The sequence below is a fragment of the Lygodium microphyllum genome, chromosome 28 (genome assembly GCF_053477565.2).
Source record: "Lygodium microphyllum isolate KBCC chromosome 28, Lygodium_microphyllum_v1.1.10, whole genome shotgun sequence".
Classification (NCBI taxonomy): Eukaryota; Viridiplantae; Streptophyta; class Polypodiopsida; order Schizaeales; family Lygodiaceae; genus Lygodium; species Lygodium microphyllum.
In genome coordinates this window covers 41,177,359-41,249,447 of record NC_141162.1, presented here as the reverse complement: position 1 = coordinate 41,249,447, position 72,089 = coordinate 41,177,359, and positions in this window count along the sequence as shown.

Here is a 72,089-nt window from a genome sequence, read left to right as displayed (position 1 = left end):
AATTTGTTGACACACTCAGTTTTGGACTTGAAATTGCTGCTGGTTACTCACAGTTTACAGTTTTTAGACTGCATGTATGTACCCTGGCAGTGAGGTTACATAAGCTTAAGCTGAAGCAAACACATAGCTTATGTATTGACAGTTATATCTACAGTTGTTGAGAGTACTTGTTTGTGGGTTGTTTTGGGGTGTCAGTGGGCTGAAATACCCTGGTTTTTTTCTGCAATTTAGTGCAGAAAACTGTCATAAACTGTTACGGACTGAACTTAGTCAGTCATACTTATTGGACTGCAGGGAGTCAGGACAGTCTATTGCATCATGGCTAATGCACATGGGACTGACAATATCACTCAGATAGTTGGAGAGAAGTTGGATAATAAGAACTTTACATTATGGAAATTCAGAATGAAAAACTTTCTAGTTGGCAGAGGTTATTGGGATTTATGTACATGAGATGAAGTTGCTCCTGATTTTCCTACACACAATCTAACAAATGAACAGAAAAGAGCCTACAGGCTATGGAATGAAAGAGCATGCAAGGTGCTGCATTGGTTTTCCTTATGTATATCTGATGCTATGGTAATTCAAATCACTGGATGTGAGACTCCGAAGGATGCTTGGGACATACTGATGAAAAATTATGGAACCATGACACATGCAAGAAAGATCCAGTTGAAACAGCAGTTCAACAACATGTCTAGGAATGGCAAGAGCATCCAGACGTATACCATGGAGATTAAGACCATAGCTGATCAACAAGATGATATGATTGCTGTTGCTTTGAATGGCTTAGGCAAAGAGTACAAAGCTTTTGACACTTCCATTTCTGTCAGAGAAGAGCCCCCGAGCTGGGAAGAGCTAGTTGCTTTATTGCTGCATGAGGAAGTCAAACTTGGTTTGAATACAGGTTCTAGTGCATCTCAGAGTAGAGACATTGTGTTGTACTCTAGCCAGCGTGGCAGAGGATCTAGAGGTCGTGGTTCTTATCGAGGTCGTGGCGACACTCGTAATGCCTATGGACAGCATCAGCAGCAAGGTAATTGGCATGGTGCAAATACACAAGGCCAGTGTGGATCTGGTGGATTTAGAGGCAGGGGGAGATCACCCTGAGGTAGAGGTGATGGTTCTGGTTCATGGCAGTCGTCTGATCAGTCCAACAGGGACAAGGACTGTCATTATTGTGGTAAGTATGGGCACATAGCGAAGGAATGTTACAAAAAGCAGAATGACATGAAGACAAAAGGGAAACAGCATGGGCACTATGCATCTTCCAGTGGTGCTCATGATGAGTCAGTTGATAGACTCTTTGCCAGCATGTATCCAAGACTACGTCAAGGCAGAACAGAGATGACAGGTGGTACATTGACTCTGGTGCGTCAAACCACATGACCCCGCATGGAGAGTGGTTTGATGAGATGGTTGCAGGTACACATGGTCATGTATGTACTGGGGATGATACTCAACATGACATAAAGCATAAAGGGATTGTTCCATTGATGATGCCTGATGGCAAGAAGAAAGGCCTGCATGATGTCTTACATGTACTGACCATAACAAAGAATTTGTTGTCTGTGGGTCAAATGGCAGAACAGAATCTGCAAGTGAGGTTTAACAAGGATGGATGTTTCATTGAGGAGTATGGAAATGGCTGCAAGCTAATTGCCAAGGGCAGAAGGGATGGCAGGATGTTTACTTTGGAAGCGACCATTCCTGAACTTAAAGCAGCTATGTTTGCTCATGATGAGAGTGCCATTAGAGATGTAGAGATCTGGCACAAGAGAATCGGACATGTCAATGTACAAAAGCTGAAATCTATGCAGCAGAAAGAAGTAGCACTTGGTTACCTAAATTCAAGTATAATGATTTTGGTCATGTATGCCCTGCATGTCAGTTTGGGAAGCAGGCACGGTTTCCTTTCATGAGACATGTAAAAAACAGCACTAGGCCTTTACAGTTGGTACACTCTGATGTCTGGGGTCCTTCACATAATGCTTCTTTTGGCGGTGCACGATATTATGTCTCATTTATTGATGATTTCAGCAGGTACACTTGGCTTTATATCTTGAAACATAAGGATGATGTGTTTGATGCATTCAAAGACTTCAAGAAACATGCTGAAAATGAATTGGGCTGTTACATATCATGTTTGAGATCAGATGGAGGAGGTGAATTTGTCTCAAAATACTTTGACAGGTATCTTGCTAAACATGGGATCAGAAGACAGCTCACATGCAGTTATACACCGCAGCAAAATGGTGTTGTAGAGAGGAAAAACAGGGTTTTGATGGAGTCAGCTAGAGCTATGCTGAATGAAAAATGTCTGCCAAATGGTTATTGGGCTGAAGCAGTGGTGACTGCTGTATATGTGCTGAATCGAACCCCTACAGCAGGGATTCATGAGGTCACTCCGTATGAACGGCTGTATGGTCATAAACCTGATATTTCACACTTGAAGGTATTTGGCAGCGTTGCATATGTGCATATACCGGATGAGAAGAGGAAGAAATTGGATCCTAAGGCAGTGAAAAGTGTGTTTATTGGATATGCACAGGAACGGAAAGATTATAAGTGTTATGTACCTTCTATGCATGAGACACTCATAAGCAGAGATGTGGTATTTGATGAGTTAGCATCTTGGTATGGGAATCCTTTTGCAGTGCCTACTGATGGCTCACCCAGTATGAGTCATGCTGAAAATACTCCTGCAGAGAGTACTTCCATGACTGGTCAGACAGGTGATGTATCATCTACAGTGAGTCCTTGGACAGGACGATTACGGAGTCGCACTACTGCATCCACTGACATGGATATGTCAGTGAGGGGGAGAACAAATAAGGGAAAAGAAAAGGTTTTTGAAGATGTAACAGGTCCACTCACTGCAGGTTATGATTCATCTAGCAGTGACAGCTTAGATGGTGAATTGGGAATTCCGTCTGTTATGATGCCAGGTGCTAGACAGAGCCGTTATGTGCCGCCTCATGAGAGGCAAGCTCACAGTGAGCCACAGCTCAGGAGATCAGAGAGGGTTAGACGACCTATTGACAGGTATACTTACATTGGATATTCAGCCCGTCATTATGCTTATATGACAAAAGTAACAGGTTTTAGAGAACCAAGTAAGTTTGATGAGGCAGTTTCAAATGAGAATTGGCGTGCTGCTATGGATGAGGAATATTCAGCTTTGGCTGAAAATTGTACATGGGATTTGGTACAGTTGCCTGAGGGCAAAACACCTATTGGATGCAAGTGGGTGTATAAGGTAAAATGTAAATCAGATGGATCATTGGAAAGATATAAGGCCAGGATGGTTGCAAAAGGGTATGCGCAGCAGTATGGTCTTGATTATGAGGAGACTTTCAGTCCTGTAGCAAAGATGGCTACAGTTAGAACTGTGATTGCTTTGGTAGCAGCTAGAGGCTGGAAACTATGGCAGATGGATGTAAAGAATGCATTTCTCAATGGAGAATTACATGAAGAGGTTTACATGGAACAGCCTGAAGGCTATGTACATCCAGAATTTCCAGCACATGTATATCGGCTGAAAAAGGCATTATATGGGTTGAAACAGGCACCCACAGCATGGAATGCTCGCATCAACAGTTATTTATAGCAACATAGTTTCCGATTGGGAGATGCTGATCATAGTCTGTTTGTGAAAAAGACAGATAATGGCTATGTTTTCCTAGTTGTCTATGTTGATGACTTAATCATTATAGGAGATGATGAAAATGGGATTGCTGAAATAAAGACATGTTTACAGACTGAATTTAAGGTCAAGGACCTTGGAGAGTTGAAATACTTTTTGGGGATTGAGGTTGTCTCTACACCTCAAGGCATATGGCTGCTACAGAAGCAATATGCTCATGACATGTTACAGAAGTATGGTATGGCTGATTGCAAGCCTATGGATATGCCTTTGGAGCAGAATGTCAAGTTGCAGATTGATGTTGGGACAGAGATTGAGAATGTTACTATGTACAGACAGATGGTAGGCAGCTTGATCTATCTCATGATCACTAGACCTGACTTGAGTTATGCTGTGGGGCTGATCAATCAGTTCATGCAGAAGCCTCGCAAACCACACTTGGATGCAGTCAGAAGAATTCTGAGATATGTAAAGGGTACCACAGATCATGGGCTGTTTTATGCATATGGGAAAACCCTTGACTTGATGGGGTACACTGATGCTGACTGGGCTGGTTGCAGATATGACAGGAGGTCAACTAGTGGCTATGCATTTGGATTGGGTAGTAGCATGATCAGTTGGTAGAGTAAGAAACAGCCTACAGTTGCATTGTCTAGTACGGAAGCAGAGTATCGTGGTGCGGCCTTAGCGGCCTGTGAAGCTAAGTGGTTAACAGAAGTTACTGAATGACTTGGGAGTACACTTGGACAGCAAAGTCAAGCTGTACTGTGACAATTTGAGCAGTGTTATGTTAGCAAGCAATCCTGTTTATCATGCAAGATCAAAACACATTGAGGTTCACTACCATTTCATCAGGGAAATGGTTTTAGCAGATCAAATTGACTTGGAGCATGTGAAGACTGAAGACCAGGTAGCAGACATCTTTACCAAATCACTTGGTAAAGATAAGTTCATTCACTTTAGACAGCTACTTGGAGTGATGCAGATGATTTGAGTTTTGTTTTTTAGCTTGAGGGGGAGTGTTAGAAATCAAGCTCACCGTTAGTGTGTCTTCATCTATGACCGACATCTATGACAGCTAGTGTGTACAGCTGTCTACATGTGACTACATTAAATAAGTCGGGTTAGTAGTCAGTCAGTGACCTGACTAGAGTTAGTCAGTCTAGTCTACATTTACACTAGGTCACTTTATCTTGTAGTATGTATGTGCTTTTCAGTTTAGTGTGTGGAAATGAAGGGATGAGCTTGAGAGCCTGAAGGCTCATGGATATGGAGTCTTTCCCTTTCTCTCTCTCTACTCTTTGAACAATTATCAGGACTAAAATCCCATGACTGGCATAAGATATATCAATTTTGTACTAAGAATGGATTGTAATTGGCATGTGCATTTTGCTATTTGAAGTGTAGCCATTGTTCATAATGCTTTCTCATTTGTGGCAGTTTGTACTACCAATCGCGATCGCAGGATGCCTGGTGCGCAGATCAGTCGCAGATAGCTCACGTGGTGAATCCCGGAAGGTCCCCAAGAACAAAGTACTCTACTTTTTAGCACAAAAACCCATGTAAAAGCAAGCACGACAAGAGGCAAGAGACAAATTGGGTTCAATCTCCCCCATGCCTTGTGTGAGCGCTTCACAAAGCATGTATTTAATGTATATTTCCCATCTTCATGCTCAATAATAGCCCAATTACAAAAATATGATAAGCTTTTAGCTTTTGAGTTTGCTTTCTACCAAAAATAGGAAAATAAAGCTAATGGACGGTGCCCATAGTGTCTGGCACGCCCAATCTCAATGTCCAAATAGAAATAACATATCCAGGCGCATAAGCGCATACAAAATAATAATAAATAATCGATGTCTCTATAGACATAACAAAATATAGGCGTGGCACCTATCAAAATCTAGTCCAAGAGTCGAAAACCCGCTAGACTCCAATGCTTTCCTCCGCCACTGCTGCTATCTCTACACATCAACTGAAGCATTCACAATCGTTAGTAAAATAACACAATTAAACCGACAAAAGTGAATACCTAGCAGTCTTCAGCTACATAAATAAATCAACTGGTTAGAAATAAATCCTAACCTTAATTTATTACGAGTGCGCACTCTAAACTCATAAACATTTATTAATTTAATATGCATTTTGCGGAATCACCCGCTATGGAATCACCCATGTACACACTAAATTAATGAAACGTCCGAAAAGGACAGGCGTCCCCATCAACTTCTCGCACAAAGAATCCTCTTTGCGTATGAGCCCCGGACATCTAAGTTTACGGAATCCACCGTAAAACCTCACGGAATCCACCGTGGAATATGCCTCCTGGCATCAATGCCTTACTCTAGAAATACATGGAGCCATTTACAGGTTGTTGACTTTGGTGCAATGGATCTCACAGAATGAGATTAAGACCTCCTCTATTGAATCCGCGAGAGGCGGGGAGCAGTGGAGATGGTCTATCTCTTTGAGAAATACCTACCTACCAGCATGCTCACGATACAAATCCATCTTCTTGTGCATCTTGTAGATGAAGTGGAGATTGCTGGACTTATCCATACGTGATGGATGTTCTCCTTGGAGCACTTCATGAAAACCCTAAAAGCCTTTGTGCGACAATGAGCCGGCCAAAAGGTAGCATGGCTGAAGGTTGGTTGGCATCTGAGATGCTAGTGCATATTTCACAATGGCTACCACGGTGGATCCAGACAACAAAATGCTATAGTCACTGAAGGACGATGATAGACTGATCGGAGATGTGGTGGTTGGAAATGGGGTAGAAAAAAGAATGGATGCTGCAATGGAGGAGAAGGTGAATCGCTTTTGTATGTTGCACCATGCCTCTATAGAGACGTGGCTCGCCAGGTACCAGATTGCTAGGCAAGATTGAGAGGAAGTGTGATCTGAATTTTGACGTAGTATGCGCCATCGACCAATTCGATATCCCAAGGGCATGGAGGAGTACCGTGGTTCATGTCAACACAATGGTTGCATGGAGCTTTGACCGCAGCATCTCGCAAAGGGGCGGAGGTCTCAATGGAGGAGTGGGAATTCTTGAGGGGATGTAGTCCAAAGGTGTGTTTAGGATTTGTTATATCTATATTTTATATGCGACAACTAATTTGAGTGTTTCAATGTACATTACAAAATATATAGTGCAGTGTGGTCACACGGATTGCATTTTCGCGTGGAGCGTAATGACAAAATGCGCTCCACAATGGACTGTGGTATCATGGCAAGGTTCGAGCAGGAGAGCCGACGACGAGCAATGGATCCAAACATGGTTATAGATGAGAAGGAGTATTTTGGGAACTTTCAAAGTATTGTTACGGTGGATTACCATAGCTTCTCCATGATACTATTTGATGTGCAGTGGTTCAAAGTGGTACTTGAAAGAGCTGGAGCAATAATTCGACGAGGTCCATCTGGATTTCTCAAAATAGATTCCGAAAAAAAATGGACGGATTTGCGCGACACCTTTGTGTTGCCGGTCCATTGTGAACACGTGTATGAACTCTTTTTTTTTAAATTGTATTACGACATGGTACATGTCACAATAGTTTAATCTCTCTTGTACGTGTTTGTGAACATGTAATCTTCTATCCAAACCCTCGAAAACCTCGATGATGGTATGTTATACCTTCAGCTCCCTGAAGTGCAAGAGTATATGATCAAAGTGATGTTCGGAGCATAGATGAGGACAATATGCAAATAGAGGGGTCAATATTGCAAAGGGGTGGAGGCCACCAAAAGCTTGGAACATGTAGAGGAGGCAGCATCGGCTAACAATCATGGAAATATAGGAGTCCAAGAATTCTTTGAGAATGAGGTGGACTCATCCTTTTGTGGTGACATGTTTATCGACCTTCTAGTGTATGCGGAGTTGTGTCAGGAGATGGACATGGGACCATAGGATACTTCATACTTGGAGCATCCACTTACTCAATTCGTTGACTAATCGCTTATAAGTGTACATAAGATATGCATTTTAAGTGAGATCATTTTTTTAGGATTTATATTACCGTGCTTTGTATGATTTAAATTGATTATGCTAACATCATTTTTTGTCTGTGCATGTGACCTTTTCAAGATGAGTCGAGGGATGAGCGATGAGGAGTTGCAAGATATCTTCACACGCATGTCTCCAGATCATCAGATGGCGAGATTCAAAGACATGGTGGACCAGGAGCTGTCTCAGACATCGTCAAGCTGCTCTACTAGATTGACTTCGGTGCGATCAAATGCTTCAGCTTCAAGCAGACGAGGTCGACGCTCCAGACTTGGGCCAAAGCGAGGGAGTGCTTCAAGGTCAGGGGGATGCTGTAGAGATACGGAGGCAGTGAGCCCGCGGTCGGCATGGGATACAGGTGCGACTCCTCACTCTCGTGGCGGTTCCAAGGAGCGTGGCTCAAGTGATTGCCGTGGAGGCATGGACGCGGTGTCTCCATCTCGTCGTTCTGCTGGAGTTACATCACCTTGAGGATTCGTCACACCTGTGGGGATGTCTACTCCCAATACTCCGGCTTTTGCACAATCGTTTGCAGGTGGCACCCTTATGGGTGCTACACTGATAGATACTACCCTGGTCGGTACACCGGATGTACAGGGGTCTCCTGGATATGCCCAGGAGCATGGATGCAGGTGGGAGAGGACCCATCTTAGGCATACCCCAGAGGGATATTCCTATCTTGTCGATGATAGGCCAGGAGCCATCATCATGAATGATGAGGGGAGGAGGGTGATGGCTCCCATGAGAGAGTTGTGCCAATAAGTTTTTCGGCACAACGTCTTAGATCATTGGAAAAACATACTGAAGGGGAGCAAGGACTACATAGTAGCATCCTTGCATGAGGAGTTTCAAGTTCTAGCCATAGCAGATAGATTTTCTACGGGCTGGATGATGGACTGCATGAGTACATATATGTCACACAGACGATCGGATGCATGCAAGGCACTCAAGAGTGGGGCTGCAAAGTGTACAGATTCTCTAGGATGTTGAAGTCAGCAGCGCGAGGTGACGAGGGCACGACTAGAGGCCGAAATGGTCCATCATCTTGGGAATGGCGGCCACAGGACATATTTGGAGGACTTTGTAAGTTTTTCTTTTGTTTTGCTTGCTTTTTTTTTTGCAATATCATTTGTACTGACAATCATGTTTCTAATAATTAGTATTTTGTTTTCTTTGCAGCACTCCATTACAAATCGCGATCCGACCGGCCTTGAGACTCGATATGCAGAGAGGCATGGTCTCACTGCATTGATCAACTGATTGTATAGATACGATGGCCCTGTAAGTCACTCATCTTTCTTGTCCATAGTTACCATGTTTAATTAGAATGCATTATTGTATGGTGGACTAATGTGTAGTTGTTTCTTTTTTTGCAGAGTCCGTTCACTGCTCCTTTGCAGCAAGACGAGATTTCGGATGGCGAGGATATGTAGCTCGCCCTTGGATCCCTAGAGCTCTCACACCATTCTTTTCTGGTCACCTGATCTGTATACTAGACATTTTCTATGTAGTGATATCTTGTCATGATTGTACCAGACGCTTTCATTATGCAATCATGTATTTATTTCATGTATCAATGTTATGATTTAAGTACACTTTGTTTTTGTTTACACGAGCATTGTACGTAGTGCAGAAACTATTTTATATGGCCCAAATAAAGCTCTTAAGCTCTGTTGTCTAGACACCAACTCATATATCCCATCACTATTATGTGTTAGTGGCATAGTAATAGCTTCACTTCATTATCCACTATTTTGTACTTGTTTCCAATATAGCTTCAGCTTTTTATTCAGCTGTAAGCTTTTTGTTGAGCAAAATCCTTTATTACTTGAAACATGTCTAATGAGGAAACCTATAACACAATATTTTCAACCATACCTTCAAATTTACTAATGCTCAGTTTTCAACCATTATACCTACAAAACTCAACCCATCATATGTGTCTAAAATGCCCTCATTTTTAGCTAAAAAACCATGCTTTGTTAACTTGGAATATAAATACTCTCTAGCCATGGTCATAGATTCCATTCTTCAAAAACATCCAAAAATAGTTCCTATAAATTCAACAAAACTAGCAAAAAAAAAGCATATGTTTTTGCATACAAGGCAAGAGATTTCTCCACACAATATCATTGTAGTCCCATCTTATAGTAGTGCTTACTGAAAATAGGTTTCCTTAAATTCTTTTGCATTTGGTGGCAGTTGGTAGTTCCTTAATGCCTCTCTATTTCTAGGATGATTCACACGTACAATCATGAACTAGATAGCTATTTTTCCATCTTTTCTTCTAGCTTGAGTATAAGCTAATCCATCATCCAATACTTTTGTTTCCATCCAAGTAGCAATTGCATAAGGTTGTCCCAAAATAACCAAATAAGAAGAACTATCATGTACAAAAAAAAATGGCAATTTTATTGTACAACTCCAATAGTTATCCTAGCATTTGGACAAACTACATAAAGATCCCTTGAAGAGTTATTTATTGCCTGCATTCTTCATCCATGACCATAACCAACTAGTCATGCACTGTTTTCACACAAACTTTTGAGTATAACATTAGTCTCTAAGCCATAGTCAATAAATGCAATGCTTAAAACCTCAATCTCTCCAATTTTCACAAATGTTTCTACAGTTGATATTTGCAAGTAGTGTGGGGTCAAAATGTGGCATATTCATCTAGTATTTAACATGTTGGGCCTCTCAAAGGTGAGAAACCTCTTCCACGATAGTGACTGGGCACCAAGAGGCTTCTTTCAAGGGCATGCCTTGCCATTTGATGATGTATTCCTTGGTGGATCGAGATCTCAAGTGTTTATCTTGCTTCCCAAGGATTGCCTCATGGATATAGTGAATGATGTGTTCTTTGTCTATGGGAGGTAGCTCTTCCACATAGTCCACTAAGGTGCCAATGAAGGGCTTCACCTAACTAACATGAAACACATTGTGAATCTTGGTGGTGGGGGGAAGCTCTAACTAGTAGCCTTGAATTCACCAACTCTCTTGAGAATCTCATAGGGACCATAGAAATGATGGGTTGGCTTATTGCTGCTACCCTCCTTGAGAATGGAGTAATGGGACTTAGGCACTTTCAAGAGAACCAACTCTCCCTCTTGAAATTCCAAATTCCTTCTTTATTTATCAACATAAAGCTTCATGTGATCTTGTGCCTTCTAAAGATTCACTTTGCATTGCTGAAGTAGGGCCTACATGCGCTTTATCTCTTCTTTACTCTAGGGATTGATCTTATCATTGAACAAGACCATAGGGAGGGGAACCTTATACCCATATAGTTCCCTCAAAAGGAGAAACCCCAATACTAAAGTGGGTGGAGTTATTATATGAAAATTTAGTCAAGTGGAGCTACATATCCCAACTGTGTTACACATCATGGCAAAAGTGCCTTAGGTATTTATTTACCATGTTTGGTCTAACCATCATTATGTGGGTGGTATACAATAGATGTGATCCCCATAGATGTGAAAACCACTTGCCAAAATTTATCCTGATCATGTACTTTGACTTGGATAATTCATGCAACTTAAACACATGCTCCATAAATTGAGTGGACACTTGTGATGCAATATACAAAGTCTCAGTCGGGATAAGGTTGGAAACCTTAGTGAGGCGGTCAACCACCACATATATACTATTCCATCCTTTCTTGGTGATGGGTAGGCTAGTAATGAAATCTACCGTGATATGTGTCCATTTCCCTTTAGAAATAGTTAGGGGCTGCAAGAGACCAACAAGTCTAAGCATGTTGTCCTTATTCTGTTGGCATGGGACACAACTACCCACAAAATCCATGGCATCCTTCCATAAGCTCTTCCAGTGAAAGCTCTTGGTGGCAATCCTATGATATGTTTTGAAAATACCCAAATGACCAATAGTGCTACAAGAATGCATCTCTTCGATGATCTTCCATGTGAAGGGGGAAGTGTGGGGGATGACAATCTTGCCATGGGATCAAATTTTTACAGATATTGGGAGTTTCATCCATTACCCATGTTGTAATTTCTAAAATATGTGGTGAATTCCTCATTCAACAAATAGGCCTCCTAAGGCTCTCGACGCATCTATATAATGAAGAGAAACCAATGAAACCATGTATGAAGTAGTGTTGGATGGTGTGGGCTAGTTCTTAACACATTGTACCTTTTTAGGATCAGTGTGTATGCCATTTTCACTAATTATGTGTCCCAAGTAAAGTATTGATGTCTACATGAAAATGCACTTACTTTTTCTGCCAAATAGCCTATGCTATCTCAAGACATAAAACACCCTTCTAACATGACATGCCAAGTACTCCTCTTATGATTGGTTGTAAATGCACTTACTTTTCCTGGCAAATAGCATATCCTCTCTTAAGATATCAAACACCCTTCAGACATGTGCCAAGTGCTCCTCATGTGATTGGCTATAAATGAGAATATCATCAAAGAATAAAAGCTCAAACTTGAATAAGAAGGGATATAAGATTTTATTCATGAGCTCTGAAATGTAGCAGGGACATTAGTCAATCCAAAAGGTTCTACTAGAAAATGATAAAGCCCACTGTCAGTTCAAAAAGTTGTTTTGATCTCATCATCCTCTTGCATGCTTATCTAATGGTAGCCAAAGTGCAAATCAATCTTAGTGAAATAATGTACCCCTTGCAACTCATCCAACAAGTCATCAATCCATGAGATAGGATACCGGTTCTTGACTGTGATTTTATTTAAGTCAATATAGTCAATGCACATGCAAAAAAAGCCATCTTTCTTCTTGATAAGTAGGACTAGAGATGCATAAGGTGAGGAACTTAGTTCAATAAACCCCATCTCGAGTAACTCTTTAACTTGTTTTGCAACTTTTTTAGGTTCAAACTTGGAGAGTCTGTAAGTTGACTTGTTCATCACTAGCTTAGAATGAGGCTCTAGATTGAGTGGGTATTCCACTTCCCTCTTAAGTGAGAAGGGATATAGGCAGCTGAAACAAGTCATCATACTCCTCTAATAAGGATTTCAAGGGTGAATTCTTAGATGCCTTGGAGGGATGATCTAAAATTTCCTTACAAAAGTTTGTGAGTATTTCTTAAACTCCCCTTTGAGTTGCCTTGTTGTAATTAACTAAAAATCAACATTACCACAAACTCACTCTAAGAGGATGAGCTACCCATGCATCATAAACTCCATCTAGAAACGAGAGAAGTCCATAGAAATTTTACCCAAGTGTTTCATCTAGTCATAACCCAAGATAACATCAATGGGCCCCATGTCTAGTGCAATTATACCAACTGATGCTATATAATTGTCAGCCAAGTGTAGGGAAACCTTGGAGCATACGTGTGTACTAATTTTTTCTTCACCATTTACTACTTGAACTTTAAAAGGGTGTTGTAATTCCATAGGGGTGCATTTCAATTTATCAATGAATGATTTATTAGAAAATCTGTGTGTACTACTACTATCCACTAGGATAAATACATGTTTTCCATTAATGCTTCCTTGAATGCGTATTCTTAAGGCTCTTAGAGCCAATCCATGCATCCATGGAGATGGAGCAAATAAAAGTGGTAGGCAAGGGGGGTGTAGTAGGGGTGATCAAACCAAGATCATGAGGTGGGAAGGGTCAAGACAATCCATCCTCTGGACCATAAAACTGTCATGGTCCAAGTTCTTTGCATACTCATTTTCAGCATATGCAAAGTGATTTGTAATATGTAAGGCATGTAATTCCTCCTTATCATTGTTCCAATCTTTCATTATATAATTGCTATGAACTTTGATCTTCATTGTCTTGTAGGGGTATTTTGAGGCATGGTCTATCATGTACTTGTCACCATATTCAAAGCATAGGTCTTTTTCTTTTCTCTCCTTCATAATATCGAGAAAGATGAAATTTTTATCACTTGGACCACTCAAGTTGAAGTAGTTCATGGTCTATTTTCAGCATATTTACCCTCACCATTATAGCTAAGTATTGTCCCAAAGGTGTCCTATTTTATTTCAGCATGGAAGGGGGATAATTAGGTGTCTTGGGGCTACTACTAGGATTATCTCTTAAAACACCACCATAGATGCTGGTCTTAGGGTGTGGGGCTATCCAAAACCTTGTTGAAAATTCACATTTTACCATGCTTCCTTGCATATCTTTTAGCCAATTCAATTGCATTGAATAGTGTAGAAGGCTTTTGGGCCATTACATTAGCCAACAAGCTAGGCTTTAATCCATAGATGTAGTCGTGTAATTTTGCATCATCACTAATGCTCTCAACGTACATGGTCAAGTTCATGAATTGATTTGTATACTCTTGCACTATAAGATTACGTTGGTCAAGCTAAGACCATCATCTTGCCAATTGCTCTTTTTTCACCATGTGAGAGCAAAATTTTGATGCCGAGAAGTGCTTAAAAATAGCTAAAAATTATGAATATCAAGGGAAAAATATTCAACGTCGAAGGCGGCGGCTCGATCTAGGACGATTTTAAGCGCCAAAGTGCTTTAAACACATCCGAGCGACACTCGTTGATTTTTCATAATTTTTCAGACAGTCCTGCGGGTTGACACGAGTTACCGGCCAATGTGGGATGCCAAGCCGGATGCCCAGGATTTTTTAGAGCTCGATTCCGAGTCCGGACGGGGAAAAGGCCAAGAAATGGTCAAGATTTGAAAGGGTGGCCACAACATGGACCAAAGGGGGGGTGCCCTTTGGGGGAATTTTAACCCCCCAACCAAAAGGCATGCAAAATAGGAAATCGTGGAGAGAGAGTGGATGAAGAAAACGTGAACAGGGAGGCGCCGAAAAATGCGCCCCATTGTTGATCAATGGATCATGCCTACTCAATACAACCCACATCAATGATCATGGGGCTTCAATCCCCCCTAGATGCTGACTCTATCGCCGTGCTTCGCTCCTCCATAGGCGGTCTCTATGAAGAACTTTGATTTCAGTCTTTCTCTCTCCTCCCTATCTCTCCCCTAAAGGCAGATTCATGTGGTGAAGAAGAAGAAGAAGAATGGATGATGGATGCTTGTCCAATGAAGACTGGATTGCTCCATGGTGTAAGAAGATTGAAGATTGCTGATTGTGGACTGTCATGAGCATCAATGATGGCTGGAAATCATTCCCAAGTTATGGCAAATAAAAACCCGCAACCCGCAAAGAACGGTAATCTCATTTTTACAAAGGAAATTGATGTCTTATGCAATTTGCTTCATGAATACTTGTTCCCATGGGATGATTATACATTGTAATGTTGTTTGCAATGTCTTCCAACTGTTTATGATCGGAAAATCAGAAAATCATAAGTGTTGTGGATGAAATTAATAGTGTAAAACCCGTAAAACACGTGAAATATGGAGAAATTGGGTGTTTTTGAGATATAAATGGAAAATATAATAAGACACACCAAGTAAACTTGTGTTTTTGCTGCAAATGAACCTAAGGGCTACAGCCCATAACTCATTTTTAATTTTTAGTCATTAAATATTGCAAAAAATACAAGAAAAATAGGGAAAATGGGAGAAAAATAAGGGGAAAATGGATTTTGAGTGTCGAAAATTAAGGAAAAATAAGATTCATGTTTGTGGATGTATGGGGGGTCTGAAGTATGAGGTTGAGCCTTAGTTCAGTCCTACCTTTATGTTTTAGTGAGTTTTTATTGCTTTTTTACACTAAAAATGTTGAAAATGAACCCTAAACCTATGCACCATGCACAACCTAAACGGGTGAGGGGGTGGAGTGTATGAAAGGTGTTTAAATGTTGAATGAAATGAGGAAAAGCTTGCTGGTTTATATGCATACCATATAGATTAGTCGATAATTAAAAGTTAAGGACCTAGTAGCACGAGGGTTTCTCGGTGCTAGGTTCATGCAATGCCGCATACGAGCAATAGTAAAAATTCATTGAAAGAATGCTTTTGCACTAAGCGCCAATGTTGATTTTATTAATTGTTTGAGCACATGGACATTCACAATTTGCATGAAGCATGAATGATAAAAAGTATCAGACAATACCTCCTGGATGCATGGCAATTGCTTTCTAGAGATATGACCAACGTTGAGTGAGTAAGGTTGTCCTAAGCTGTAGGCCAGGCATTGGGTCTAGGGAAAAGAAAGTGAGGAAGCATGGTATATCTCCTGGAAATACGCGAATCATAAAAGAGAGAAGTTTGTGTTCGTATATGTTATATATGTTTAGCGACGCATCGAGGGGCCAATCCCCAAGGTGTAGGAGAGTCGCAGTGAGGTAACGGCAGTCAGCCGTGGGAGGACCTCCTATGTTTGTACTTCATGCTATTTGGAAATGTGCTAGGGACTCCCTCTGAGGAGTGTTAATTGGGTTAGGGTTGGACTACAAGACGTGATACAAACGCAAGATGTTTAGGAAGATGATGTGTGTGTCATCCACGCTCCTGGCCGCGAGGCTGTGGGGTTGTTGAGCGCATGATAGAGGTCCGGCTAGTGCATGAGCCAGTGCCGGCCCGTTTTAGGTCCCATCACCATGGATATAAAGACTTGAACCATATGCATCTTAAAGTCTTCCAAATCAATAAATTAATGATTCTCACAGTTGATATTGCTGCTTTTGCAAGCACACCATTAAGACCTACAGATCACTTATTGCTTCAAGTGTTTTAAGCTGAGAGCTATGGCTACCTCTCACATAGCCATGCGTACTCTTCCACACAATGATGTAGTGAGCTTACCTTTGAATCCGATCGAGTTGCCTCCTCCCACGAGTCTATCGGTAGCTTTGTGATCCAAGATGCACTCTCAAACAAGCTCCATCTTCAATCACCAAGCTTTGACCTCCATGGCCATGCATGCAAGAAAGGATAAGAGAAGAAGATGATGATAAAGAGAGGAGAAGAAGAGCTTCTTCACGGTCCCTCACTCTCTTACACACACTCTCTCCCTCACACACACACACTCTCTCCCTCTCTTATACATGTTGGGGGTAAAGGCGCCTCTGCCTAGCCGCCCATGTATTACTACACTAACAGTACCCGCAACTGCACACTGCAGGTGGTGGGTGCTCATCACCGTCACTTTATTATTTATTCTTTTAGTGACAGTTTGAATAAAATAAGGTTCCGGTCACACATTGTGACTGTTGGAGTTTCCATTTGTGTGTCTCTCTCTTCTTGCTCTTGCTCTCCACCATATCTCACTTCCAAGAAAGATTTGATCCTTCTCACCTTTCAACTGGTATCAAAGCTTTGGATTAGAGCTTGATCATGGAGCTTGGCACGGATTGAAAACCTAGAGCTTGGAACTTCAATGCCAGCCATGGCTTCTTTCCCCTACCGAGGTAATATTTCATCTCTTGCCTCTCCCCGGCCCTCATAGGCTCTTTGTAGGTGTTTCTTGGCTTCATTGGACACCTTGTATGCCCCCATTTTCCCCCTTATCCTTAGCATGACCAACAGGCCCCACAGTCAACTCACGTTTCTTTTGCGCCTATTTCAAAATCTGGCTCAAAAATCCCATTTTTTCTCATATCTTGGGCATCTGGAACTCGATTTAGGCAAGGTAAGAGTCTAATTTGGGGTTTTGGCATGCTTAGGATGCGATGGCGATGTCAAACCTACCAAATTCAGATAACAGAATTTTTTGCAACAGATCTGAGTTGATTTATAGCAAGAAAATGTCATGCTCTTAGCTTACGTGATGCTCTCAAGGCTTGGTATTTGATGCCCAAATATTTTGGGGATGTTTGTCCAATGTTTTGAGATGATTTGGGACTTGGTTTGAGCTTCCATAGCTCACTTTATGCAGGGATTTACTACTATACATTGTTTGGGCAGCAAGGTTTTATCAGGGATGGCTTATGCATAATGCTCTTTGTTGACATTCGGGTGTCCTGTTGGATGTATTGATGCTTGGTCATTATGGTTTATGCTTCGATATGCTATTTTAGAGCTATTGAGCCTTGATTTTGATGTGGACACTTTGTTGTTGGTTGGGATTTATGCTACCTTGGTTGATAGATTATTTTACCTTCAGTTTGGTTATGCCTATTGGTTTCGGGCTATGTCTTTGGGATATGCAATGAAGTATTGACCTTCGGGGTACGATATCGAGCTTGTCTTTGGTTTCGGATCTTCATTTGAGCTTGAGATCATCTTTGGAATGAATTTGATGCTTTGTCTTGGATGTACATATGGCATGTATGTTACCTATGTCTAACCAGTCTTGACATGCTTGGCCTATGCCACTACTACATGCTACTTGTATTGTTTGGAGCTGATTGCTACTAGAGCCTTGTCTTGGCTTGCATTTGGATTCCCAAAACTTACTTGGGATATTTTATTGTCTTGCCAGAGTTGTATTTGGGATACAGTTGATGTCTATGGATGCTATAATTCGTGGCTATAGATCCTATATGCTCATGATGTCTTATTGATGCTTGGTCTTGGAACTTTCGTCACTGGTGCTATCATATGCATTTCTTGAGCTTCTTGGCTTGATCCATACGACTTTTGTGCCAGTGGGAGCATCTTTGGATGCTTGACAGACATTAAGTAGGTGGTTTATGCCATTGAGCTTTGAGTCTTTTGAGACTAGGATCTTCTTCACTTGGATGTTGCATGGTTGATATGTCGTGGTCCGCATACATGTACTTGGGCTGATTTGGGCATTGCACTCCTTGAGCATACATCTCCTTGTGTCAGGTCTTGCCAGTGTTTTGTACACTTTACCCTATTACTCAAGGGGTGTGCCGGATTACTAATGGATTTGTTTGACACGCTTGGTTGTTTGCTGGATGTCTATATGACTGTCACATGCTGATTTATTCCTGCTTGATATTGGTTATGCTTTGACAGTCAGTGGTTGACTTGGTGCATTGATTTTGCCTACAATTTTCTCTCATTGTACATGGCTGTAATTTATTACAACAAGCAGTTATGTATGGACTGATGTGGAATTTTCATGCAGAATCATCCTGATTTTATGTACTTTTGATGGTACTTGGTGGGCAGCATCATTAGCTATCAGTTTTCGTGGTCATTTTGCCTTGGTTTTGGTGGTATTTTTGGCTGTTTACAGCAGAAAATAACAAGCAGTTTTAAACTCTCTGCACTATTTTGGACTGCATTATGGGTTCTTCTTCCACTGACAGTGCTATCTTCAACATCACTAATCTTGATGGTACGAATTATGCCTATTGGAATATCCAATTTTGGCAGGTATTGGTGCAAAAATCGTAGATAAAGCCATTAAGGATGCATAGCGAGTAACTTGAAACTATGACTGATTATGAATGGGATGAGCTTGATGAGTTATGCAAGTCCACCCTCATCTTGTCTCTCATTGAACAGGTGTATGACAATGTGGTTGAGGAAGCACAGAGTGCTTGGTAGCTTTGGGATAAATTAAGAACCTCTATGATAAGAAAAGTCTAGCAAGTCAGATGTATTGGCTGAAGCAGCTTCTGGACCTGCGCATGAAGGAGAATATGACAATGTCTACTCGTTTGAGCCAATTCCATGCTATTCTCAAGAACTTGACTTTGGAGGGTATTACCTTTAATGATGAGGCTACTCCATTGTTTTTGCTAAGTGAGTCATGGGATGTATTATGCACTACCTTATGTGCTCCTTTTACTATTTTGAACTTGCTTGATGTAGAGAGTGCTCTTTTGCAGGAAGAAACCAACCGTAAGAACTTGGATGCCTCTCGTGTATCACATGCTTTGATTGTTAGAGGCAGAGATGGTAATGGCAAGGATGACCATGGCAATGGCTGTGGCAGAGAATCATAGAAGTCTAGGTCTAAGTCACGTGGTACATTGCATAGCAAGTCTCATGGGAGAAATGCTAATGTGACATGTCATCATTGCGGCAAACAGGGTCATATACGCCCACAGTGTCATGAGTTGCGCAATGAGAAGTGCAAAGAGAAGGGGAAAGACAAAGTACAGGAAAATTCCTCTGATTGCAACATTATGCCTGCAAATCTAGTGTGAAAATTGAGGAGATAAATGTTATGCAGATTGACGACTCTGTTGAGGAGTACATACTTGCAGCCAGTTCTTATCATGCTACATCATTGACTAATGTTCACTCTATGTATGCGCAGTGCTGGCTTTTGGATTCTGGTGCTTCATTTCATGTTACACCATGCCGTGAGTCGTTCCACTCCTACCGCACTATCTTTGGTTTAGTTCTCTTGGGTGATGACAGGTCACTTTCTATTGTTGGCATTGGGGATGTACGGCTACAGTTCTCTACTGACAATACTTTTCTGTTATAGGATGTATGTCATGTACCTGCACTTACACGTATTCTTATGTTTGCAGACCAGCTTGATGATGCTGGGTTTCATGTTTCATTTAGGGATTCTGCTTGGAAGATCACCCATGGCAGACTTGTGCTTGCTAGAGGTGCCAAAGCTAGCAGCCTCTATCCTCTTGTCGTTGATGGGTCCTCTATTGACCATGTTTTCTTAGTGGGTTCCATCCCACATTTATCTTTTTGGCATGCCCATTGGGGCCCTATGTCCTTGAAGGGAATGAAAATGCTTTCTGGTTTGCAATACTTACCACCCGTTGACTATGCATGTTTTGATTCATGTGAGCATTGTCTTTATGGCAAACAGACTAGGAATACACATAAGAAGTTTGGTAGGACACGCATGAGTGAGCCCTTGGAATTGGTACATTTGGATGTTTGTGGACCCATGCCTTGTCAATCTATGGGTGCTGCAAAGTATTTTGTGATGTTCATTGATGATTTTTTGTATAAAGTTTGGGCTTACCCCATTAAGCTTAAGTCCGATGTCTTGGCTGTATTTCAAAGATGGCTTGCATTTGTTGAAAACCAGACTTGGGCATAGGATGAAATGCCTTAGGACTGACAATGGGGGAGAATATGTGTCATGTGCTTTTGAGTAACTATGTGACGAGAGGGGTATCAAGCATCAACTGACCGCCCCCTATGCCCCACCCCAAAATGGTTTGGCTAAGCGGATGAATAGAACCATCCAGGAGTATGTACACAATATGCTTAGCCATACAGGCTACCATAGAGCTTTTGGGCTGAGGCAGTCAATATAGCTGTGCTTGTCATAAATGGATCACCTTCTAGTGGTTTGGATTTTCAGATTGCAAAGGAGGTATGGACTGGGAAACCTCCATCTTATGCGCATCTACATATCTTTGGATGTGAGGCATTCTGCTATGTGCCCAAAGACAAGCGTACTAAGTTGGATCCTAAGAGTGTGAAATGCATTTTCCTTGGCTATGGGGATGTAGGAAAGATGGGTTACCACCTCTGGGATCCACTAGCGTGAAAAGTCATCCACAGCCATGATGTAGTCTTCCATGAAGACAAGATGCATAGGTAGCCTGAGAAGGTGGTAGAGATACGCAGGGTTATATTCTAGGAGGAGCCATGTGCTCCTACATAACCAGTTGGACAACCTGCAGCAGCGGTTGGTACACATGGTCAAGGTGTTCGACCGACCGTGGAGCTTGCTGTGAGACGGTCTACTAGAGATAGATGTCCACCTGATAGATTTGAGCCCTCGATGCATTATGTCTTGGTTACAAATGTAGGAGAGCCTCTCACCTATGATGAGGCTATGCGCAGGGGTGAGAGTCACTCTTGGGAGAGGGCTATGTAGTCTGAGATAGACTCCTTGCACAAGAATATGACTTGGAATTTGGGTGCACTGCCTTAGGGCAAGAAGGCTTTGCCATGCAATGGGTGTACAAGCTGAAAAGTACCCCTGGAAACCCCAAGTCGGCTTATAAGGCAAGACTTGTCACTAAGGGTTTTAAACAGGAGCATGGAGTTGACTTTGATGAAGTCTTTTCTCATGTGGTCAACATGAACACCCTACACTTGGTTTTGGCCTTAGTCATGTAGCTTGACATGGACTTGTACCCGATGGATGTCAATATTGCATCCTTGCATGGGGATTTGCATGATGAGATATACATGGAGCAGCCTAAGGGCTTTGCAGAACCTGGCAGGGAGCACCTAGTGTGGAAGTTGAAGAAAAGTCTTTATGGAAGCAGACACCTAGGGAGTGGTATCATAAGTTTGATGTCTTTATGCAGTCACAGGGCTACAATAGAAGTGCTATGGATCCGTGTCTTTACAGAAGATAGCCCATGATGGCTCATTGCTTATTTTGATACTTTATGTGGATGATATGCTGATAGCAGGGAAACCTCATGATGAGTTGGATGCTCTTACATCTCAACTGAAGAAGAGCTTTGAGATGAAGGATTTGGGACATGCCTCTCATATTCTTGGTATGTGCATTAAGTGTGACAGGCATCAGGGACTACTCTACCTCTCATAGAGGGAGTACATTCATAAAGTCCTTGAGCGTTTCCGCATGCAAGACGTAAAGCCTATTGGCTGTCCATTACCTTCTTATGTGAAGGTTTCATAGGCTGATTGTCCGCAGATGGATGAGCAGAGGGCCAAGACAGTCAAGATCCCTTATGCATCAGCCATGGGCAGTTTGATGTATGCCATGATAGCCACTCATCCAGATATTGCCTTTGCAGTTGGTGTTGTGGCACGCTATATGGCTACACCTAGCAAAAAGCATTGGGATGCCGTAAAGGGTATCATGAGATACCTGAAGGGCACAGCAGATATGTGTATTTGCTATGGCAGCCAAGATAGAGGAGTTGTGGGCTACATAGACTCTAATTATGCAGGACATGCAGATAGTAGGAAGTCCACTTCCGGCTATGTCTTTACCTAAACTAGAGGTGCTATTTCTTGGATGTGCACCTTTGTCCTCTATCTTCCTCTTGCTTGAGAATGTTTTCTGCTTTGATTTTCCAAATTTCTCGTCTTGGTCTTCCGAAACATTACCACCCTCCTAATTGAGTGCCAATCCCATGGCATGTGATGGTACGAGCTGAAAATGTTGAGGGTCGGTGTGAAATGGTTTGTGGTGCCTTTGGAGAGGTAGGTCATATTGGGGACGCTCTATTAAGTGGGGTTTGAAGGTTGGCAATGTTAGAGATAGATGGTTGGTTAAAGAATGCCTTCATAGTTGTTGGCTTGTTGCGCCTTCATACAATGTACCTGAAAAGCAAAATAGTACACTTCCTAGGGGGTTGTGTCTATCTTACCGTGTAGTGCACTGTGCAAGTGATGGTGGAACTAGGAGACTATGGGTTGCGAACCATAGGCAAGCCTAAGGTGTTGTCCCATACTTTAGAACCTCAGGGGGGTCACTCATGAATATATGTATATATCATGTGAGTTCAAAATAAGGGGTTTTTAAAACACTATTTTTATACATTTTTTACATACAGAAGGGTGTCATATAAAGGGGTTACTTATAGATTGAATAGAAAAGGGTTGTATTTTATTCAAGAAAAATGTACAGATTAGGATATTTATAAATAGGCCATGAACGCACGTTATATCGAGGATATATATATAGTGAACTCCCCGAGTTTAGAACCCAATTCTTTTAAAGGAAGGTGCTATGAGTGACTTAGGGAGACAAGTCTATGAAAATTCCATGCCCTTGATGTGCCTTAAGTTGTGAAGTGGGGGAGGGCTAGAATGGTCCCTAGGTGCAATGATTGTGATACTCAAGAGTGTAGATGGATAGATTTCATTTTTGTATTTTTTTTCCTTATTCCTCTTCTTTTTCTCCCTTTTTAAAAAAATTTACAAAGGAAGCAAATTAAGTGGCATCCCATTCATGAGCAAGGGCCAAGTTGCGTGAACACTTAAGGGATTTGCTTAGGCCCTACTTTGCATATAGCTCTTTAAGTTAACTCTTACATTGAGGGATGTAGATGACAACAATAGGTGGTTGCACTTAGTGAACCTAGTGTCACTCATATCCTCTAATACTCTTATCATGAGTTAGATCATTGCACAATTATCTATTCCTTCATTAATATAAAAAAAGAGGGGCAATAACCACTCTTTCTCTGCAGCAAGCTTTTGTTCTAGTAGTATTTGCAAAAGGCAAAGATAACTACAAGTAGTAATGAAAGTAGGATTTGGGCAACTATAAGATACATGCCTCAGGTTGACCTTCAAAGTGACACAAATATTCATTAAAAAATTTACCCTTGTCGTGGCTAAAAGCATCAATATAGGTATCTCTATAAATTTGTCATATCATAGATAGAGTTGCTATCTGCATCACTATTAGCATTGCAAAATCAATGCTAATAGTGATGCAAATAGTAACACAAATAGCAACGCTCGATGATGAAATAATGACTAAGATAATGACGTGTGCAGTGCAATAACTACAAAGAAAAAAATAGTAGTAGGGCAGCAAGCTGCCTTGCTAGCCCCACAGTTCCATGTGCTAGATAGTATTCTGTGAAGCAATTATATATTGGATAGACAATCATCAGGAAGAAAGGTGGAAAGACTAATTAAAACCACAAGATTGATAACTCATAAAATAAGTACAAGACTAATGAATCTGACAACTCATGATATTACATGGAACTATGGAGAGGAGAGCCAAAACAAACATGAAACTCTATCTATAATATTACAAAGTGCAATTTTATACAAAGGATGATAAGTATATCTAAGGAATGCTACATGGAATAGGCATGCACAGATCACAGGACCCAAAAAAAATGACATGTGCGCCATGAATCCAAGCGTGTGCTACAAATCCTCTCCATTTGAAAGCTCATCCTAATGTAAGAAAGGAGCATTGAATGGACTCTGCAAAATAAACAACCAGATATTAGTCCACCATATATAATGCATTACAAAAAAAACTAGTGACTACACACAAGAAAGAGGATTAACTTATTGGGCCGCTGCACACATACAATTTATTGATAAGTGCAGTGTGAGTGTCTCTTTGCATATCGAATCCTCAAACTTGTGGGATCACGATTTGTGATGGAGTGCTGCAAAGAAAACATAATAGCACTATTAGAAACAAGGTTGTTAGTATAAGTGCTATTCCAAATAAGAAAGTAAGAACTAAAAGAAAACTTACAAAGTCCTCCAAATAAGTCATGTGGCTACCACTCCCCAAATGATGCACGACCCCTACCTCCAATCATGCCCTCGTCACTGCCTTCCACTACTACCACGTCATCTTGGAGAATCTATGCCCTCCTCCTTAATTCAATCCTCTCTGTGTCTAGCTACTTGGGCTTTAAGGTACCACTCTTGATTGCCTTGCATGCATCTGATCATCTATGTAACATGTATGCATGCATACACTCCATTCCACCTAGTGGAAAACCTCTCTACTATCACAGGTATTGGAAACTCCTCATGCAAAGATGTCACTACATAGTCCTTTCTTCCCTCTTATATATTCTTCCAATGTTCTATAACGTTGTGTCTAAATACTTGTTAGCACAACTCTCTCAAGCGAGATATCACCCTCCTCCCCTTATCATTCATGATCGTAGCAGATGTCTTGTCATCTACAAGATATCCATACCCTACTCTGATATGTCTAAGATGTGGCCTCTCCCACTTGTGACCACACTCTCGGGCATAACCAAGAGACCCCTATACATCTAGCATACCTCCATGGGTAGTATCTCAGAATAGCACCCATAGGGGTGCCATCTGTGGATGGTTAAGCAAAACTTGGAGTCACAAGAGTAGATGTCCCCTATAGGTATGACAAATCCTGGAGGTGACAAGTATCCACCAGACTGACAAGATGAAGACACTATAGTAGTGCTTCCACAACACCACTTGAGCCACCCTCTTTGGAAATTGGTGTATGAGAGCAAGAAGTCGCAACCCTCTTTGGACCCGATCATGGGTTCACAACATCTACATCTCCGCAACACCTCCCAAAAGTAGTCCCTCTCGAGCTTGCCTACTAGATATCAAAGCATCAAAGCATGTTGAAGTAGACCTCATAGAACGACCTAATGATGTTTGTGACAACTCTTGGTCATCCATATCTCTAAAGCATTGAGCCATTTGATAGGGAGACATATGTGTGAGTATCTCCTATACTCCTCATTAGTCATCCCTTGGCTCATCCTGCTCTTTGGTTATCATCAAAGGTAACCTGTAGAGACAAAAAATGATGTTAGTATAATCAATATAAGGATTTAGGTAAAGAACAACAATATAACTCTGAAAAGAAGGATGCTAATTAAAATGCATATACTAAAGTATCCTTAAAAGTGAATCATCAACAAATTGAGCAAGCAAATGCAAATACAACCTAGCTTATGGCCCCATGTCAAGCTCTTGGCATAGCTTGACATAGATTGAAATGTCTATAGATAGGTCACCATAGAAAGAGGAGTCCACTACATTCTCAAAAAATTCCTAGCCTCTCGTCTCTTCATCTACATTATCCGTGCATGTCTCCTCTGCATGCTTCAAGCCCTCCTTGCCCTCCACCTTTTGTTACATTGACCCCTCCACTAACATACTCTTCTTTTCTATGCTAGGGACATTGCTTTCATCATACACTTACAAAATCCAAGGTGTTGATGACATAACATACCACCATCGAGGTTGTCAAGGATTTGGATAGAAGATTACATGTTCAACATTACATATAAGAGTGAATCAAGATTTGTGACTATTTCATGTCATGGAAATATTTAAAAAATAGGTCATACACCTATTCACAATGATCCAATAGGACAAATGTTTCATGTAAATCTATCCATATTTTCTCACAATCTATTTTCAGGAAAACAGATGGACCTTGCCGAACTGTTGCACTAGCTCCTTTCAATACCACTTTAGACCATTGTACATCAAATATGATTATAGAGAAGCTACAATAATCCACTAAGATAATACTTTGCAAGTTGCCAAAATACTCCATCTCATCTACTACAGTATTCAAATCCATGCTCCGTCGTCGATTCTCTTACTCAAACTTTGCCATGATACCACAATCCATTGTGGAGCACATTTTATTGATACGCTCATCATAAAAATGTTGCCCGCGTGACCACACCGCACTATAAATTTTTTTATTGTACACTGAAATGGTTACATTAGTTATTGCACATAAAATCTAGATATGACAACAAATAAAGCATGCAATCACCTTCAGACTACATCCCCTCGAGATTTCCCACTCCTCGGTAAAGACCTCTATCCCATTGTGAGAAGCTGTGGGTAAAGCTTCATGCAACCACTACATAGACATAAACCACGACATCTCCTCCATGCCCTCAAGATCTTGATCAATCGATGGTGTATACTACATTAAAATTTTGATTGTGCTCCCTCCTGCTCTTTTCTAGCTTTCTCATATCTAGTAAGCCACTTCTCCATGGATGCATGATGGAACACATAAAAATGATCCACTTTTGTCTCCATTGCAGCATCCATCTTTTTTTCTACCCCATTTCCCACCACCACATCTTCGATTAGTTTGTCATCATCCTTGAGTGACCATAGCATATTGTTATCTGAATCCACCGTTGACAGCTACTCTGAAATATGCACTATTGCCTCCAAAAGTAGCCAACAACCTTGGGCCATGCTACCTCTTTGCCAAGCTTGTTATCGCACAAAGCCCTTCAAGATTTTCATGAAGTGCTCTAAGAAGAATATCTATTCAATATGGACGGGTCTCGCAATATCCATTTCATCTATAAGATGTACCAGGAGGTGAGTTTGTATCATAAGCATGATTGTGGACAGGTACTTCTCAAAGAGACAAATCGTCTCCATCACTTCCCACCTTGCGGATTCAATAGAGGACGACTTGAACTCCTTTTGTGAGATCCATTGCACTAAATTCTGTTGAGAGACACGAACCTAGAACTAGATCGACTATGGTGGACGCAAGTCAAACACACGATACATTATCAGAATAAGGAATTGTAACTCAAGTGAATTAGGCTCCAAGATAGATTAGCTTGGACTCATAAACACAATCTTGAGTGACTCAATTGATAGTACCATTTCATTGAAATGAGTGCCAAGTACATGCCTTTATAACTTTTTGGATAGTACCATTGTACCTCACAATGCATATGGGATTTTGAATATCTCTTCCTAGAGCATACATCATTTGGCTATCTTCTAGCCACTTCCGGGCATACATCTAGCCTCTATGGGCAAACATCATTTTCTATTCTCAACACCCCCCTCAAATGATGAGTCTCTACCCTTGCTAGATTTTGTCCCCCCTGCATGTAAACATGGACCAGGAGACTAGCTCTTTGGCAGTCTAGTCAAGTTAAGGCTTGAAACTTACATCTTGGTAAGGGTTTTTACATCCACTATGGGAATAAGGATCCACTAAGTGAGATCTACTATGGGAAGATTTTTGTTATCAGCAGCAAAGAATATTTTCTTCATCTTCTTTGTGCTTCTTTTGCACTCTTTGGTATAGTCTTTAATCTTCTTGGACTTCTTAGTTTTTTTATTCATACTCTTTACCTTAGTTATGCTCTTTGTCCCTTTTGTTGATGTGTGGTACATGCTTTTTGCTCTAGTCTTCTTGACACATTCTTTCTACTTAATGAACTTGAGATGGATACACATGAATACATTATTTTGGCTTAGCAGATTCTCTTTGACATTCATGGCTTGGTGATTCATTGCATTGGTCTTGGGATACATGCATTTTGGGATTTGAAGTACATGGCTTGACATTTCATTGGACATTTTAGGACAGTGTAACCAAATAACTTCAAATGTGGAAAGGTCTTACTGATTGGCTTTTTTTTAACACAATGGCAGTGTCTAATCCCGATTACAAAATTATTTGACTGATATTGGAGTGGATAAGAAGTACTAGTTTCAATAGACACTCAATGACCTAGATGCTTATTTGAAAGGAGCTTGATAAGGGATTTTTTCCTTTAGGAGAAATTACTTTTTTTAAAAAAAATAAATGAAACGAGGATAATGTTGATCAGTATAGGCAACGAATGCATAGATAATGTGGCGTTGTATGGCTTGATGATTGTGTCTAGAACCTTGAGAGGGGAAGATCGAGAAGGTCATCATCATCCTGTCTGGATACTCCTCCCTGATCTTAGAGATAAGGAGAGTACCCATACCCAAGCCAGTGCCCCCTCCCAAAGAATGGCAAACATGGAAACCTTGAATGTAGTCACAATTCTTAGCCTCCTTGCGCACAACATCAAATAATCTGATTAATTCAATAATCTGATTAATTCCTCTGGGAAATCCGAGGGATGGGGATGGGCTCCCCGCTTCAGCATGGCAGGCCTCTCTCACTCCTTATGGACCAGGGGAGCCTGCATGACGGGCTATTAGCTCAGTTGGTAGAGCGCGTATGTTTCTTTTGTTTATAAAGGGCTTCCTTCAGGTTTAGTAAAGATTGCAATAGCGCATCATTTTACAAAATTATGATATTGGCGGTTTTCAAGATTCTCAAACGGAGTCGATGAGCTCCACTCCTTGCATGATGGCCCTTGGCCCAGTTGTTACCGGCACTGCCAGACTGGCCGAAGACGAAGTTATCAGGGCAGAAGATCTGTCCATAGGGCCCACTCCTCATGATGTCCAGTGTTTTCTTTCCTTGCTACTTCATTTGCTTTGCCAGTGGTTTGGCTTCTATGAAATTCTCATATACATTTGCAGGTCTTGGATATGTCAATAGATTTGACTCCATTGGGGGACAACTTATAGCAAAATTCACCATCTGCATTAGCCTCTGATTAGCTTCATTATGGTCCTTACGACCTCTTACTACAGTGAGAGCTGCTATTGCTAAGTCATGATCCATCCATGCATTGTTTCGATCTGAAAAATCAACATCTCTTTGCAAAAGAGCAGCATCTCGCTCTGCATATGCAGTCTTCTTCTCAGCTATAACATCCATTAGCTTCAATGCTGGGTGATCCCTGAAAACATCCCTAAGATGATTCTGATCAAAATTGGCCCAATGCCATAACTCAATTCTTCCAGGGTCATACATTCTTGCCTTCAAACCACAATCCTTCCCTTACTTCCAAGGGAAAACAATCAATGGACTACCTCAACCATATACATCCCATAGCTTGGATCTACAAGACTCCACTTTTGTATTGGAAAGAGGACAGTGCCACGAATCGCCCCGTCAAAGCACCAGCACCTCCATAGCCTTGAGCTCCTTCACCTTGTACAAGATAATGGATGTGTGGATGGCTTAAAGAAATTGAGACGGAAATAGGATTTTGATGGCATCGAAATAGGAAGGATTTAAAGTATGCAAGGAAGAAGTAAGATGCGTCCACTAGCTATCTAGCTCAACCATGGCTGTGATACCATGTTGAGAAACACGGACCTAGAACTAGATCAGCTATGGTGGACACAAGTCAAACATACGATACATTATCAGAATAAGGAATTGTAACTCAAGTGAATTAGGTTCCAAGATAGATTAGCTTGGACTCATAAATACAATCTTGAGTGACTCAATCGATAGTATCATTTCATTGAAATGAGTATCAAGTACATGCCTTTATAGCTTTTTGGATAGTACCATTGTACCTCACAGTGCATATGGGATTTTGAATATCTCTTCCTAGAGAATACATCATTTGTCTATCTTCTAGCCACTTCAGGGCATACATCTAGCCTTTATGGGCAAGCATCATTTGCTATTCTCAACAAATTCAACAACTTATAAATCACTGAGTGTATTTTTTGAGTGAGCCACCCCGCAATCATGATCGGTAACACAAACTATAAAAAATGAAGAAGCATTACGAACATCGAATAGACACTAAATAGCAAAATACTAAGGTTACTTACTATCAAGGTCAAGACAAACCTAGCATATCTTATGCCAATCATGGGATTTTATCCTTGATAGCTAGTTGTCTTTAGAAAAAGCAGACCTAAGGGAATGCATCATACCCATTGGGGTGTGGATAGACCCAATAATTTTCTTCACAATGCACTCTTGTTTAGTGGATAGGACCCAAGGAGTGTGAGGTAGTTGCAAGCGACCACCAGGCTATGGCCAAAGTACCTCCATCTTGTCTACCTCCTTCAAATCCATTTGTGCATCCATAGTGTCTCTCTTTCCTATGATATGGTCCCATAATAAGCTATCCACATTCTTGAAAACATGCATGGGATGATCTATAAGTGGGTCCAATACGGCAACTCATAGGAAACTGAGAACCATCGCATTCCACTTAGATGTGACTCCTTGTGGACCATTTTCAACTCATACTAGCTTTGGGCATTTTCATGTTGGAGGTCATCCAAGAAAAACTTCCCTCTCAGATCATGACCCTTTGGTAAGAAAGCAGTGTGTCCCTTATATACCTTCTTCATGGTCCATGACCATCAAAAGTCGGCCCACACAACAAACATGCATGATAATCTAAGGTAACCAAACCTATCACAATACCCCTATCTAGCCAACACAAACTTAAACAATACATATTAGATATCAACAAAAAGAATGGAAACCCACTTACCTGAGCACTCACCGAATCCTAAAAAGTCATGCATGGTCCACATGAGAATGGCTCGTGCTCATGTCTTCCACAAGGACCCCCCTCCTCCTACAAAATCATGAGCTTGTGAACTAATGGATAGAGGTAGACGTCCATGTTCTTGAATTTGTAGCACCCAAGAATGAGCAAGCTAAGGATCAATTGTCCTTTCTTAATATAGAAAGCCATGGTGGGATGTTGTAGTTAACAAGGACTATAGGGCACACATTGAAAGAAGTTGAGTGGAGACTAAATGGATTCACGCCATCCATAGCAAGACCAAGCCGAAGATTTATTGGCTCGTGTGCAAAGCGTGGAAAGGTGGAGTCAATGTGACTCCATGCACATGAATCTGCTAATATTCATTGGACATCATCTATGGATCTATTCTATGTATGCAACATTATCAAGCTCACCATGTTTTATGTATGAAACATGTGATGTATATGCGGTATAAGTAAAAAGTGTCTGAGAACCTTTTGCGATATCTCGACTTTAATTTAAAATCTTCCCGACATCTCGCAAAATGGACTTGAGAGAACTCTAAAATCATTAAATAGAGAAGATATCAAGCAAAAAAAAAACAAGGATCGTAACTTGACATTTTTTCCAAATTGATAGGGACTGTACTCACCCGTCACGGAAATTACCACGTGAATGAGAGTTGTGAGCCATATTAGTCATTAGTGTCAATCTCTATAGTATGGATGGTCCAAAAATACTAGATTTTTGGACAAAACTAGCATATTTTGGATATTATTTATTGTAAATATCCTAAAAAGCTATGGAAGCTTCTAGAACAAGGTGTCATGTAAAAAAAGTAAGTGGATTTTTCAATGAGTTTTCGAGATTTAATGCAAAAAGAAGGATTGGCGAAATTGCACACATCATGATTGTAGTTTATAGGCAACAAACAACACTCCAAAGAATGAGGAGAAGAAGAAGAAGTGATCCAAAAGATATTTGATCACATGTCCTGGGGTTTTACCCTCCTTTTTAAGCCAACAGAACCATTAAATTTGCAATTTGAGCATCAGATTGCATCTTGGAAGCTTCAGATTGCTGCTTTTGCCAAGATCCCCTCCATAAAGAGCTCTTCTTCTTAGCCACAACCCTTTTTCTCTCATTTAGCTATAAATAAGAGGCATGGGGAGCAGTTGAGAGAGGTTCAAGCAAGAGGGGAGAGGCCCTTCTCAAGAGTATACAGTAAGAGGGAAGAAAAGAGAGGAGGTAGAAGGATGCCCTTTCCCCCTAGAGAGGCTGCAAGAAGGAGCCCTTTCCCCCTAGAGAGGAGGTAGAAGGATGCCCTTTCCCCCTAGAGAGGCTGCAAGAGGGAGCTAGAGAGGGGGAGAATTAGAAAGAGAGAGAGAGGAAAGAAGAACACCAGAGGCTATGAGAGAGGGAATTAGAGGGTGGGTTAGAGAGGAAATGAATTGACTCAACCTCCCCTGTCTCGCCTTCAACTTGGCAAGTTGCTCTCACGCTCTCCCATCCCGAATTCATTCCACCTTCTCTATCTCTCGAACCCACTCATGAATGATGGCTCCAAAGCAATGAGATGGAGAGACCATGAAATCTCCCACAAGCAGTCAAAGAACGGGTATTGTTAGAGATAAGGGAATGCCCGAGGTTGCTGGAATTGCCACTACCAATGGAACATCGGGTGTGGTGAATTCAAGTACAAGCAAAGACAAAATTCCCAATGACGTCATGCCAAGCCAGGTTGTTCACAACTCAGAAATAGCCTATTATTTTCATATCACCACATAAAATAATAAGGTTTTTTTCAAAATTAAGTACATAAAATGTTAGCTTCTGTATTTACACTTACACAAGATGTGAATTTCATCAAGAAGAGAGCGTATTAATGCACACATAAACGGTTAACTGCTACCTATGACTTGTAGATAATTAATCGAGATTATAGTTCCTAGAATCATGATGAAAATAGTTGCATGAGGTTATTGCATGATATGATTAAAGGACGTTATGCGCACTTGAGATTAGTAAAATAACTCGATATATTTATTGCCAAACACGACAATGGTTAGGAGTTGGTTAACTCTTAAAAAGTGAAAGTCTATTTAAAGAATCTTGTAAATCATCTCATTAAATTATTGTTGCAATATTTTCTAAGTACCAACTAAAGGAAATTTTCTTATGTTGGTAAATTAGCCCTAAAGGGAAAATTCGTATCTTGCTTAACAATGTTGAAATGTTTGTACTCAACACTTCTTTATGAGAAGAAGAATCCTCGTTAGAATGTAAGGTTACTTTGGGTTAAGGATCTACCTTGGCTATGTGAAGCTGTAAACTACAAGATGTTGTGATTGTCATTTGTTTGAAAGGATTATTTGTGTTTGCTAGAATTTAGATCTTCAATTGAAAACATTGACAAATAGGATAAAAGGAAAGATTGCGCTAGGCTACCCCCAAGCTAGTTGCGAGACCCTACTCCAAGGGGGTCATGATTATCACTTTGAGAGGCTTAGACCAGCTCTCTAGCAAAAAGGTCTGTCCATAGGGATAGTCTCGAGCAGTAGGAAATGTGAATGCCAGGGGAGATCTGGCCGTAAATTTTGCATTACTCCTGGAACTCTAATACTAGTTACAAGGAAGGAATCTTGGAGGACAGAATACCCTTGTGAAATTCTGTATATCTTTCGCAGATTGAAAAGATAGAAATTGTAATAAACTTCAATATAATAAAGGAATTTGTTTTTTATTCAAGGGTTGTTTGAATTGTATATGTGTCCGTGAAATAAATTAGGTGAAGGAACTTGTGATTTAATGGACTAATTAAGGAAGCTGGTTGTATATGTTTCAATAAATATACTGTAGGTAATTAAAGGACTAAAGATGATACCGTCATCAAAGGAAAGCAGGTGGGTGTAATCAAAATCCAAGTTACTACATAAAGAATATATCACAGTGTCATGCAGGAGCTGTTGAGATATCGAGCTCCACTTGTGATATGCCAAGGTGACCGTTGTGCATTTATGTCACCGACTTGTCAGTTGCAGATGCGGTTGGTACACCACCCATGAATAATAGCTAGATGACAGCTATCCTTATCTACTCTAGTTCATGGTTCAGTTAGTATGCCACCTTAGTTAGTTGAGTTTGGTTTAAGACCCATATATAGGGTTCTTCTATTTCTTTGTAAGTGAGTTCTTTTGGCTTACACAAACTAAGAAGAGGAAAACTGTTTTCAGCCTCCACCTTTGTGTGTATTCCCCCATTGTGCAAGCAAGAAAGCTACAAGTGAGACTCCTTCCTTCTCTCCCACAATCTTGACATGGTATTAGAGCCTTGTTCGTGGTAAGGAGCTCAAGAAAGCAAGCCAAGTTTGCGGTGTTCTGGTAAGAGGACCAGTGTTGCTTTCATTTTTCTGTTTTGGGAGCACGTCTCTGCAGGTAGTACAGCCGAAAAGTGCAAGAGTGCATTGTCTCAGGTTGAGACGCCCTTTGCGGTGAAGCAAGAGGGCAATATATGCTGCGGGCCTGTTTTTTTTATTTGAGGCCATTTCGGGGCATGTTTTGGAGGTGGAAGTTTTCTGCATGCACTCAAGAAAAGTCCCTGTTTTATGCTGTGCGACCACTGTTCTATAGGTCGATGAAAAGTTACCATAGAAATTGCATCGTATGCTTGTGTGCAGAGACATTGGGAGTTATAGAATCATCCGTGTTTCCTGTTTATGCAAAATCGTCACTAGGAAGTGACTGTGTGGTCAAATACCACTTTCGCTAGTTTTGCAGATTTGCCCTTGTGAGGGTAAAGCTGTGTTTTTTGCAGTGACAGAATTTTTTGTAGTGTTTTGTAATGGCGTCTGATTCTCTTTCACAGATTGTCACTGAAAAGCTTGACAAGAACAACTTCCAAGCATGGAAGTTTAGAATGATGAATTTCCTTATGGGAAAAGGATATTGGGAATTTGTTGCAGGAAATGAAGAAGAACCAGTTCTTCCTGATGTTCCCAATCAACAGCAAATGCAGGCATTTAAAGCATGGCATGAGAGAGCTAGGAAAGTTATGTATTGGCTGTCTATCACCATTTCAGACTCTATGATTGTGCATATTCAGGATGTAAGTACGCCAAAGGAGGCATGGGATACTTTGTCAAAAATGTATAGCACAAATACGCAAGCCAGGAAAATGCAGCTCAAGTAAGAGTTACACAATGTGCAAAGAGAAAGTATGAGTATCAATGACTACCACATGAAGGTGAAGAAGATTGCAGATGCACTTGCTTCCATTGGGTCACCAGTGGAAGATGATGATTTAGTTTCTGTGACCTTGAATGGTCTAGGAAAGGATTATGCACAGTTTCGGACATCCATTTCAGTTCATGAAAGATTTCCTGATTTTGAGGAGTTGATTGCTCTTCTAATTTCTGAGGAGCAGAGAAATGGTGTGCACCTTCTTCAGGAGAAACTTCAAAAGAAGCCGTCTTCTACTCAAATGCTAGAAGAGGTAGAGGCAGAGGTAGAGGAGGCCTATTTGGAGGCTGTGGTAGAAATCAGAATATGCAACAAACTCAAGAAAACCAGTCCTATGGAGGAGGACGTGGTAACTCTAGAGGCAGGGGGAGCCAAAGAGGTCGTGGTGGATGGCAAAGAGACCAAAATGCAAACACCAATGTTGAATGCTACTACTATGGTAAAATGGGTCATATGGCTAAAGACTGCTATAAAAAGCAGAATGACATCATGAATGGAAAATTGCAACAAGGGAATTATGCATCTTCTAGTAGACAGGGTGATGACAGAAATGAGCATTTGTTTATGGTGCAGCACATGAATAATTCTGTGACAAGTGCAGAAGAAAGCAACGATGTGTGGTATGTTGACTCAGGTGCATCAAACCATATGACAAGTCATGCAGAATGGATGCAGGATGCAAGGAAATGAAAAAACCAGGATTTGTGGAGACTGGTGATGATACTGCACATCCTATTGTGCAGATTGGAAATATTCATTTGTCTATGCAGGATGGGAAAAAGAAATACATGTCGGATGTATTTCATGTCCCGAATATCACAAGAACCTAATTTCTGTTGGTCAAATGGTTGAGCAGGCCTTGCAGGTCAGATTTAATTCTCATGGATGCTTTGTTGAGGATATGAAAAATAAAGGTCGCTTGATAGCAAAAGGAAAGAACAAGGGTAGAATGTTTACATTGGATGTAGACATGCCTGAATTGAGTGCAGCAATGTTTGCACATGGGACCGGTGTAGTTGTAGATATTGATATCTGGCATAAACGCATTGGTCATGTTAATGTACAGCGACTTAAATCAATGCAGGCCCAAAATATTGTTGCAGGATTGCCTAAATTCAAGGTTGCAGAAATGCATAAGGTACGTGAAGCCTGTCAGTTTGGAAAATAGGCAAGGAAACCATTTCCTAGACATGTTCAAGAGAGTAAGAAGCCATTGAAATTAATCCACTCTGATGTGTGGACTACTAAAGCTGCATCTCTTGGAGACTGTCATTATTTTGTCACTTTTATTGATGACTATAGTAGAAAAGTTTGGGTGTATTTTATGAAAAAGAAAAGTGAAGTTTTTGGGCATTTCAAAACTCTTAAAGCTATGGTTGAAAAAGAAACAGGCCTGCAAATAAAATGCCTAAGGTCAGATGGAGGGGGAGAGTACCTTTCAAATGAGTTTGCAAGGTTCCTGCAGGAGCATGACATAAAGCAGCAATATTCATGCAGTCATACCCCACAACAAAATGGAATTGCAGAAAGGAAAAACAAGCATATTGGAGAGGTATCTCATGCTATGTCAATGAAAAAGACTTGCCAGATTTTTACTAGGCTGAAGCAGTTGCTATAGCAGTCTACATAATGAATAGGACTCCCACTGCAGCAATACATGGGATGACTCCAGAGGACAGGTATACTGGTAGGAAACAAGATATTTCTCATTTGAAGATTTTTGGTTGCATTGCCTATGTTCATATGCCAGATGAGTTGAGATCCAAGTTGGATCCAAAAGCTGAGAAGTGCATCTTTATTGGTTATTCTCTACAGCAAAAATGGTATAGATGCTATAACCCTTCTACTCGTAAGTTTACAGTGAGCAGAGACGTTGTTTTTGATGAGATGAGTAGCTGGTATAAACCAGTAAATGTGATTGATAATGTAGATGCAAAAAATGGTAATGCTGCACAAAATTCACAGCAGCAGTCACAAGATATTAGTGGACCTGGAGCGTCCTCTAGCAGTGGTTCACATTCTTCGCCATGGACAGGCAGATTGAGATCAGGAGAATCTTCTCAAAGCAATACAGATAGTGGTATGCAGGTATCACGAAAAGGAAAAGAGAAGGTAGATCAGCCCATATTTGATGTGAATGCAGGTCACTCTTATGTGGATGGTGAATCCAGTGGCTCAGAACAGAGCATTGATGATGAGCTGGGTATTCCTTCTATTGTTACACCTGGAGTAAGGAAGACCAGGGATGTTTTGAGAGCTCCTGGGAGTGAACCTACTTTGCGCAGGTCTACCAGATCTAGGTATCCTGTGGATAGGTTGAAATATGATGGATTTACAGCCATTCACTATGCCTATATGGTCAAAGTGATACAGGAACCAGAACCCACTTCTTTTGAGCAAGCCATGGGAAAAGAAAAATGGGAGAAAGCCATGGATGAAGAAATGGATGCCTTGGAAGCAAATGCTACATGGGAATTGGTACCTTTGCCTAAAGATAAGAATGCAATTGGTTGTAAGTGGGTTTATAAGGTGAAACACAATGCAGATGGTTCTGTGAATAGATGCAAGGCAAGATTAGTAGTCAAGGGGTATGCACAAACATATGGCATTGATTATGAAGAAACATTCAATCCGATTGCAAGGATGGCAACTGTAAGAGCAGTCATTGCTATGGCTGCATCAAAGGGATGGTCTTTACATCAGATGGATGTAAAGAATGCCTTCTTGCATGGTGATTTGCAAGAAGAGGTCTATATAGAGCAGCCACCAGGTTATGTGCATGCTGTTCATCCTGAGTTTGTTTGCAGGTTGAAGAAAGCCTTGTATGGCTTGAAGCAAGCACCTAGAGCATGGTCTGACAAGATAGGACAGTATCTTGTCACTATTGGCTTTCAAATTTCCAAGGCAGATTTCTCACTTTATGTGAGAAAAACAGAGAAAGGTATTATACTACTTGTCGTTTATGTTGATGATTTGATTATGACAGGTGACAGTGATGAAGATATCATTCATGTGAAAATGCTATTGAAGCAGAAGTTTGAGATGAAGGATTTGGGAGAGCTGTGTTATTTCTTGGGCATTGAGGTGATTAGATCACCAAGTGGGATATGGCTCTTGCAGAGGCAGTATGGATTGGACATGCTGTCCAAATATCAGATGACAGGCTGTAAGCCTATTTCAGTTCCTTTGGAGCATAATGTGAAGCTGAGCGCAGATGCAGTGAGCTTCTGGAAGACCCTACGATGTACAGATGCATAGTAGAAAGTTTGATTTATATGACTATTACCAGGCCAGATTTGAGCTATGCTGTTGGATTGGTAAGTCAGTTTATGCAGGCTCCAAGGAAACCGCATTTGAATGCGGCTAGACGCATACTCACGTATGTGAAGTCCACATTGCAGTATGGAGACTGGGGTTCAGATACAGTTGTATGGATACACTGATGCTGATTGGGCTAGTAGTATTTCTGATAGACGATCTACCAATGGATATGTGTTCTCTTTTGGGAGTGCTGCAGTCACTTGGAGCAGCAAGAAACAGCCTACAGTTGCCTTTTCGAGCACAGAGGCTGAGTACAGGGGCGCAGCAATGGCTGCATGTGAGGTAGCTTGGTTGCATAAGCTACTTTATGATATGCATCAGTCTATAGATGGGCCAGTTGCCATTTATTGTGACAACATGAGCAGTATACACTTGGCAAATAACCCAGTCTATCATGCTAGAACAAAGCACATTGAGGTGCATTATCACTATGTGCGGGAGAGGGTTTTACTAGGTCTTATTGATCTAGTTTATGTCAGCACAGAGGATCAAGTAGCTGACATATTCACGAAGGCATTGGGCGCAGAGAAGCTGCGCAAGTTTAGAGACCTGCTTGGTGTGCAGGAATTGGGATTGAGCTCGAGGGGGAGTGTTGAGATATCGAGCTCCACTCGTGATATGCCAGGGTGACCATTGTGCATTTATGTCACCGACTTGTCAGTTGCAGATGCGGTTGGTACATCGCCCATGAATAATAGCTAGATGACAGCTAGCCTTATCTACTCTAGTTCGCGGTTCAGTTAGTATGCCACCTTAGTTAGTTGAGTTTGGTTTAAGACCCATATATAGGGTTCTTCTATTTCTTTGTAAGTGAGTTGTTTTGGCTTACACAAACTAAGAAGAGGAAAACTGTTTTCAGCCTCCACCTTTGTGTGTATTCCCCCATTGTGCAAGCAAGAAAGTTACAAGTGAGACTCCTTTCTTCTCTCCCACAATCTTGACAGGAGCCACCCCAGTGGAAAAAAGACCTTACAAAATGTCTATTTCTGAAGCCATTGAACTAAAATAGCAACTCAAACAACTATTGGAACAAGGGTATATTCGGCCAAGTAGTTCACCATGGGTGTTGCAACCAGAGTTGCAGCATTGGAATGTGTGCACAAGAGGGAGAAGAGAGCTCAAAGTACAAGAACAATATCTTGCTTTTATTTTTTAGTCTTGTTATTTTTAACTTCTTAATAGATGCTTGAACATCTTCAGGCCTTCTTTCTAGTTGCCATATGCGCAAAGTCAATAACTCTTCTCTACTGATGCCTTCCTCCCAAGGTAGAAGACTCCATGTGAGAATAGATTCTTCAATTGGTATAATTGGTTGTTGCCCATGCATAAGTTCAGCTGGCATATAGCCAATCACTGTACTGTGAGTAGTCCGGTCAGCTCATAATGCAAAAAGTAGCATTTTAGGCAATTCTTTGATCTTTCCTCTACAAGACTTTGCTAGAGCTTTGAGAATAGGTTGATGTCCTCTCTTACTCTTTCAATTTCCTTCAAGATTGAAGGCCGATGCCAAAGCCAACTTGATACCCAATTGAGAAAAGAAGTTGTGTGCCTCATTGGCATCCAATTCTCCTCTATTTGCGGTTACCTTGCCAACACAGCCATATCTGCAAAATATTTCTTCAAGCAAAAAGTGACAAACAGCTTGAGTGGTCTTGGTTTTAAAAGCTTTACCTTCAACTTGATTGGTTAGATCCTCTCTTGCAATCACTAAATACCACATATTTCATATCCCTGTAGGCATGGTTACAAGATCAATAACCCATCTATAATGTACAGACAAGGGATAAGTCGGTTGTAACCCATCTCGATGCTTGACCATAGAATACATCTGACACACATAGCAGGTTTCAACAAAATGCTTTATATCTCGATACATGTTCTGCCACCACCAGTATTTTTCTTTGACTTTAATAAAGGTTCCCCATATACCTCTATGGCCAGCCCACAAGATTTCATGAAATTTCTTCATTACCTGTAGTTGCAACCTTTTATTACCTAAAACTCAGACATGCGCTCCTTTCTTCTTCTTTGCATGCTTCCATAGATGCCCATTTTTAAGGAAGAAGCCATAAGCTTTCCTCTTAATATGCTTGAACTCTTCATCAAACCAAATCTCTTTCTTCTTCATTGTGCTAAAAAATTGACCAAAATCTTCTTCAAGGAAATGAACTAGAACTTGAGCAATGCAATGAGCATGCTGGCTTCTAGTTGACCACCCTTCTTCTTCCATGGATAAATATTTGATCTTTGTTGTTGTATGCTGATTTACAACAATACCTTTTCTTGTTCTTACTGTACTTAATGCTATACCATTAAAAAGATCAGCTTCACCTACAAGATTCAGCTTTGGGTTTGTATATGCAGCAACTGAAAAGGTACTTTGAATAGCCATGGAATGAAATTCAGCAAGTATAGATTCTTTAGCTTCATCTTCTTCCATCAGCTTTTTTTCATTGTCATATCTTGCACGTGACAGCATGTCAGCAAACTGGATTCGCCTTTCTTGCAATATGCTTTAATTCGAGGTTGAGAGATTTAATATATGCAATCCATCTTAGCATAGCAATGTCGGGTGTAGAGAAGTTGGTAATCATGCCCAAGAGTGGAAGACAATCAGTTTCTACCACTATGAAAGCACCTATAAAGTATTCACGATCACACTTTAATGCTGTTACAACTCCCCACAATTCCTTGTTTACTTGTGCATACCTTCTTTGACATTCATTGAGAACCTTTGCTCTAAAATGAATTGCATACATGTTACCTTCAAGGTCTTCTTGGCCAACATCCCATCCTATCCCAATGGGACTTGTATCCACAGTAAGGATGATAGGTTGACCATTTGAATACAACCCTTTTGAGAGTGGGGGCTGAAATTAACAACTTCTTTAGTTTGCATATAGTGAGAGTATGCCCTTTCTCCCAAGAGAATATTTGGCATTTTCTTAATAATTGATAGAGATTTTCGGCTACATGAGCAAATATTTGTGCATTTTTCTTGCAGTGCTTGATGGCATCTATCTTGATTGGTGAATGTTTATGTCCGTAGGGGCCACACAGATGTCTCGACCACTAGGACTTCTTCTACTCCAAAAATCGACTTAGCTCCAAAAAGGGTAAGATGTACTTCTAGCCTTGTCAAAATCCTGTCACAATCATGAATATGGTTAACTACAAATGTCCTGCAGCCATCTTCATCAAGCTCCTCATTCTTTTCATTGACTTCACATCCCTTGATAGGTGCATCATCAAGAAATGGAAGAGTAAGTTGTGGAATAAAGTCCCTTAAGACTTTGTGCATGGCATTCATCATATGAGCTATAGAGTTTGTTGCACCTTGTGGTAGAGTGCACATTCGGACCAATCCAAGAGGTGTCTTCATTGTGGTAATGTCGCGGCTTTCTAATGAAAGCTGAAATTGGTCATATCCTGAATATAGGTCGCCCATAGAATAAATTGATCTACCTACAAAAGCTTCAGAAAACTTGTCAACAATTGGACTTGAACCAACATTTCGGATTGTGACGCGATTAACAGGCTGTAGATCTTGAATGAATCATAAAAATCCATTTTTCTTGGGCACGATAAACCATCGCTTTGAGTAAGGTGCTAAAGAAGGTTCTAAAATCTTCATTCTAATCTTCTAATTTAGAAGTTCCAATAATTTGGGCAAATGCGCCCTTGGGAATGGGCTTGAGGTTCCAAGGCACATGTGGAACTGTAAAAATGACCATAGTAGGCACAATATTTGGATCCACACAACTTATTTCACTTGGCTAAAATGCAAAAGCTTTTCCATGTTTCATTAGCATTTTCATAAAAGAGTGTTTTTCAACTAGCAAAAAGAAAGAATTATCACCTATTTTGAGCTCTTTTTTACTTTCAGATGTAAACTTGTGACCAATGTTGGAAGGATCACGAAGACTTGGCTGATTTGCTGCCCTATCAATCAGCCCTTCACTTTCAGAAGACAGTGGGACTGCCACAGGCTTGACTTTCTTATCCACCATCTTATATTTTGTCTCCACTTGCACTTCAGCCTTATTGAGTAAACCAATGTCTTCCTACTCAACAAATTCTTGAATTGTTTGATAAAAATCCAATGTACATACTTGTATGGAACTGATTTTCAACCTAATTTTCTGTATGAGCAACTGCATATATTTCAACCAATGTGTCAGTAGTAATCAGTCCAAAAAAAATGCTTGAAATATCTTCATTTTCAGCCATTATGTCATAAGTTTTTAGCACCCTTTTTACATGACATAAATATTTTCTTTCAGATTTACTCATGGTTGGAAGAGACTTATAACAGCCCATACTATTGGCTATACATACATACATATTTGCTAGAGACATAGTTTCTGTAGCATAAGGATGTTCAATCTTTTTACATGATGCATTGCCATAGCCTCCTTTTACAGCAGCGCAGCCCGAAAACCCTTGAATTCTCAAGCATTAGGAGGCACATGATAATCACGTAGTCGCGATGATGGTTAACACACATTAAGAAATTGGACAACTCGTTCATTATCCTTGCTTCGAAAACCATCATCAAGAGCTTTTGTTTCCAAAAGCACGCCTCAAAAATGTAAGGTTTCCCAATAATGATAGGGTAACTACAAGAGTCTTGAACAAAAAAGTGAAATTTGTCTTTTATGTCTTCAATAGTTACTTGCACATTAAGACATGCAGCATGTAACTCTCCAAAAGGGTTGTTTGCAGCTCTTATTTGCCAACCTGGATCAACATCTATGGGCCATCCACCACTTTCATAGAGACTCCTTGCCATGACGTTTATCTCATAACCATGGTCTAAGAGTGCAAAACATGGTGTTTCTTTTTCTCCAATTTTGATGATTGTCTCCGTTGTTGCCACTTGCCCAATGTGTACGGGAGTAGTGACTGATTGGAATGAATCGGGCTTCTTCCTCATCATGCATGTGCTATAGATGGCCTTGTTTTTGAGAGGTGGGCTGCCCAACTGGTTTGGACCAGTCGATCATTACATTTTCAACCTTCACTTCTTTAATTTTTGTATCCATGATTTCTTTATCTTTAGCTTCAATTTTTGCAATTAACTCTTTAACTACTTCAAGCTGAATTCCTTGTGCAATCAACTTCTCTTTATCTTGCACAAAGACTCGAAGAGCTTGCAAAAAAGCATGCACTATTTCTTCAGCATCATCACCAACATATTGTCTTTTTCTTTTGATTACATTAATAATTACATCATGAAATTTACGTTTGGCAATTCTGAGAATTTCACCTAAGGTGAACTCAATTTTACTTCCCAAAATTCGTTCTTCTAGAACTCATTTGAGATCGGTTGTAGATTCTATGTCAGAGTGCAATTTGTAGCCTAGCTGTTGCCTTTCTTCTTTCCTTCAGTCTTCTTTGTTTGTGGCGCATCTTCCATCTCTTGATCTAGGGTTATATTTTCAGCAAGCTTTGGTTGTTCAAGAGTTCTTCTAGTTACCCGTTTCGGAGAGCCGCCAAAAGAGGAAGGCCCTGGTTCATCTTCTCTTCTTCTCTTTTCTTCAATCAAGACTTCTTTATGATTGACGTCAGCCAAATGTGCAAAAGCAGAAAAAGAATCTATTAGTTCTTTCAAACTAGTTATTCCTCCAATGCACTGACTAGCATTAGTCAAATCATCTTTTCTTTTCTTCATTCCACCATTGCCAAAATTTGGCTCCAATGGAAGACTAGTTTCAGCTGCTGCATGAATTTTTCCATCTTTCCAAAAGACGAGATTTTGTGCTTCAGCCTCATAGAAGGCAGAACGCTCCCTCTTCTCATGTTGTTGGCTGTCACACCAAATACAATGCCTCTTATAGCCTTCTCTCATAGGTCTTTGAGTTGATGATCGTCCTCGTTCTTCAACTTTGACATCCATCTTCTCCACCTTGGAACTAATTTCTGTAAGATTTAGATGAAGGTCACACATGCTTTTAATGAGTTCATCCATGACATCATTTTTAGAAGGAATAGAAGAAGAAAGAGTCGGTTGATTAGTCAAAGGAATAGGGGATTTTGAAGGTGGAACAAGCTCCATCAATGAAGTTGTTGAAGTTGAAGTAGAGCCCAATCTTAGTCTCATCCGCTCTCTTTGAGCAATTATGTTAACTGCATCAGTAGCATCTATCCATGTAGTCTTGACTCCTGATTCGAAGGTAGCATCTTCTAGGCGATCAGCAAGCTTCTCTTGTAGAAAGGGATCTGCAACCTTAAGGAATAATTCAATCTTCTAACCTTCTATACTTTGTTGGTCTTCAGCATCAAGTTGTCCAAATTTACTTTCAAACTCATGGTATAAAGCTGTTGCAGCTAAACCTTTGTTAAGTTTCTCAACCCAATCACTGAAACTTTTTTTCGTCATTAGGCCAAAGTCTTCTAAGAAGAATTCTTCACGTAGGGCTTTCTTGAATGCAGCCTAATCTGCATCTCACTGAAAAAGACCATGGATTCTTTCTTGAATACCATGCTTGGCTAGTCTAATGGCAAAATAAAAACTCCATGCATGTTGCAGTACACCAAAGAAGAGCATTTTCTTGACATACAACCGAATGAAAACAGAGAAATTTTGATCATTAAATTGTTTTAATTATCGCAAGGGCCTTTATAGCTATGGAATTAATCTTCTCTTTGTCTTGCCTTTGTTGTTGTTGTTGTTGTTGTAGTTGTAACATTTGGATTTATTGTTGTTGAGTCTAATGCAATATGCGCACCAACTGTTGTAGAGTATCTCTTGAAGAATCCCCCATCTTGGAGTTCTCTTACATTGACCTTCATGTCGGGTTTACCAATGTCGTAGCGCGTAGGGTTGAAGGTTAGCACAGGGTTTTGGCAGGAAAAATGGACAAGATAGATAGAGATGTGTCTTCAAGAGATAAGTAGATTACAGTGAATGTTTAAAGGTTCAAGAGGTACTTCACAGTCAATCATAGGGGTTTGAGGGAGAGAGAAGAATGTATGGGGGTTCAAGAGCTTAGACTCCAAAGATGGTAGAGATAAGAGAAGGGTTGGAGGTTTCAAGCCAAGTTCTTGAAGATGTTAATAGAGCTTCCAATTGCATGTTCTTAGCAAAGATCACAAGAGTATTACCTCATAAGTTCTAACTCAAATCAAGCTTGTTTTCTTGACGGTAAGAGCAATCACAAATTATAAAATCAAGTACAATATGTTTTCATGTATCATAAACAACTCTGCATCCTATCATTCATACATGATGCCATAGCATGAATCAACTTTGCATGATTGCATTAAATGTAGACTGTTAGGAACAAAAGCTTATGAGTCAATTACAAGGCTTATAGGGAAAAGACACTTGCTTCAAGAGAGTTTCAAATTGAGTTCCTGATAAGGATAAGTTACCACAACCAAGAAATAAGAGAAAAATCTCCCCTTAATTCAACTCAAAGCGTCTATGAATGATCTACAAACATTGCCCTGCCATAGGGGCACATAATACTTGCATATTTTGACAATATCTCTTTTGTAGAGTAAGAAATGAATGAAAAGAACACTATTGTAGCTAATAGTCTGAATATGGCTGAAGATATCAGCCCCAAATCAACCCAAATATCTTTCGGAATTCAACTCTGATGATAGCATAAACTTCCCCTTACACGGTGTTAATGTGTTTGTGTCGAAAGTCTGCCATGAGGGTAAGAGACTTTAAGGTGAAGGGAGATTCAAGGAGAGGAGTAGACGGAAGAGAAGGGGTTTGAAGAAATAAAAGAAATAGAAGAATACTCACAAAAATAAATAGCAAATGTAGAAGAATACTAACAGAGATGAAGCCTATAAACATCATATTGGGAAAAATGGGAATTTCCCATAAGTTTGGGACATGTGGTCAAATCTTTGGATTTGTCATAACTTGAACACTATAACTCCAAATTGAGCGCTCTATAGCTCAATAGATTCCATTTTTTAAGCTCTTTCCAATGATAGGTCACATCATATGGTTTTGAGAAACTTATGGGCATGTTATCTAGGTGCCACATTTTTAGTATTCAAAACATGAGAATTGGGAGATTCCCAAACTCACTAATATTGTGTTTATAAGTTTATTTTTTCATTATGAGAAGACAAAACTCTAATAGACAAAAACGTGTATAAAATAATACCTTCCTCTATGCTACTCAGATCGCCAATCTGATGCCTCCATTGGCTCCGAAAGGAGGGTAAAATACCAGGACACTTGACTAGAATTTAGCCATATCACTCCATCTCCCAATTTGGAGTGTTGTTCACTGCCCCAAAACAACGATCGTGCATTGTGCGATTTCGCCAATCTCTCTTTTTACATAAAATCCTCTCAAATTAGCTGAAAGCTACATGCTTTCTTTAACATGTTATCCTAATCTAGAATTTGTCTACAATTTTATGGATTTTTACAATAGATAATATCTAAAATATCAAAAAATGTCTAAAACTTGCCCAAAAAACTAATATTTTTGAACCATGGACACTAAAACTAATGTCTAAAATGGCATTTTTTCTCTAAATCAATAAGAAAGTCACACTCTAGATTTTTTTACACGGTTTGTGCATACCGGCATGACAACGAGACATGCTGATTAAGATATACCTCACAATCTTGGACATCACATCCATTATCCTTCTCCATTTGGTCTATGTTACGACAAACAATATATTTTTGTTTCCTTCATTGATGATCTTCTTCCATTTTAATCTCTACTTATCTTTCTCAATCTCCATTCTTATATTTCCCACCATTCCTTTTCTCTCTCCCCTCTTTATTTCTCCTTACCCCTGTTTCTCTCTCCCTTTCCCTTTCTTTCTTTGCCTCCTTTCATCTCATTGTTTCTCTCTCTCCCCCCTCTCTCTTATTGTTTCTCTCTCATTCCTTAATTTATCTCTCCCCTCTTTATTTCTCTCCCCATGCCTCTTTCTCTCTCCCTTTCCCTTTCTTTGTTTGCCTCCCCCCTCTCTCTCCCATTGTTTCTCTCTCTTTACCATTTGTCTACTTCTCTCCATTCCTTATCTCTCCCCTTCTCTTTACCTTGATCTATTTTTATCTTTCCCCCTTGCTATTTCTCTCCCCACTCCTATTTCTCTCCCTCTTTTCCTTTCTTTGTTTGCATCCCTCCATCTCTCTTTGTCCATTCATTTTCTCTCCCCATCTCTCTATCTTTATCTAGCCCTCTCTATTTCTCTCACCCCTCTTTCTCTCTCTTTTTTCCCTTTTTTTATTTGCCTCTCTTCATCTTTCTTTGTTTCTCTCCCCCTCTCTCTCTCATTGTTTCTCTTTCTCCTCGCATCTGCCCTCCCCACTCTCACTTCTTCTCTCTCTTTATTTCCCTCTCTTCTTCTCTCTATTTCTTTCTCTCTTTCCCTCCCTACTCTCACTCAACGTATCTTGTTACAATCAAAATCAAATATAGAAAATAAAAAACTTATAAAACAAGGACATTGAAAGACTCTCTTTCCTCACCTCTCTTTGTGTCTATGTTCTCCCTCTCCCTTTATTTTTTTATCATTCCATTCTCTCTAATTCTCTCATTGTTTCTATATTTCTATCTCCCTCTCTCTCTCGCTCTCTATTCATTGTTTCCGTATTTCTCTTGCCCTCTCTCTTTCTCTATATTCATTTTTCTCTCTATCTCTCTTTTTCTACTAGCACCACTATTCGATCACCATTCTTGAAATTCGTGAAGTGAATAAGTAGGTCTTGGGGTTTCTTTTGTCGTTCAACGTTTTGGAGACTTTGACTATTTCTCTCTCACCTCATTTAGCCTCTTGCACCTTAGGTGGACTTGAAGTCCCCCTTTGGTGTTTGGTCCCAGGTGGTTGAGGCATTTTGGGGTCACTATTAAAGCTTACCTCTGGCTTAGATTTGCACTCACCATCCTCACTGTTGGAAGAGATTCTCTCTCTTGGTGATCATAGCTCTGAGGAGGCTGAGTCCACTCCAAATAATGATATGGTGACAAGCTGAACTAATCGTGCTTGCTCATAATCTACTATCTACTAGCATTCTACCCAAGTTGGCAACTCCTTTATTCACTCTTAATGTGTCGACCTCTCAAGGTTTAGATTTTGCTTTGATTTTCTCAATCACTCTTCCATTCATGTCATATTCTATAGTCTCCACTTCCTCTTCACTTTCCTCTCACTAATGGAACTGCAGTCTTCGTACTCCTCATCGAAATCCTCATACTCAAACTATGTGTTGTTTTCAGTGTTCTTGTTCTCAATCTTTTTCTCACTTTTCATGAGAGTCGCATTGTATGATAGGTTTAAGTCATGCACCTTAGTCCATCACCACTTTTTGCTCTCCATGAGGTCCTTGAGGGGATTTAGGCTTACAGCTAGGTTGCCAACTAGCTCACTTGATAGGTACTTGAAGATCTTATGGAGTTCCAATGTGTTAGTTGGGAGATGACAGTAGGTGGTTGGTGTTGATCAACTATGATGGAATTTCTACCATCATGCATAGGGGCATTGTGTGTAGGTTAGAAGTTATGGCTTTGTTGGGTTTGTTGATTGAGTATACATCTTGCCTATATTCATCCTCATCCTCCAAGAATGGGAGATCAATGGTTACCAACACATGTATCTAGTCGTGCTAATCCTCAAGATAAGGTATGTACTTCGTTATAGATCCATAATGGCTTTTGGCCTTTGAGTCACCCTTTATCATGGTAGAGATGGCATCTAGATCCACTAGTGAGGTTTTTCAAGTGTCCATCTCTACTCGAACTGCTTTTGATCTATTGCCTAAGAACATCAGGCCATTACCCCAATCCTCTATCACTCGGGCAGTCCTTATCCAAGGTTTGCCTCTAGCAAGTTATCATAATCCACTCCCTTCATGACTATGAAGTTCACGGAGAATTGGATTCTTGCTATCTTCAAAGGCCAATTCTTCAAGACTCTGAAGGGTCTAACCTTCATTCCATTTGCTAGAGTGATATTTAATCGTGCAGTTTCTACCAATGGGTTTTCCAAGCTTGTAGGACTGTATGGCTAAGTATACTAACTCTTACTCCTATATCTGTTATCCCCTTTCGTGTCATATCTCCCAGGGCAACAATAAGTAAGACTACATGCATCTCAGTGCCTTCCCAAAAGGCCTTCACCTGTGGGGAACTAGACATTGGATTCAACATTAGGCTTGGTATATGTGCCATGATATCATGATCAAGAAAATCTTGCAGTTCATGTTTATCAGTTTATTCTATCCATTGCTTCAACCCCTACCATAGTGTGGGGTTTTTCTTAAGCAATTCTCCCAGTGATAATGTCATAGGATTTGATATTAGTGTGGTTAGAAAATTGCCAACTGTCTTGCCCTCCTCTACTTCATGGGATTCCTACCAATTCTCTGAGATGGCCCATCTATTCATGGCATCCATTCTCTATCTATGTGGTTGTGCATGTGGTGATGTTGCCTCTCCTGCTCTCAAGTACATGGGAGAGATTGGTGGGCTCATGGTTGAGAGTTCATTGATCTCATCCTCAATGATAGATTCAACATCTTGCGAGGTTGCTCTTGCTTTGTCCATTCCTTGACCTTATCCACATCCTTTAGTTTTGCTGGTTGAGGTTGGGATACTCTCAAACCTTACCACTTCCCTTCTCCCTCATCTTAGGAGTAGACATTTCTACTTCTGCATCAGTAACATGCTTTCCCTTTGTTAAGGTGGTCACATTCTTTGTTTTGAGTATTACTTTTGCATTTATCCTCTTGTTTCTCCTTCCTTGGCTCTTCATCCCTATAGAGGCTACATCTAAGTTGTAGGTCCAAGAAATGAGATACCGGCTTGCTTTGTTTGGGCTCATGTCATGACATTTATGGGGATGGGTGTGGCATCATTGTCAAGTGACTTGACACAAAAGATTTTGATGGCACTAACAATACAATTGTGGAGCTATTGGAAGGTTTTTACCTAGGGAAATCGGAAAAAAGATGTGTAACTATACATTTGGGGCACCTTAAGTCAGCCCTCTCTCTATTTGCTTTCTCCTTTTTAGGGCACTGGGATGAGATATACCCTGGATGGAGCATGTTATGGGCTCATGATTCTAACCTCCCCCTAGGTATCTAACTCTCTCTCTGCCTAAAGTCATGATCAGCATAGGCCTAAAGTCCATCAATATGGATTACCCTCCTCATCATAAGAGACATAAGGGTTCACGTATGAGTCTTCCTCCAATGCTTTCCCTACAAAGTGCACTGGAGGGTCGCTTGGTGGATGGGTCACTATATGTCTTGGCAATCTAGGGAATCTTGTTGGGTTGATATTGATCCTTGGAGAAGCTGGCTTTGATCGTTAGATGCCACTAGAGCCAAAGGGGTTCCCCTTCCAAAGTAAGGCTACCCAACTCTTGGATAGTATGGCTGAGCATAGGGTTGCTAGTATGGCAACCATCTTGGAAATTAGAAATGCATAGCATCATGCCTAAATCTTCCACAATTGGCACAAGACCAAGATCTGGGATCAGGACGTACAGATGGTAGGATGTTCTCTCCACAATGCACGCATTGCATGTGAGGTCATACTGGCCTTCGTATTGACTCCTGTAGTCTAGTCAACTTAGACTTGATCTCAACGCTATTGCTTGGGTCTCTGGTCGATACTCTTTCCTTTATTTTTCTCATTGATAGGGATTTCTTATTCACTAGGTGTTGTGATTATCACAGCATTTCTAAATATGTTACTCCCTTGCTGCATAGCCCTAGAGCTTCTCTCTCTGAGCAAGTCATCCACCCATATGACCTCCTCAAAGACTCATGCAAGTACATCCCTTTAGAGGTTCAAGTTTCTCGCTAAGGCATTATAGATTTCTTTGTTTGCTAATATTGTTGATGAATATGGTGGAGACCACTCTCTCATTGGGTTGCTTAGTTGCAGGTATCCTCTTGTGGAGACTCCTCACATGGGTGATGTAGTCTCGTATGTCCTCTTTGTCTCTTTAACTGACATTAATCAACTTAAAAATGATTTCATCGAAGTAACTTGCCTCTAAGAATCTCTTAATGAAGAGATCCTTTAGATGGGTGAAGTTATTGTCTACTTGTCTCCCAAGTAAAGACCAAATGCTTGTGCTCGTTGAGTGGGGTCCATGAGGTTGTTAGCCTCACACACCTCAAAATGCTTGACAAAGCTATAGGGGTCATTGCTTGCTTGATATTTATTGAGTTTCTTGACAACTATGGGTATCTTTGTTTGCCTCCTGGTATTTGGGGTGACTTCTAGCCCAACTAGCAATGATGCTACCAAGGCTGCCCCACTTTGCTCAATGCTAGTATTGTCTAGTAATCATTTTGTGAGTAGCTTACTCACTTCTTCTAAGTATCTCTCCCTATTGGCATTTCCTCTTGTTTTGTTCCTACTTGAGATGAATAGGATCCTATGAACCTCATTGAGCTCTCTCTCTTGGCATAAACTCCTCTAAGTCCTTTGCTCCTGGCTATAGATCGTTATGCGATGTAGTGCAATCCATCCTAGCCTCCTCTCCTCCTCAAGATCAGCTATGATTTTGATTGTAGGTATTCCATGATGTGCTATCCTTGTGTGCTCATCATACTATATGATAAGTCATCGAATGTCTTTGGGTACCCTGCCACATTATGGATCAAGGTCAAGGTCGTTCTCATTTGAGCTAGTACCTACCATGGTAGTTGTCTCCTCACCATTAGCATTTCAATGAGGTCAACTAGGCCAACTAAAACTGTGTACCTAATCTTGGTTAATCCTCCCTTCCCTCAGTAGTCTAACGTTTTTGCCTTCACTAGATGTTTGTTCTTGGTGTCTTGGGTCACTCGTCTAGTTCTTGAGGTTGCACTCCTACTGGTGGGTTTGTTTTAGCTCAATCCCCTGTAGTGTGTTCCGTATTAATCCAATAAATCTACAAATGTACACATACTTATATGCTTGAGCAGTGCATCTCGATGTAAATTATGTGAAATCAAGCTTTCCAGCTTTCACATGCACTTAAGTGTCTACAATGCAGAGTGTAACCCTCAATAATGTCAATCACATTCAATCAGTTTCTTGCCATTGCAACTTTTTTGAGTGGATCGTGATTACTCCTAACAGTCCAGTTTGGGTCTTTTGTAGGTCTTGATAGGTGGCCTGATGTGGGTGTTCGGTCAGAGATGGTCAACTTAGGTCTTTTGTAGGACTTGATAGGCGGTTTGATGTGGGTGTTTAGCCAGATATGGTCAACTTAGGTCCTAAATCCCTTTTGGGCGGTCATCCCCTTTTCCTCTTTTTTACATGGCCGGCCGTAGCCTAGGCCCTTTTTCCCATTGTCCTTCTATCTTCCTAGCTTCCTTTCCACCACCCGTCTACATTTACAAATTGCACAGGTGAGATCCCGGCGCTCCTTGAATTAAACCATGATACGCTTGCGCTCTTTTACAAAAGTTTTGACTTGCGCTTTTCCGTGTGCGCCTTTCTCCCTTATTTAGGACTCTTTTCCTTGTGCGTCTTTATCTTCCGTTTCTCTTTGCCTTGGCCTTTGTCTTTGTCTTCTACTTTAGCTTTTCTAGATTTTCCACCTTCGTTCGTTTGAGGGTTAATAGCTTGTATTCTTTGATGATATTCTCATTTATAGCCAATCACATGAGGATCACTTGGCACATGTCAGAAGGTGTTTGATGTCTTAAGAGAGGATATGCTATTTGCCAAGAAAAGTAAGTGCATTTACAACCAATCATAAGAGGAGCACTTGACATGTCATGTTAGAAGGGTGTTTTATGTCTTGAGATAGCATAGGCTATTTGGTAGAAAAAGTAAGTGCATTTTCATGTAGACATCAATATTTTACTTGGGACACATCATTAGTGAAATTGGCATACACATTGATCCTAAAAAGGTACAATGTGTTAAGAACTAGCCCACACCATCCAACACTACTTCATTACATGGTTTCATTGGTCTCTCTTCATTATATAGATGCATCGGGAGCCTTAGGAGGCCTATTTGTTGAATGAGGACTTCACCACATATTTTAGAAATTACAATATGGGTAATGGATGAAACTCCCAATATCTGCAAAAATTTGATCCCATTGCAAGATTGTCATCCCCCACACTTCCCCCTTCACATGGAAGATCATGGAAGAGATGCATTCTTGTAGCACTATTGGTCATTTGGGTATTTTCAAAACATATCATAGGATTGCCACCAAGAGCTTTCACTAGAAGAGCCTATGGAAGGATGCCATGGATTTTGTGGGTAGTTGTGTCCCATGCCAACAGAATAAGGACAACATGCTTAGACTTGTTGGTCTCTTGCAGCCCCTAACTATTCCTAAAGGGAAATGGACACATATCACTGTAGATTTCATTACTAGCCTACCCATCACCAAGAAAGGATGGAATAGTATATATGTGGTGGTTGACCACCTCACTAAGGTTTCCAACCTTATCCCGACTAAGACTCAGTATACTGCATCGCAAGTGTCCACTCAGTTTATGGAGCATGTGTTTAAGTTGCATGAATTACCCAAGTCAAAGTGGATGATCAGGATGCCAAGTTTATAACAAAATTTTGGCAAGTGGTTTTCACATCTATGGGGATCACATCTATTGTATACCACCCACATAATGATGGTTAGACCAAACATGGTAAATAAATACCTAAGGCACTTTTGCCATGATGTATAACACAGTTGGGATATGTAGCTCCACTTGACTAAATTTGCATATAATAACTCCACCCACTTTAGTATTGGGGTTTCTTCTTTTGAGGGAACTATATGGGTATAAGGTTCCCCTCCCTATGGTCTTGTTCAATGATAAGATCAACCCCTAGAGTAAAGAGGAGATAAAGTGCATGTAGGCCCTACTTCACCAATGCAAAGTGAATCTTCAGAAGGCACAAGATCACATGAAGCTTTATGTTGATAAATAAAGAAGGAATTTGGAATTTCAAGAGGGAAAGTTGGTTCTCTTGAAAGTGCCTAAGTCCCATTACTCCATTCTCAAGGAGGGTAGCAGCAATAAGCTAGCCCATCATTTCTATGGTCCCTACGAGATTCTCAAGAGAGTTGGTGAATTCAACAAGGCTATTAGTTAGAGCTTCCCCCCACCACCAAGATTCACAATGTGTTTCATGTTAGTTAGGTGAAGCCCTTCATTGGCACCTTAGTGGACTATGTGGAAGAGCTACCTCCCATAGACAAAGAACACATCATTCACTATATTCGTGAGGCAATCCTTGGGCAGCAAGATAAACACTTGAGATCTCGATCCACCAAGGAATACATCATAAAATGGCAAGCCATGCCCCTGAAAGAAGCCTCTTGGTGCCCAATCACTATTGTGGAAGAGGTTTCTCACCTTTGAGAGGCCCAACATGTTAAAGACTAGATGAATATGCCACATTTTGACCCCACACTACCTGCAAATATCAACTATAGAAACATTTGTGAAAATTGGAGAGATTGAGGTTTTAAGCATTGCATTTATTGACTATGGCTTGCAGACTAATGTTATAGTCAAAAGTTTGTGTGAAAACAGTGCATGACTAGTTGGTTATGGTCATGGATGAAGAATGTGGGCAATAAATAACTCTTCAAGGGATCTTTATGTAGTTTGTCCAAATGCGAGGATAACTATTGGAGTTGTACAAAAAAATTGCCAATTTTTTTTTTGTACATGATAGTTCTTCTTATTTGGTTATTTTGGGACAACCTTATACAATTGCTACTTGGATGGAAACAAAAGTATTGGATGATGGATTAGCTTATACTCAAGCTAGAAGAAAAGATGGAAAAATAGCTATCTAGTTCATGAGTGTACGTGTGAATCATCCTAGAAATAGAGAGGCATTAAGGAACTACCAACTGCCACCAAATGCAAAAGAATTTAAGGAAACCTGTTTTCAATAAGCACTACTATAAGGTGGGACTACAATGATATTGTGTGGAGAAATCTCTTGCCTTGTGTGGAAAAACATATGCTTTTTTTTTGCTAGTTTTGTTGAATTTATATGAACTATTTTTGGATCTTTTTGAAGAATGGAATCTATGACCATGGCTAGAGAGTATGTATATTCCAAGTTAACAAAGCATGGTTTTTTAGCTACAAATGAGGGCATTTAAGACACATATGATGGGCTCAGTTTTGTAGGCACAATGGTTGAAAATTGAGCATTAGTAAATTTGAAGATATGGTTGAAAATATTGTGTTATAGGTTTCCTCATTAGACATGTTTCAAGTAATAAAGGATTTTGCTCAACAAAAAGCTTACAGCTAAATAAAAAGGCAGAAGCTATATTGGAAACAAGTACAAAATAGTGGATAATGAAGTGAAGCTACTACTATGCCACTAACACATAATAGTGATGGGATATATGAGTTGGTGTCTAGACAACAGAGCTTAAGAGATCTAAAGGGCATTGGTCACAAATTTACTATAGGATCACTGAAAGAGCTAAAAATTGGTTGTAATGCATTTCTTTTGCCTATACAAAGGGAATTCTTTGAGTAGACATGATCTAGATATGAAAAGGCTATTACATTTTAGCTGGTTGAAATAGAATATTGGATCCAAATATAGTGGCTCCTATGGTGATTTTAACCATTTCGATATAGCATGGAATCTACGACCAATATCTATGCCACAACTTATGTGCCTAATCTTATGGGTCTAATTAATGAGAAGTAAGAATGAAGCTTATGGATTTGGCATCCTAACAACTCAAGGTGATGTTGTCAAAGTCTTTGATCCTAATTCCCCACTAGATCAAAACAAGGAGTTTCATGTCTTTGTGGATGCTTTTGGATTGTGCTATAGGAAGTGTACTAATGTAGGAGCATTCTAAAGGATGATTTTGGCCTATTTATTATGTTAGCTGGTGGTTGTCCATGGGCTGAAAAGAATAATTATGTCACAGAATAGGCGTGCTTATGGATGATTTATTCTGTCATCAAGAAGTTTTGGTATTATTTGTTGGGCCATCCGTTTGTCTTTCATGGGGATCATTTAGCCTTGGTTTATTTGGTCAAGTAGCAAAATGTTACTGGTTTCTTGGCACAATGGATTCTTTTGCTTTAGGAGTTTGAGTTTTGGCTCATCCACAACATCCATAATGTGGTCATGGAATTTCTTTCTCAATTGGATTCCGTTGAGGTCCTAGTAGGTGTGGATGATGATATTCCTAATGCTTCACAATAGGGTCAACTAAGAATCTAGCAAGTGGGCTTGTGAATCCTCCCTAATCATGGTATTAGAGAATGCTTATCTTTTTGTCTATGGATGAAGTCCCAAGGCATCTGCTCAATGGATCATCAAAAGCACTTGGCACTCCACAGCCGACGGTTTGAATGTATCTTGGAATAGCTTAATCACTAGATTATGCCAGAGTGCTATAAAGGATAGTGTTGCTAATGGAACATGAAGCTATCATGAATGAAGCTCACCAAGAACTCTCTAGTGGCCATTTTTTGGTAGAGCTAACCATTCAAAAAATTTAAGAGGTCGGATTGTAGTGGCCTACAATGCATGGTGATGTGTGGACATTGGTTCACAAATGTGATTCTTGTTAGCAACTAGGGTATCCTCTCACCCACTGGATAGGCTACCTCTTCACTGCATTCTTCTATTGGAGCCATTTCAAAAGTGGGGCCTTGATTTTGTTGGTCCGATTAAGCTAGTGATAGCCCACACTAAGAACATTACATTTTGACAGCTATAGATTATTGTACAAAGTGGGTGGAGGCATAGGCTTTAAATGATAATTTGGCCAATTCCATAGCCTCCTATCTTTTTAAGGATATCTCAATGCAGTTTAGTTATTTGGTGGATCTAGTGAGTTATCAAGTAGTCATTTCATTAATAAGGTAATTAAAACTACATTCTTCAAGGTGATCCACAGGAAATCCTCCCCTTGCTACTCTTAGGCCAATGGATTGGCAATATCTACTAATAAAACTTTGTGCAAAATTTTGACCGAGTTAGTGGAGTATCATGGAAAGGATTAGGATAGTAAAATTTTGGTTGTAGTTGCATTGTGGACCTGTCGGACTTTAGTATGATGCTTTGCAATGCAAGTGATACTCGGTGCATCATGGGGCATGTGGCTAACGTTGCACGTATGCATTGGTGCAAAATTTTTGAGGTTTGATTGTTTGGCCTAAGGACATACAAAGGAAAATTTCTTTTGAACTTGGGCTCAGTTTTACCTTGTTGCATTTTGCACATCCTCTATTTCTCGATGTCAAGGGCACAAAGGTGAAGTAGGAGGTGTTCAAGTTCTTTTTGGAGGCCATCTACTTGTTTAGGCCAAAACCTTTAACGTGATGAAGAAGGTGGCCTCGATGTTCTTCTTAGAAGACTATTTGCACCTAAAGTGAACAAAGTTGTTGCATGAAGAAGGAGGCCTTGATGTTCTTCTTAAAAGACTATTCATACCTAAATTGGACAAAGGTGCTGCAAGAGTAGATGTTGTATGAGTGCAAGCGAGGGGGGAAAATTGACCAGCCATGGTGAAGTTGATGCAAGTGATGTGTGGTCAACACTTCACTTTTCTATTTCTATTGTGTGGTGTTAAAGATCCCCAAAATGGGTTGAAATTTGCCCATTTGGAGTGCCCAACACCATCCAGGAGTGTTGGCAGTGTAGGTCTAGCTCTAGCTTGTGATGCAAGGGTTTAGTAGTCTTAGGCCCAAGTTCAAGGCACTATAAATTATAATGTCTCTCTAGATGTGGCATATCATAGTAGGATGCTAGTGATCCAACTAATGTACTTCATCAAGATCTCACTACAGGTTAGTAGGATAATGAGCAACCAATAGCAAAGCAGCAAGTTGTAGAGATGCATTTAAATCAACCATGGCCTACCAGTGTTCCTATGATGGTGGGGTTGGGTTCAACAATCTCAACTTTAAGACTCACCTTGATATGCTAAAAATTTCCATTTGTTACATGAAGTGGACTCGAGAGGATTCAACTTCCTAAACTATTACCACTATGTCTAGAGCCACCATCCATGTTGCCTAGACCTTGAGACTTGACCCCCTCCATGGTTATGGCCCTTTTCTTACTTTATAAGAGAAATTTGATCTAAAGTATGCCCAATGTTTTTTGGCATACCTTGTTACTAAGCTTGGGCATTGAGTTATGAGTTGGCAAGAGTTGGGCATGCTACAAGTAAAAGTGGTGGTACTGCAGAGTAGGAGAATGCAACCTTGCAGGAGCAAGTTGCTTGCCACCCAACACACTAAGGATTGCCATCGACAGTAGCATAGGTGACAATGCCTTTTCACCTTCTAAGCCACCTAATTGGATTTCGCAGATAATACCTAGAATTAGCTTGTTTGTGCCAAGAAAAAGGCCATAGTATTGCATGTCAAGATTGTGGGAGAGAAGGAAGGAGTCTCACTTGTAGCTTTCTTGCTTGCACAATGGGGGAATACACACAAGGGTGGAGGCTGAAAACAATTTTCCTCTTCTTAGTTGTGGAAGCCAAAAAGAACTCAAGTACAAAGAAATAGAAGAACTCTATATATGGGTCTCAAACCAAACTCAACTAACTAAGGTGGCATACTAACTGAGCCACGAACTAGAGTAGATAAGGATAGCTATCATGTAGCTATTATTCATGGGCGGTGTACCAACCACATCTACAACTGACAAGTCGGTGACATAAATGCACAACGGTCACCCTGGCATATCACGAGTGGAGCTCGATATCTCAACACTCCCCCTCGAGCTCAATCCCAATTCCTGCACACCAAGCAGGTCTCTGAACTTGCGCAGCTTCTCTGCGCCCAATGCCTTCGTAAATATGTCAGCTACCTGATCCTCTGTGCTGACATAAACTAGATCAATAAGACCTAGTAAAACCCTCTCCCGCACATAGTGATAATGCACCTCAATGTGCTTTGTTCTAGCATGATAGACTGGGTTATTTGCCAAGTGTATACTGCTCACGTTGTCAATAAATGACAACTGACCCATCTGTAGGCTGATGCATATCATAAAGTAGCTTATGCAACCAAGCTACCTCACATGCAGCCATTGCTGCACCCCTGTACTCGGCCTCTGTGCTCGACAAGGCAACTGTAGGCTGTTTCTTGCTGCTCCAAGTGACTGCAGCACTCCCAAAAGAGAACACATATCCACTGGTAGATCGTCTATCAGAAATACTACTAGCCCAATCAGCATCAGTGTATCCATGCAGCTATATCTGAACCCCAGTCTCATAAAATAGTCCATACTGCAATGTGGACTTCACATACCTGAGTATGCGTCTAGCCGCATCCAAATGCGGTTTCCTTGGAGCCTGCATAAACTGACTTACCAATCCAACAACATAGCTCAAATCTGGCCTGGTAATAGTCATATAAATCAAACTTCCTACTATGCGTCTGTACATAGTAGGGTCTTCCATAAGCTCACCTGCATCTGCGCTCAGCTTCACATTCTGCTCCAAAGGAATTGAAATAGGCTTACAGCCTGTCATCCCATATTTGGATAGCATGTCCAATCCATACTGCCTCTGCAAGAGCTGTATCCCACTTGGTGATCTAATCACCTCAATGCCCAAGAAATAACGCAACTCTCCCAAATCCTTCATCTCAAACTTCTGCTTCAATAGCATTTTCACATGAAGGATATCTTCATCACTGTCACCTGTCATAATCAAATCATCAACATAAATGACAAGTAGCATAATACCTTTCTCTGTTTTTCTCACATAGAGTGAGAAATCTGACTTGGAAATCTGAAAGCCAATAGTGACAAGATACTGTCCTATCTTGTTAGACCATGCTCTAGGTGCTTGCTTCAAGCCATACAAGGCTTTCTTCAACCTACAAACAAACTCAGGATAAACAGCATGCACATAACCTGGTGGCTGCTCCATATAGACCTCTTCTTGCAAATCACCATGCAAGAAGGCATTCTTTACATCCATCTGATGTAAAGACCATTCCTTTGATGCAGCCATAGCAATGACTGCTCTTACGGTTGCCATCCTTGCAACATGACTAAATGTATCTTCATAATCAATGCCATATATTTGTGCATACCCCTTGACTACTAATCTTGCCTTGTATCTATTCATAGAACCATCTGCATTGTGCTTCACCTTATAAACCCACTTACAACCAATTGCATTCTTACCTTTAGGCAAAGGTACCAATTCCCATGTAGCATTTGCTTCCAAGGCATCCATTTCTTCATCCATGGCTTTCTCCCATTTTTCTTTTCCCATGGCTTGCTCAAAAGAAGTCGGTTCTGGTTCTTGTATCACTTTGACCATATATGCATAGTGAATGGCTGTAAATCCATCATATTTCAGCCTATCCACAGGATACCTAGCTCTCGTAGACCTGCGCAAAGTAGGTTCACTCCCAGGTGCTCTCAAAACATCCCTGGTCTTCCTTACTCTAGGTGTAACAATAGAAGGAATACCCAACTCATCATCAATGCTCTGTTCTGAGCCAGTGGATTCACCATCCACATAAGAGTGACCTGCATTCACATCAAACATGGGCTGATCAACCTTCTCTTTTCTTTTTCGTGATACCTGCATACCACTATCTGCATTGCTTTGAGAAGATTCTCCTGATCTCAATCTGCCTGTCCATGGCGAAGAAAGTGAACCATGCTAGAGGACGCTCTAGGTCCACTAATATTTTGTGACTGCTACTGTGAATTCTGTGCAGCATTACCATTTTGTGCATCTACATCATCAATCACATTTACTGGTTTATACCAGCTACTCATCTCATCAAAAACAACATCTCTGCTCATTGTAAACTTATGAGTAGAAGGGTTATAGTATCTGTACCCTTTTTGCTGCAGAGAGTAACCAATAAAGATGCACTTCTCAGCTTTTGGATCCAACTTGGATCTCAACTCATCTGGTACATGTACATAGGCAATGCAACCAAAAATTTTCAAATGAGAAATATATGGTTTCCTACCAGTATACCTCTCCTCTGGAGTCATCCCATGTATTGCTGCAGTGGGAGTCCTGTTCATTATATAGACTGCTGTAGCAACTGCTTCAGCCCAGTAAAAATCTGGCAAGTCTTTTTCATTGAGCATGGCATGAGATACCTCTCCAATATGCCTGTTTTTCCTTTCTGCAATTCCATTTTGTTGTGGGGTATGACTGCATGAATATTGCTGCTTTATGCCATGCTCCTACAGGAACCTTGCAAACTCATTTGAGAGGTACTCTCCCCCTCCATCTGACCTTAGGCATTTTATTTGCAGGCCTGTTTCTTTTTCAACCATAGCTTTAAGAGTTTTGAAATACCCAAAAACTTCACTTTTCTTTTTCATAAAATACACCCAAACTTTTCTGCTATAGTCATCAATAAAAGTGACAAAATAATGAGAGCCTCCAAGAGATGCAGCTTTAGTAGTCCACACATCAGAGTGGATTAATTCCAATGGCTTCTTACTCTCTTGAACATGTCTAGGAAATGGTTTCCTTGCCTGTTTTTCAAATTGGCAGGCTTCACATACCTTATGCATTTCTGCAACCTTGAATTTAGGCAATCCTGCAACAATATTTTGGGCCTGCATTGATTTAAGTCGCTGTACATTAACATGACCAATGCGTTTATGCCAGATATCAATATCTGCAACTACACAGGTCCCATGTGCAAACATTGCTGCACTCAATTTAGACATGTCTGCATCCAATGTAAACATTCTGCCCTTCTTCTTTCCTTTTGCTATCAAGCGACCTTTATTTTTCATATCCTCAACAAAGCATCCATGAGGATTAAATCTGACCTGCAAGCCCTGTTCAACCATTTGACCAACAGAAACTAGATTCTTGGTGATATTCGGGACATGAAATACATCGGACAGGTATTTCTTTTTCCCATCCTGCATAGACAAAGGAATTTTTCCAATCTGCACAATAGGATGTGCAGTATCATCATCAGTCTCCACAAATCCTGGTTTTTCCATTTTCCTTGCATCCTCCATCCATTCTGCATGACCTGTCATGTGGTTTGATGCACCTGAGTCAACATACCATATATCATTGCTTTCTTCTGCACTTGTCACAGAATTGTTCATGTGCTGCACCATAAACAAATGCTCATTTCTGTCATCACCCTGTCTACTAGAAGATGCATAATTTCCTTGTTGCAATTCACCATTCATGATATGATTCTGCTTTTTATAGCAGTCCTTAGCCATATGACCCATTTTACCACAGTAGTAGCATTCAACATTGCTGTTTGCATTTTGGCCTCTTTGCCATCCACCACGACCTCTTTGGCTCCCGCTGCCTCTAGAGTTACCACGTCCTCCTCCATAGGACTAGTTTTCTTGAGTTTGCTGCATATTCTGATTTCTACCACGGCCTCCAAATCGGCCTCCTCTACCTCTGCCTCTACCTCTTCCAGCATTTGAGTAGAAGACAGTTTCTTTTGAAGTTCCTCCTGAAGAAGATACACCACCATTTCTCTGCTCCTCAGAAATTAGAAGAGCAATCAACTCCTCAAAATCAGGAAATCTTTCACGAACTGAAATGGATGTCCGAAACTGTGCATAATCCTTTCCTAGACCATTCAAGGTCACATAAACTAAATCATCATCTTCCACTGGCGACCCAATGGAAGCAAGTGCATCTGCAATCTTCTTCACCTTCATGTGGTAGTCATTGATGCTCATACTTTCTCTTTGCACATTATGCAACTCTTGCTTGAGCTGCATTTTCCTGGCTTGCGTATTTGTGCTATACATTTTTGACAAAGTATCCCATGCCTCCTTTGGCGTACTTGCATCCTGAATATGCACAATCATAGAGTCTGAAATACTGATAGACAGCCAATACATAACTTTCTTGGCTCTCTCATGCCATGCTTTGAATGCATGTATTTGCTGTTGATTGGGAACATCAGGAAGAACTAGTTCTTCTTCATTTCCTGCAATAAATTCCCAATATCCTTTTCCCATAAGGAAATTCGTCATTCTAAACTTCCATGCCTGGAAGTTGTTCTTGTCAAGCTTTTCAGTGATAATCTGTGAAAGAGAATCAGACGCCATTACAGAATACTGCAAAAAATTCTGTCATCACTGCAAAAAAACACAGCTTCACCCTCACAAGGGCAAATCTGCAAAACTGGCGAAAGTGATATTTGACCACATAGTCACTTCCTAGTGACAATTTTGCATCAACAAGCCACAAGGATGATTCTATAACTCCCAATGTCTCTGCGCACAAGCATACGATGCAATTTCTACAGTAACTTTTCACCGACCTGTAGAACAGTGGTCGCACAGCATAAAACTGGGCCTTTTCCTGAGTGCGTGCAGAAAACTTCCGCCTCCAAAACAGGCCCCAAAATGGCCTCAAATCAAAAAAGCAGGGTCACTAAGGGCTAAAGCCCTTGCCCGTAGCATATACTGCCCTCTTGCTTCACCGCGAAGGGTGTCTCAACCTGAGACAATGCACTCCTGCACTTTTCGACTGTGCTGCCTGCAGAGACTTGCTCCCAAAACAGAAAATGAAAGCAACACTGCTCCTCTTACCAGAACACCGCGAGCTTGGCTTGCTTCCTTGAGCTCCTTACCACGAACAAGGCTCTGATACCATGTCAAGATTGTGGGAGAGAAGGAAGGAGTCTCACTTGTAGCTTTCTTGCTTGCACAATGGGGGAATACACACAAGGGTGGAGGCTAAAAACAGTTTTCCTCTTCTTAGTTGTGGAAGCCAAAAAGAACTCAAGTACAAAGAAATAGAAGAACCCTATATATGGGTCTCAAACCAAACTCAACTAACTAAGGTGGCATACTAACTGAGCCACGAACTAGAGTAGATAAGGATAGCTATCATGTAGCTATTATTCATGGGCGGTGTACCAACCGCATCTACAACTGACAAGTCGGTGACATAAATGCACAACGGTCACCCTGGCATATCACGAGTGGAGCTCGATATCTCAACATTGCACACATAGTTGGTAGGTGTGAAAGGAGAAGATGGCTCGATGCCCATTGATCCTTGTTCTCTAGGGGCACTATAGTTGTCGTTTGTGGAGTAGATCAGGGATGGCTAGGATGAAGTAGTGCAGCAATTTTGGGTAGGTCTACAGGATCCTTTCTCCACACTCACTCCTATTCCCTCCGATGAAGGCAATCCAGATGTTGATGTGGAGTCACAGCACCAAATTCTTTTGTAGATGGGTCTCTCAAGTTTGCTAGTCCCTACTTCCCTGACTCCTACAAATCTATCTTCATCTTTGGCCTACCATTCCGTCCAAGGGGTTAGCGGAACAAGGTTAGATAGCTTTGGGTTTTTTATTCTATTCTGGATCCATTCTAATTTGGTAACTCTCTGACCCCTACTCTGACTTCTTAGGCTACTTAGTACCTGATTATCCCAATATCCAACACCTAATATTCACAATTTGCACACTTAAGAGTGCTTGGTTGTCTCCATCATTGTTGGTGGCCAACTTTTTCTTCTTCTCTTCTTTAGCATCATTTTTCTTTTTACAATTCCATGTATAATGGCTAATTTGATGATGTAGGTAGCACACAAGTCATGTAGATCTTGGAACAACAAGTCTTAAATGTTGTAGTTGTCTTTGTTGCTTTGGAGTCAACTAATTGTCTTTAGATGCATTTTCTTGTCAGGCACAGACATAGTAGAGTCTTTAGGAAAAGAACCATGTGGGGACTATTGCTTAAATGACACATTTGTCTTAGGTGTCAGTTATGCCACGGCCATCATGGGATATGCAATGCTTACGTTGCATAATCAATCTACATCACTAGGGTCATCACATATGCTTCATATAGGAGTGATGGGGGTAGTGATGTCTTTGGTCACATCAATTAAATGATGAAAAACGACCTCTTTATGATAACTCCTCATCCTATGGTTTGTGAAAATTTTAGCTAGTTATTCATGATTGCTAAATGTGAATGCAACCAAAACTCACCACATACCATGAAATACATTGGGGTTATGTTTGATGAGCCTTTCATAGAGTCAATTCCAAAGAATGAATATAGAAAGCAGCTTGTAAAATGGCATCCCCTACATTAATATTCATATCCTCATCATTTGAAATCCTGACATCACCATTGATATACATAAAGGACATTAAATGTGCTTCTAGACTAATCAAGTTACCCAGCACCACCTGCTTAAAACCAAAGCTTAGTAGCCTGGTGGACCAAGGACTTCCCTAGCAATCCTTTGGAGGATAGTTCATGTGAGAGTGTGTAGCAGAAGAGGAAACAGGAACACAGAGAGAGAAGCAAAGAGAAAGTCAGTAAGGGCACTAGACCAAGTTGTTTTTAGAAGATATCATTAAAAGATGGAGTAGGATCTTTAATGTTGGAGTGTGTTAAAATTCGCAAGACAGAATGACTAGCCAACAAATAGCCAAAACTAGCTAACTTGCTCGAGGAGGCCTTAAATATGCTAGCAAACTAGCATAAAATGATTAAAATAATGTGGGAAAAAATAAATAGCATGTCATCCATAAAAAGTCATGTAGACTAGAAACAAACCTCACCTAATGTGAGCACACCTAAAACTTAATGGAAAAGGAAATACATGCTCTAGAAAGAGCTATCTCCTTTATCAAAACATATGATAGAGTAAATGTCAAAGCTCCTATGTGCTTGTCTTGAGTAAATAAATTTGGTCTCTATCACTTGAACCTCTTGGAAGACACACACACACACACTCTCTCTCTCTCTCTCTCTCTCTCTCTCTCTCTCTCTCTCTCTCTCTCTCTCTCTCTCTCTCTCTCTCTCTCTCTCTCTCATGCACACATAATATATAAATCTTTATTACAGTTCCCACTTTTACATTGATGCTTATAGGGTTAGTTTCTTATTCATTTCTTCTTTTTCGGCACTGTTTTCTATAAACAAAGCATCATATACATTTCAGCGTAACTTTTGGTACCATAGGTCAATTCAACATATTAAGTCATTTAATATAACTTTTCATTTCATCTCTCTCTCTCTCTCTCTCTCTCTCTCTCTCTCTCTCTCTCTCTCTCTCTCTCTCTCTCTCTCTCTCTCTCTCTCTCTCTCTCTCTCTCTCTCTCTTGCACATAACATTTCTTAATTTTTCATGAAATCCTCTGTGTGTGTGTGTGTGTGTGTGTGTGTGTGTGTGTGTGTGTGTGTGTGTGTGTGTGTGTGTGTGTGACGTGTCCCCCTTACCACTTGTAGGACACGTCTTAGCAGCCCATCAGGAAGAGAGTCTAGAAAGCGCCGCCCGGCACTCCCAAGGAATGTCATGGGGTTTGCGATCTTGGTCCTCCCGAGTTTGCCATGAAGCGGAAACATTCTGGCCATTCCCACTTAGGATCGACCTGAATCAGGGTTTTCCTAATGGCCAATTTCCTAGAAGGTAACTAGCGTTGAACCCCAGAGGAACTACTTTACGCAGAAACATCAGGGTCGAAGCGGATTTATACTGCACTTGGTTCAAGGAGAATGGGAAATGAGAGGGATGCGAAGCTCAACCTCTCTGCCTGTAAGGTATAGTCCCATTCCGTTCCCCTAAAATAGTATAAATTGGGACTCTAGCTTTAAAGATTCTAGGTCATCGTTTACTTTGCTGTCAATTCCTTTGAGAAAAGTTCCCGGCCAATCGAGACCACCCCTTTTGTAGGACGGACCGAGGGTCACATCCACCGCACTTTCCTCAGGTTGTTTTAGTTATCTAATTACCTACCACATTTAATTTGACAAGCAAAAATAGCTTCCTTAAGTAGCCAATTAATCACCGGTTCCTTCACGTAACTTAGGCACTGACATAGAAAAACAATGTCAAACAAGTTTCTTTTCAACATTTGATCTTTATTTATAAGTCTTTGGAATACATCATATAATCCGCCCGAAGGCTAATCCATAATCCTCCCGAAGGCAATTCCATAATCCGCCCAAAGGCTATTCCAGCAATCCTCAGGGATCGCTATTCCAAGTTTCCACCCGTTGACTAGTATGCGGGCCTCGAGATCCAATCCCGAGTCATGTCAGCCTCTTGTGCAGGACCCGGAGGCAAGGGATTTACGGCCAGATCCCCCCTGGCACCCAAGCGTCCTCCTGCTCCAAGTAGCACCCACGAAGAGACCTCTCACGATAGGTTCGGTCCATGTACCCGGCGCGGCTAACAATCCCCTTGGATAGGATCAGGCAGACAGTTGGGGGTAACCGATGCTGCCTCTCCCTCCAGGATTTCAACCTGAAGCATTAGTTATTTTCCAGCATTAGTTCCTTGAACAAAGAAGAACAAACAGTGCTCCTAAGTGTACAAACACAAGCACTCCAGTGGTCGTTTATATGGCTAACTACTAAGGCATAATTCCTTCTCTCTGAGTACATCCAGCATTCGATCCGGGATCAATTTCGACTTGGCAAGATCCCAAGGGTTTCATTGCTTGTTTACCCTTTATTCTTGGGTTAGGGTTTATACCCTATTAACCCAAATTGTCAATACCTTAAGTTTCCTTATATTAAGGTCAATACATCCTAGACAACCCCATTGTCCTCGCTTGAGTGGTCAATTGCGTGCTAGGCAATTCATAACTTTCCTAACTTGGCAAATCAGCCCCAAGGAAGGGTGATGTAGCAGGATGACTACTCATCCTCTAGAAAGTTAGAATTGTACTTAGAATTCGGCCAATTCGAACAACCTTGTTCTAAGGAGTGGATCCATTTACTTTTCCCCTAAAGGATGTTATCGCGTGGAACTACGGCTTTTGAGCCACGGACTCTTATGCACAATGTGGGCTAGAATTTGATGATGCACGCGGAGGGAGCACTTAGCCACCAACATTTTTCCGTTGTAGGAGATTACTTTAAGTTGCTCTTGCGCGGGATGTGTGGGGTCTAGGATCATTAATATTTCGTGCGGAAATATTACTGTGCGTGTGTGTGTGTGTGTGTGTGTGTGTGTGTGTGTGTGTGTGTGTGTGTGTGTGTGTGTGTGTGTGTGTGTGTGTGTGTGTGTGTGTGTGTGTGTGTGTGTGTGTGTGTGTGTGTGTGTGTGTGTGTGTGTGTGTGTGTGTGTGTGTGGCTCGATAGATGTATATGCATGGCCACTCTGCCTGCAAATATTAAGGTTTAGCCTCTTTTGCAAGCTTGCAATATTAGCCTTTTTTATATTGAGATAGCATATTGTGTATAAATAATAAAGACACCTTGATGATACAAAATTATAATACTAGATTGTGATAATTAGGCTCATGAGAAAAGATATATATTAAATTAGGATTTTCATAGGAAAATGTATTAGATTGTGCAATTGGGCTATCAATACTCATCTTTTATGTCAAAATTGAGCTAATGGTCCTCCTCCCATATGTTTTTTTAAATCTTCATTGTTTTTAGCCTTTTTCTTCCACATCTTTTAATATTTTTACTCTAATTTCTTAGTTTTGAAAATATGATTGAGAAATTAAGGTTTAAAGATTTACATATCAAATACATTTTTGCATGAAATATTCTTTAGTATATTCTTTCATACAAAAAATATTATTTCATATGAATTAATTTTTTATAAAAAAGTTATTTCATATAAATATTTGTGATCGTATGATAATTAGGTTATTATATAGATTATACAGTTATTGAACACAAAAAAATTTGTTAAATAGTGTGGAAGTATAAATGTGATTCAACTCACCACTAGTTAACACATCAAAGGGTTTACATTTTCTTTTATTAAAGATCTGTCCCCATAGAACCATGGCATGTGCATTAAATATTATAATTAAAATATCATTAAAATAACATAAAAATAGGCTAATTAATGCATATATGAGATTTTTAGCTTGTATCTTCATCTTTATGGAAGAATCCATTTAGATCTTAAGATTCTCTTTCTTATAGAGTTGTCTCAAAACCTAGTTCTTAACACATCATGTGCACACTCCAAAACAAAATTCTTAATTGCATGACTATCAAGATGAAAATAAGCATTAGATGTCAATGTCTTCACAATTACATATATGTTATGGACATAAAATCCTATTCAAAAAGTTTTTTAAGAAAATGTTTTGAATAAATAGCTTTTCCTTTATCATTGTTCATTTATTCCTTTGGCCTACATACATTTGAGGCATACTATTTACCTTATTTGTAAATGTCCCAAACAACTTAGCCTAAAATTTTTAATTTTCAAAGAACTTGTAGCCCCTTATGTAGCATCCCCTTTAGTATTCTCACTAGCATTCTTAGAGGATACAATAAAATTGAATTTTAATGCTTATTTAATCATATAGACTTGAGGCTATTCCAAATTTTCTATTGATTGTGACTTTAGCTCAAAGACAACTTGAGATTAGAATCTTCATCTTTCTTCTTTGGGTAGTTCTAAGAAAAGTATCCTTGCTCTTTACAAACATAATATGCATTGCTAATGGCAAAATTTTAGCTATGCCTATAATTTCTAGCCCCTCCTATCCTACAACTTTAAGACAACATCATGCTTTAAAGCTTGCAATCCCCCATAAGATGCGAGATCTTCTATCTTCCCTTTGGTTAACATGGAGAATGAGGGCATATAATGATGACTATATGATGTTCAATGCTACAAATCCAACAAGATGCAAGCTCTTTTATCTCCCTTTGGGTTACCATAAAGAGGAATTTCACATTTTTACAAATGGTCCTTCAATAGTCCAAACTTTTGCCTCAACTATAGAGTACAAGTTTAGGAAAGAGATCCATATTGGCATTTAGATTTTAAAAAAAGAAGACATTAAAGAAAAACTATGCAATAGACAAGATGGCCTTTTAATCTAATCAAGGAGCCAAGGATCTCTAATTCCATACTTGGTTAAAGCCTTTGTCCTATGATAAATTTTTGCATGTATTATCTAAATGCTGCCTAAATTGTAGCAACAAGAAACTCTTCCTCACATGAAACCCTCCTTGCAAAATGCATAAACATTCAAGTTGTGGCAAATCATAATATTGTAAGCACATAGTATCAAGAGGAAGAAACACATGGCACTATAAGTCTTCTTACTAGTCCCTTAAGCCTTTACTTTGTTAGCAAGACAAGAATTTTGCACATTAGCAACCAAATCCTAAAAAGAGTTGAGCATCATACTTGATCTTTTGAGATGTTCATAGGACTACAAGTCCTTTCAAGCCATTGTTGGATTCCTTTAGATCTTTCTCTACACTGTAAATCTCGTAATATGTCATTCAACACTCTTTTTGCCCTCAATGCAACAACCAGTGTTCAATATACTCATTTACATGATACACCACAACATGTTCAATATACTCGTTTACATTATACACCACAACATGAAAAAGGGTTTTCCCAAACTATGTTATTCAAACTTCAGTTCCTTTCTTCGATTGGTTTTCATACCCCTGAAAATATATTGTTGGATACTGATCCTTCTTATTCGATATTGATTTATCCTTATGACAAGGAATACTATGGTAGTAAAATGACATTTGTAAAAATTTTGGCATGTTAAAATTTTTCTTCAAGGATGCTTCATAGAACTAATCACATTTTAGGTGTTAAATGGATTTATGATATCAAAGCACAATCTTTCACATTTAAAGAGTGCCAATGATGCACTGCTTTCAATAAAGAATTGAACAAAATATTAGAAAAATGTGTGGTGTTGTTGATGTTGTTTGGTAAGAATGCAACCAAACTTGAATCTCCATGATCTAAGAAAATATTATAATCGCATTTATATATTATGCTTTGTATCTATCATTCAATGTTATGAGTATCAAAAGCCACACCTAACCTTTATCACATGATTCCACAAATAGTATTTTGAAGCCAAAATATTACACTAAAAGTCTTTTCGAGGAATTTATGATGGTTCTGTCAACCTCATAACCAAGCTCAAGATATTAAAATAGGAGAGTTCTAAAATCAGTGTGCAACTTTTCCCAAGCTCAAATGATCTCCTTCCACTTTTTCTTTCTCTACTTCATTGGACAAAAAAGTGGTCTACCTAATGTGGGGTTTATAGAATTCTTATATATTCATCCAATTACATAATAATGGTACGATAGGCTTGACCAATTATGAATAGGAAAGTTCCCAAACCTATATCATAAATGTGCATGTGGTTCCAGAAAAGGTTTTCTATCTTGTCATGCAAACCAATGAATGGTTATATATTTTGTACTTGATGCTTAATAAATCCAATGTCTTGTCAGTGGATGCTTAGAGTTTAAATACATGTATAGACTACAAAATCAATGGTTAACTATAGGGTGTGATCTATAGCTTTTGAAAAGAATGTTTGAGTTACAATGATTGGCCTTCCATATCACCTTTTGGTTGTGAATCCATCAAGAAATATTGAAGATCTCGAAATGCAATATGAAAGGGCGTTGAAAAGTTAGAGCTTGATTACTTCATATAAGGCTGTACATAATTTATATGATATAGATTTGGAATCACATTTTTTAAAAAAATAACCAAGCATGTGATCTTTGAATGCAATAAATGTTTATCTTATAGCAAATATTAGAACATGACCATCTACTTTAGTTTTAAGAAAATTTTTGTCACAGACATTTCATTGCCAT